General features: G+C 45.4%; 1 protein-coding gene across 1 annotated transcript; it reads right to left on the reverse strand.

The window, feature by feature from the left end:
* Window positions 1-16,647: 16,647 nt before the first annotated feature.
* LOC142791633 (putative glutamate receptor) lies at window positions 16,648-39,099 on the reverse strand. The gene is made up of 8 exons (XM_075885520.1): window positions 39,029-39,099; window positions 36,714-36,804; window positions 26,731-26,892; window positions 26,153-26,300; window positions 25,009-25,226; window positions 22,167-22,456; window positions 20,180-20,249; window positions 16,648-16,941 (listed from the first exon to the last, which is right to left on the reverse strand). Exons 1-8 carry the CDS (start codon window positions 39,097-39,099, stop codon window positions 16,648-16,650), a joined length of 1,344 nt encoding a protein of 447 aa, XP_075741635.1.
* Window positions 39,100-63,409: the final 24,310 nt, after the last annotated feature.

The following is a 63,409-nucleotide window of genomic DNA, read 5'->3' on the forward strand; positions in this document are numbered from 1 at the left end:
AATGGTTCGGGACGGCTCAACTCACAGGGAGGCCGCTGCCAAAGTACGACACCAGCGGTCTCATCGCCGGAAGCCCCTGAGGAGGCCAAGTGCCGAAGCAAGGACTGCACCCCACCAAATCATCGCCGGCATTCCACCTCAAGCGTCCAGACATGACGACGACAAATCATCCAAGCAAGACAAGAACATCACCGGCTCGCCTGAAGCATGGCCAGCGCTGCCAACGATAGACCCGCCGTCTGAGCGGCCGCATCGCTGGTATACAATCACTTCGGAACGAGAGTGTGGTGATAGTCACGATAAGGAAATCGTAACCATGGTAAAGGCCCTCATGAATACCATTCGTATGCTCCTGACTAGCATTGACAGTCCGGCTGCTAAGAAAGCACTTCAGTTAGGGGATGCGCTGAAGCTGGTGCTATCAAGTTTGGAAAGGCGCCATGGCTCCTCCTCTGCAAGCCTTTCGTAAAGTATTCAAAGGAGCTTCGATATTTCAGTGGAATGCCCGAGGCCTCAAGCTCCGTATTTCTGACATCCAACAATTTGTGTTTAAAAACCAGTTTCCAAATATTGTTATCTGTGAGCCACGACTAAACCATGCAATACGACTATCCAGATACGAAACCTTCAAGTCCGCTACCTGCAACGAACAGAGTAAAGTCAATGTATATATCAGATGCGACCTTACCCATATCGAGCACTGTGTAGTACCTCACGATGACAACCAGCATGTCTGCTTGACAGTAAAACGTAGAGACCTTAATTTCACGCTGGTAGGCGCGTATATATCACCTTTAAGCCGGTTTGAACCTGAAAGACTACGTGCACTGATAACAGCCACACCTGGACCATGGATCATCACTGGAGATTTCGAAGCTCCCCATCCACTATGGAGAAGTCAGAAGACAGACCGCCGCGGAAGGCAAGTATTCTCCTTTGCTCTGAAGCAGCAGCTGCTTTGTGTAAACAACGGAAGCCCAACGTTTCTACGGGGAACGAAATACAGCAGCTGCCTTGACTTGACATTTGTGTCACGAATCCTAAAGGGAAAGGTTAAGTGGTTCGCAGACTATGAAACTCATGGAAACGACCACATACCAACTTATTGAAAGATCAGGGGCCTGGAAAAATCGCAAAACTGCGACATTTCGACTCGCATCGACTGGAAAAATTTCAGGTCACTGACGGAAAAGAGGTGTCAAGAAAATGAAGCGCCTCCTCTTGACACCCTTGAGGATATGATTAGAGGTGCTGCTCAAGAAGCGACTTATTATATTGAACATACTTCAAAATATTGTCAACATGAAGCGGAATTGGAACGGCTTAGAGCGATCCGTCGTCGTGCAAAACGAAGATATAGGCGAAATAAGTCCATTCACACCTTAAGGGAGGCAAGGCACCTACAAAAAAAAAACTCAGCAGCGAATCAATTCACTTCAGTCCTTTCGGTGGAAATCTCTGTGCGAATCGTTGGATCCACACAAGCTTTTGACGCAGACATGGAGGCGCTAAAAACACCATCTGTGGTGATTGTTCGTGGCCTACGAACATCGCCACATCAACATCGCCCCTCCAAGTGTCGGTCTCTCCTCCAAGGCCTGGCCGAAATTGAAGTAGCAGAAGATTTCTGCATGAAAGTTGCCGGTCAGGCGTCCGCATGCACCACGCGTAACCTAGAAAACGCTCCAGTCTCCAGAGATTCAAGAATGGACACCTTTTTCTCTCTAGAGGAACTCCAGGCGGCCTTGACGGCATGCAAACGATCTTCATCGGCTGGTCCGGATGGGATCACGTACATGGCTATTTGCAACCTCGGTGAAGCAGCTCGAAGGGCCCTTCTATCCGTGTACAACGACTCGTGGAGCAGCGGGTTTGTCCCTCATTCGTGTAAATCCAGCTTCCTTGTTCCTGTGCTTAAACCAGGTAAATCTCTTCTGGACTTATCACCCCATCGCGCTTACCAGCTGTTTCGAAGAAGTGATGGAGAGGATGATTTTGGCTCGCCTATAGTGGTACCTGGAGCACCACGAGGAATACCCTGATGCTGTGGCGGGCTTTCGGCGTGGGCGGTCCACAATTTATAACGTTATTGACGTGGTCTCGTCTGCGCAGCATCAAAAAAAGACTGAAACGTTTATCTGCGGCGTTGTTCTTGAATGTGAAGGGTGCATACGACAACGTATTATATGAAGCCATTCTGGATGTCATGAAAAATGGTGGATTAGGGGGTCGGGTTTGCCAATGCATCGACAGCTATCTGAAAGGCAGAACTTTCCTTGTACAGACGGAGAATAGCACAACAATGCATCATTGCATCCGTCGTGGTGTGCCTCAAGATGGTGTTCTTAGCGCCACAGTTTTTAATATAGCGCTCCTCGGCCTGGTTGACGCACTTCCAGAATCAGCCCAGCTATCAATATATGCAGATGACATGTGCATCTGGGCGTCAGGCGTAACACGCCTTCATTTTCGTGCCCGGCTTAAGAGAGTGGCTACACGAGCGACAAAGTACCTGGAAGAACGGGGACTACAGCTGTCATCAGAGAAGTTCTCGCTTATAGCATACACGCATAAGGCGATGAGTCCATATGTTAGTAAAATCAACGGACACACAATCAACTATGTGAAGACCCACCGATTCCTTGGAGTCATAGTTGATCGCGACATCTCCTGGAGCCCTCACATCGCCCACATAAAAACTAAACTCACCTTGATCCCACACGTGCTGAGGTTTCTTGCTGGGAAAACGTGGGGTGCACCGGTACGAGCAATGCTTCAGCTCTACACTGTTCTGTTTCTCAGTTATATGCGATACAGCTTACCCGTGCTTTGCGGGATCTGAAGAACAAACTTGCGCGTCCTCAATTCGATCCAAGCCCAAGCACTACGAACATGCCTTGGTCTTCCGATATGCGTGTCTAAAGCAGCGACAGTCATTATTGCGTGTGATTATCCAGTCGACGCATACATCCACGTAGAGAATGCACCTAAGACACCTTGCTCGGCTTCCATCACATCACCTTGCCTCACTTCAAACTTTTAGGCCCCACTCAGCGTTCAGTGCAACTGTAGCTCAGCATTGCGGAGTGCTTCCATTGCACTTCATGCATGCAGCACAGCCGCAGATACCATTGTGGTGCCTACACCCTCTCAAAACCCTTCTTACAATTCCTGGCATCCAAAATAAGAAAAAGTTGTCACATCTAGCCCTGAAACAGGCCACATTACTCTTCCTGCAAGAGAAGCCCAGCGGACGCCTTTACATTTACATGGATGGCTCGGTGTCTTCAGTAACCTCAGCAGGGGCGGTGGTTATTCCGGTAAGGCACATCACAATGAAATTCATGACATCGCATTTGACGTCATCAACAGCTGCAGAATTCGCCGCCATACGTGCAGCTCTGGAGTTTGTAGTAGAAGAACCTTCGGGAACTCTGTCTATCTTCTCGGACTCGAAGGCAGCTCTTCAATGTCCTATGTCACCCTTTCGCCATAGACCTAATGAAGAGTTAGTAGCTGAAATAAGGCTTCTTCATCACCAAGCAATCGAGAAACAGCACAGCATAGTGTATCAGTGGATGCCAGGTCGTTGCGGTATACATGGGAATGACCGCGCAGATGAGACCGCTAGATCTGCACTCGACGGTACCCAATACACAGCCATCCCGTTCTCAAGAACTGACGCAGCTACAAAACTTCGTTCGCTTGCACGTGACCTCACACTGGTACAGTGGAATTCAGCTGACTTCACAAACGCGCGCCTGAATAACTTGGATCCCGATCTGCAGCTTCGTCTTCCCTCAGGAATATCTCGAGCTGAGGAGACTCTTCTATGCCGCCTGTGGCTTGGAGTGGCCTTCACGAACGCATACTCCTATCTCAATAGAATGGCCGGCTCTTCTACATGCACTTACTGCAGCTGCGAGGAAACCATCGCGTACCTTCTATGTGAGTGCACCCATTTCAACGCGCCAAGACCAGAACTGACTGAAGCTCTGGATAGACTGAATGATCGGCCTTTGTTGAACAAAGGATTCTGGGTCATTGGCCGAGCCCGTCCTCAGCCCAGAAGGCTTTGAAAGCTTTGCTACGCTTTTTGCGGACAACTGGCCTCAGAGACAGACCTTAGTGCCTTTACTCTTTCATGTTTCCTTTCCTCTGTCGCTATTTATTGTCATTTCTCTCTCTGTCTCTTCGCAACATTTCTTGTTTATCATCTTTCATTCCCCACACCCTTTTCCCCACCACAGGGTAGCCAGCCGGTCTAAGAACTGTTAACCTTCATGTCCTTCCACTTAAGCTTTCCTCCTCCTCCTCCTTCATTACAGTATTATAAAAACGTTTTATGGCCTTTGAGCGGCCTTCTCGACTGGCAACGCCCGTAGGCTCTGTATCTGGGCAGGTCTTTATTATTATTATTATTATTATTATTATTATTATTATTAATATTTCTATTATTATTATTATTATTATTATTATTATTATTGGTAAAAGTTGGGAATCCTTCACGCCACTGGCTTGGGACGGTGTCGAAGTGCATGCCATCGCTGACTGTTTTGCCACACTATTTTCATCTGTCTTTCATGAAGGTTTTCTACATAGTTGCGTATATTCTCCTTTATTTCTCACTTCTTTTTCATGACTTTCGTGTTGTCTGTGTATTATTCACATTTTGTGCTTATCTCTTTTTTTTATGTGTCGTCACCCTTTTTATTTGATTCTTATGAAGAGTCAACGCCTCCTAAAAAAGTATGCCTGGAACATCACTCTCTTTTAAATTGGAATGATTTTGCCAGCACGCAATCTCAGAGGCCATGACTCCTGACGCGTGTTGCGACCGCCCACCACGTGCGAACGCTAGCCTTTGTGCCGCTCGGTCACGTGACAATACTGTACCGCTCTATCGCGTGACATCACAGCTGCTCAGAGGCAACTGTGAGAGCAGTGCTGTGTTCGCAGGGGTCGGCCGCCAGAGGCGTTTGCCATTGTACCGGATGGGGAGGGTAAAATAAGTGGGCAGGGCAGCACGTTCGCGGCTCACGTTAGAGAAACATAGTGCTACGAGGCATTGGAAGAGTGTCTGTATTGATTTTATTGATATGTGGGGTTTATTGTCCTAAAACCACCACATGACTATGAGAGATGCCGTAGTGGAGGGCTCCTGAAATTTCGATCACCTGGGTGCTTTTAACATGCACCCAAATCTGAGCACACGGCCCTACAGAATTTTCGCCTTCATCGCAAATGCAGCTGCCGCTGCCGGGATTTGATCCCACGACCTACGAGTCTGGAGCCGAGTACCATCGCCACTAGACTGAGTGTCTGTATTTTATTGTTTATTGTATTATATTATTTCTGCGTGCCCCTGCACTATCGCGTAGATAAGTTGCAGTGATGAGCGCCTGCAAGCAGCATCGTCACCGCATGCTCACCACTTGTGTGCTATTTTTCCTACCTGGTATAAAGTGTGTGCGAATAAAGACTGGGTGCTTTTTCCCTGTCTGCTGAAAACTGGGCAGGGTTGTCACTCAGTCGGCGCAGCAACCGATAGACGCACTAAGACCTCATAGTTGTTAAAAGCATGCTGAATAAATTATTGATTATTATTATTAATCTTAATATTGTTATTATTTTCCTATATCTTTTACTACTATTGTGTCTTCATTCAACGTCCAGTTACACACGATCTTCTTTCTTTAGTAATTCATCTTTGATTAATCGTCGGTCCACGCTTTTTTAATGTCTCTGCTGCAGCGCATAGAATGAAATGCAGTGTGCGTTTCCCTCGCAACACGTTTTCTGTTTGTACCATGAATATACAAGAAATTAAGAATTTTCCTCGTTAAGGCGAGTTGTTCGACGCTGCTACGGAGCTTCATCGAGAAACTACTGCTTACTTCTCGCACTGGTGCCATTCAATTAGGACTTCACTTTTCACGAACACGGAAGTTAGCCTTCAAGAGCCTTGAAGCGATCCATCTAGCGCTTTTTCAATTTGTGTGGTGAAAGTGCTGCATTTATTCTCCTATGAGCATTGTGAACATTTCGGAATAGTTGTTGATTGTATTCATGATTCTGCTTCCACCTCCTTAACATGATGTTTCCCTCGGACATTTTGCAGGGGGCTTGCAAAAGAGTGGAGGCATAAGACACGTGCCAACTGCATTTGGCTTTGAGGGCGAGACAAGTGCAAATCCAGGTATAGTGGTCCCTTACAATGCTGAACAAGCTTTTTATATAGGTGAGAACGTGAGCTTTAGTATAGGTTTAGAGCGAAAATTGGCAGATCTCACATACCTTGGGCATCGGTGTTATGTGAAGCTTGCGGAGGGAAGGTATAATTTTTTTTCTTGGGCGAAACATTACGAAATCACGCTAAAGATTTGTACAAATGTTGTACGCGCAGACATATGTTAAACGTCGCATGTTTATTGCTGCGTAACGATGCCAGCAGCAACACGGGTATTAGCAACACCAGTAAAGGTAGGGTGATATATAATGCTTGTGCCAGCGAGGATGGCGGCCCTGGACACTGCTGGATAATTGAGCTTCAATGCATGGCGCTTACTACAATGGTCGTTAACCAACGGGACAACTTGTACTGTTCATATGATTGGATAGCCAGCATTGTTACTGCAATTGACGTTTCACGAACATTATGGTCTACTTGAAAAGCAGTTCCGAGACATAGCATGACTTTCTGGTAGAATACTTCATTGCAATGCAGAATGCTGGGGCTCGATTGCTGCTGAGACCATGATGTTAATACTATTCGTTCATTAGGTCAACACTGCCGATGCTAGTTTTAATGGCGAAGCTCCTTAGGCCGACCTTGTTGGCGTCCATCATGCCGCACTAAACCCAAACTCAAACTGAACATCTGCACAAAAAAAAATTAAAGCATGTGTGTAAATAACCACCGACTTTATGTATGCAATAATCAAATATACCACAGCAGAATACACGATCACATGCATCATCTGTCTGTCCATCCAACCACGCGCCCGTCCATCGATCTGTCCGTCTACCCATCCGTCCATCCGTGCGTGTAAACATCCACCTGACCGTTCATTCGTTCGTTCACCCTTTATACTAGTCGGCGACTTCAACGTAGACATATTGTACCTTATAGTACCTATAGCTTCACCAACTCGTTGTCATGCACTTGGTGAAGATGCACTGGTTTTTTTTAAATGCTCTCAAATTAAAATTATCAATGTCTGTTCGCACCGTTCTTTGGTTCATATAATCTGCCAATCATGGTGCGCTTAACTGCAGTTGATGTTAACCCGACGTCCCAGCTGTACTGTGCAAGTACGTATGTAATATTTATAAAATTAGATAGCCATCAATGCAATCCCAGCGGATTCTACACGAACATTACGGTCTCTTTAAAGAGAAAATTCGAGGCCTGGCATGGCTGTGTGGTAGATTACTCCGTTGCCACACAGAATACTGGGGTTCGTTTCCTGCTGGGACTCTGACATTTTAAAGGCGAAGCATTTCCTAGCAAACTTCGGTGACTTTGTATCTATCTATCTATCTATCTATCTATCTATCTATCTATCTATCTATCTATCTATCTATCTATCTATCTATCTATCTATCTGTCTATCTGTCTATCTATCTGTCTATCTATCTATCTATTTATCTAGATAATCTATCTATCTATCTATCTATCTAGATAATCTATCTATCTAGATAATCTACCTATCTATCTAGATAATCTAGCTATCTATCTAGATAATCTATCTATCTATCTATCTATCTATCAAGACGCCTACGACATTTAGCTTTCCTGGCTGTTTCGATAACGATATCGATACCAAACTTGGTATGGTATAACGTGACTGTATGAAAAACATATTTGACTAGTCATAACATGAAAATCATGACATGTATGCCACGACTGTCATGATTTACATTTTGTTTCCTGCAGCTTTTGCGGTGGTTTCCGTTCACATATAATGTTGCAAGACACGTATGTTATGACATGATTGCATGGCGAACACAAGCGACTGATTCTAACATGAAAAACATGACGTGCGTGTCATGTAACAACATGACTACATGCCAAGCTCACGATGCGCTCTCGGGCGTTTCGCTTGCGTCACATATACGAAGTCTGGCATTACGGTACGTGAATGAATGGCGAAGGTATGTGACTGGTGCAAGGATGATAATTATGAGAAGCATGTCATGTAACAACATGACTACATGCGACGCTCACGATGCGCTGGTGGCCGTTTCGCTAGATTCACGTATGCCAGCTTCGTTATTACGGGCCGTGAATGGATGACGAAGGTATGATACTGGTGCAAACATGAAAAACATGACATGTGTGTCATGTAACAACATGACTACATGCTACGCTCATGATGCGCTGGCGTGGCTGTTTCTCTAGCTTCACTTATACCAAATTTCGTATTACGGGACGTGAATGGATGACGGAGGTATGATACTGGTGCAAACATGATAATTGTGAGATGCGTGTCATGTAACAACATGACTACGTGCTACGCTCATGATGCACTCGCGGCTATATCGCTAGCTTCACTTATGCCAAATTTCGTACTGCGGGACGTGAATAGATGACGAAGGTATGTGACTGGTGCAAACATGATAAATATGAGATGTGTGTCATGTAAAACATGACTACATGCTACGCTCATGATGTGCTCGCATCCGTTTCGCTAGATTCACATATGCCAAATTTCTAATTATGGAACATCAATGGATGACGAAGGTATGTGACTGGTGCAAACATGATAATCATGAGATGCATGTCGTGTGAGAACATGACTACATGCCACAGTCAAGGTGCCAATATATTTCGACGTGACGTGGTACGCGTGCTCGACGGCGTTCATTTCGTGGCGTCACGCCGGTGTTGCGACGCCAGGCGCTGGTGCAGCCATGGATGGATGGATGGATGTGGCTGTACCCTTTAGATCGGGCGGCGGCTAACGCCACCTAGCCGTAATACTTAGTGAACTAACCATTACATTTATCTTTTTTTTTCCTTTAAATAATGAAGTTGAGGATTCGTACTTTGCAGTGAAGGGTTTAATTTTCACGCGTGCCTTGACTTTAGCCACCAATCAGATAACCTCCTTCTAGTTAAGTCTACCCGCTTAAAGTCTATTTTGCCCTCGCTGTCCCTAAATCCCAGTGCTTTGAAAAACTCTGCGCCATCATCCTGAACTATAGGGTGAAGCCCTTTACAGAACATTATCAAGTGTTCGGCAGTTTCTTCTTCCTCTCCACACGCACTGCATATTGTGTCGACCCCTTCGTATTTGGCCCGATATATCTTGGTTCGCAGTACTCCCGTCCTGGCCTCAAACAGTAGAGAACTACCCCGAGTATTATCATAGATTCTTTCCTTGGCAATTTCCTGCTTAAAAGTTCGATAGATCTCTAGTGCGGACTTCTTAATCATGCCCATTCTCCACATGTCAGTCTCCGTTTCCTTCACTTTTTTCTTAACCGATAGTTCTTTTTGGTTTGGCCACCTGCTGTTTTCTAAGTATTTACCAGTCAACTTCCTGGTTGGCTTCCTCCATTTTGTATCGACATTCTTCATGTACAAGTAGCTGAAAACCTTCCTAGCCCAACGCTCTTCCCCCATTTCTCTCAATCACTTCTCAAATTTTATCTTGCTGCTAGCTTCCCTGCCCTCAAATGATGTCCATCCCATATCACCTTGTACTCCCTGATTTGGTGTATTCCCGTGAGCTCCTAAAGCAAGCCTACCTATTCCACGTTGTTTAATTTCTAATCTTGCTTGAACTTCTGATCTCATGCACAAGACCGCATTGCTGAACGTCAGCCCAGGAACCATGACCCCTTTCCATATTCCTCTCACAACATCATACCTATTGTAATTCCACAGTGCCCTATTTTTCATGACTGCTGCATTCCTGTTACCTTTAGTCGTCACGTATATTTCGTGTTCCCTCAGATACTCGGTCCCATTGCTTATCCATACGCCCAGATATTTGTATTTATCTGTTATCTCTAGCGTGACCTCCTGTATTCTAAGCTCACTACCTTCGTTGTCATTGAAAATCATGACTGCTGATTTTTCCCTACTGAATCTAAAATCTAACCTATCTCCCTCATTACCGCAGATGTCCATCAATCTCTGCAAATCTTCCTTGTTGTTGGCCATTAGCACTATATCATCTGCGTACATTAATGCTGGTAGTGCCTGATCAATAAGTTTTCCTTGTTTGACTAAAGAGAGGTTGAAGCCCAGTCCACTTCCCTCTAATTTTGCCTCTAATCCTTGTAGGTACATCATGAATAATAAGGGTGACAGGGGGCACCCCTGCCTAAGCCCCCGTTTTACCTCTGCAGGCTTGGATACCTGTTTTTCCCACTTTATAACTACCTTGTTACCTTTATAGACACCCTTTAAAAGATTAGTGACTACATGTTCCACGCCTAGTGTGTCCAGTATTCCCCACAATTCCTCTTGAACCACGCTATCGTACGCTCCCTTGATATCCAAAAATGCTAGCCACAGGGGCCTGTGTTCTTTTTCTGCTATTTCGATGCACTGCGTCAGTGAGAACAGATTGTCTTCCAACCTCCTGTGTTTCCGAAACCCATTCTGCAGTTCCCCCAGCACCCCCTCATCCTCTATCCACGCCTGCACTCTTTCCTTTATAATCTGCATCGCCAGCCTGTAGACCACTGATGTCACTGTTATAGGACGGTAGTTGTTTATGTCAGCTTTGTCCCCCTTTCCTTTATAGATCATGCTCATCATGCTAAGTTTCCACCCATCGGGAACTTCACCATCGATTATTATTGTACTCACTGCCTCTCTCAAAGCCTCCTTAGACTTCGGACCTAATGTTTTTATCAGCCTAATTGGAATGCCATCTGGGCCTGTTGATGTACTACTAGGAACCCTTTTCTCAGCCCTTTCCCACTCTTGTTGTGAAAATGGAGCCATTGCACCACTTGATTCGTCTTTGTCTATTGTGGTGCATAAAGTACTTTTTTGTTGAAATTTTTCTGTCACCCTTGTTCTTATATATTCAATAGCTTCGTCCCCTTCTAGCCTAGCACCTTGGGCTGTAGTTATAAAGTTCTGCTCTAGGCTCGTCTCATCTCTTAGGGAGTTTAGATGGTTCCAAAATTTCGCAGCTGCCTTTCTATCTTTTTTATGTACTTCTGCCAGCCACTGAGCTCCCTTCCTTCTAATCTTTTCATTGATCAGAAGGGATGCATCCCTTCTACAGCTTAGAAAGGTTGCCGATTTTCTTTCCACATCATCTGCCATATACTCGCAGGCGCGCGCCACGCTGCGTTGCTTTGATGCATACGCGTTTCACCGCATCCGGTGTCCTTCCATCACGAAAAGAGGGAGACGCTGTGTTGTCTGGGTAACGCATTGGCACGAAATGCAGCCTGTCGCATTTCGCGCCGGTTTTCGTCGGGCCGCGCCGACGGACGGTGGTCACGCTGGTGGCGCCTGGCGTCAGACTATAGAGTGATCGCGTTTTGCTAACGTCTAGTCCCTGTTCCCAGCGTGCGCACACGTCAACGGTACTTTGGAGTGTAGTGGGCCCTTCATGATGCGCTCGCGGCCATTTTACTTGCTCCACATATGCCAAATCTGGTGTTACGTCACGTGAATGTATGACGAAATATATGACTGGTGCAAACGTGATAATCCTGACACGTTGGCCATTTAAGAACATGACTACATGCTACGCTCATAGCGTGCTCGCGGCCGTTTCGCCAGCTCCCCATACACTAAATTGGGTATCACGTGACGTGAATAGATGACGAGGATAAACGACACATCCAAACATGATAATCTTGACACAGAAGTGATGCATGACAGCATTTAGCTCCACCTTGCAACGTTGTGCAGATTTCGAAGTGACATATCTACCTTTCCCATTCGTGCTTCGCATATCATCGAGTCCCACTATACGTGGGATCTGCCATTTTTTTTATTTGAATTTGTCCGGTCAACGCCGCCGATGTCAAGTTTGTCTTGAAAGATTCGCATTGAAATTATCCACTTCTGTACTCGCCGTTCCTGGGTGGAAACTGTCAGTCACCTGTGGCACATACCCGCATCGCATACCAGTGGCACATACCCTCCCACGGGTGTGTGCCACTGTCAGGCGGAAAGTGTTTGACGATGTAGGCGACGAGATAATGACAATATTTATGCCATGAACAGCGAGTTGGTTCGTCAAATCATTTTGCCTTCTCATACTAATATGGTTTACCCCAATTGAGGGTGTCATCACGAGAGCATCCAGCCGTAAGCAGATAGATAGATAGATAGATAGATAGATAGATAGATAGATAGATAGATAGATAGATAGATAGATAGATAGATAGATAGATAGATAGATAGATAGATAGATAGATAGATAGATGCAAGCCAAAAGTGCTTGTAGCACGCAAAGAAATGCTTCGCATTTAACACACACCGTCACGGCAAGCTTAGCACACAACAAATAAGGAATAAATACACCAAACACATATATCAACGGTTTGGTAAACGTGTAAATTTGTTTTGTTTATTTTCTTTGGTAGACCACGTGCGATGCTGGTGTGCGCATGTTTAAAAATAACGAAGTCGATGCGCATGTGGTATTCACTCTGTGCAGTATAGGTAAAAGTGAAGAAGAGAACAGAGGCCTCCGGCGTGATCGGTCTTTGGTGGTTTACAATCCTTGTTGGCATGCTTTTCCTATTACTTCTCCATGGCTTTCAAGATGCCTATTCATCGACATCCCAAGTATGCTGATTGTATTACACCGGGCGTCCCCGTATCTGTGGCTCAAGCTGAATTTTATTCAACCATCTGTTGTCATTTTCTCATTAGATTGTGAAAAACACTTTCTATTGTGGACTCGTCCGCACTTACTCTATTGCTATTCTATACGCCGTATCAGCTCTAGGTGTTGATGCAGTGTCGATTAAAGTCAGGTCAGGGAAGCCTGCAAAGACGGAAATGAAATTACACAAGAGAAAAAAAACGTTCAATTGGTCGTATACACAAACCACAGCCTAGCAGCCGTTCAATTACACACTCAGATTTCTAAGAATGGCTTTGTGAGGTTACCTCCAGTCACCCCCAATCACCTTAAGTCACAAAACAATGTTTTCAGGTGAAGTGCGTCGCTGAGCGAAAATGCATTACATCACCTCGGTAGAACGAGAGGCGCTGTATACTCATAACATGGGCAGATTTATATTGCACGATGGTATGTTGGTCATCGCACAACGCCGTACAGACTATACAAAAAGCAGACAACCCACTTATGGCGCAATCGAGCTCTCTTACGTGCACTGTAAACTGCGCCGCAACTCAGATATACTTAAAGAATCAACTGAAACACGCACCGCATCATGATAGCTCTTGCGCTGATAGTTCATCCGCTGTTCGCGAAGTCGCACGAGCTGCATAGGCTCGCGACTTTGTGACCAGAGCGCTTGCAGTTTGTTGCTGGGTTCGTGATGAATGACGCGACGCGCTAGTTTCCATCCGTCTGATTCAGGTGTAACGATGATCCGTACAGTTGACCTATTTTTCAGAACTGTAAGCCCTGTGAAAGAAGAACAGTCAAGGCGGTTGAAAGTGCTTATGCATACTGAATACTTAAACGCGCGGCCTTGCATACAAGGGAACCCTTAAAGCATTGTAAAAAATTATTCGCCCCAAATCCCCGCCGCAGTGATCTAGTGGTTAAAATACTCGGCTGCTGACCCGCTGGTCGCGGGATCGAATTCCGGCTGCGGTGGCTGCATTTTCGATGAAGCCGCAAATGGAGTAGGCCCATGTGCTCAGATTTGGGTGCACGTTAAAGACCCCCAGGTAGTCAAAATTCCCGGAGCTACGGCGTCTCTCATGCTCCTATGGTGGTTTTGGGACGTCAAACCCCACAAATCAATAGAACTCACCCTTAAGTAGGAGCAAAAAATAACACGCATACATTCCTTGAAATTTGGGACAAGACTGTTTTTTTCCACAAAAAACGGGCTTCGGAAAACGCGATAACACAAAATTGGCAGATTCAACGTACAGTGGGAATCCATTATATGAGAACCACGAGTGGGGAACGTTCATATGTCTCTTAAAATCACCACAACGTGAAGAGTCCCATGGATGTGGGGCACAGTATACACAAGTATAAATGTTAAGCGCATAAGATGCAAGTACGTTGTTTATAATCGCGTAGCGATGGCACAACTTACGTTTGCAATACAAGCACCAGCAGTAGTAGGCGTGTAAATTATGCCGTACATGACTTCTATTTCATGATTATCATATTTGCACCTGGAATTTGTGTTCGCCGTCTATTCACGTCACGTAATACCCAATTTGGTATAAGAGTGTGAAGCTAGCGAAACGGCCGCGAGTGTGCTATGAGCACAGCATGTCGTCATGTTTTACATAACACGCATATCATGATTATCCCATTTGCACATGTCACTTACCTTCGTCGTCCATTAACGTCATGTAATACAAAATGTATGTGTGAAGCTGGCGAAACAACCGCGAGCGCTCCATGAGCGTATGGCGTGTAGTCAGCACTTAGATGACATGCAGTCACGATTTCCACGTCAGAGTCTGTCACTTATTTCACCGTGCAGGCATGTCATACCATACCAGTTTTGCAATATGTCCTGTGAACAAAACCACTACAACAACAGAGAGACGATTACCTGCAAATCATTGGATTCATGACATAGATGTCATAGTTTTCATGTTATGATTAGTCACTTATGCTCATCGTACTGTCATGTTATGCCATAGCGATTTTGGTAGGGATCCCGTCACCGAAACGGCCAGGAGAGCTAAATGTCTTAGATAGATAGATAGATAGATAGATAGATAGATAGATAGATAGATAGATAGATAGATAGATAGATAGATAGATAGATAGATAGATAGATAGATAGATAGATAGATAGATAGATAGATAGATAGACAGACAGACAGACAGACAGACAGACAGACAGACAGACAGACAGACAGATAGATAGATAGATAGATAGATAGATAGATAGATAGATAGATAGATAGATAGATAGATAGATAGATAGATAGATAGATAGATAGATAGATAGATAGATAGATAGATAGATAGATAGATAGATAGACAGACAGACAGACAGACAGACAGACAGACAGACAGACAGACAGATAGATAGATAGATAGATAGATAGATAGATAGATAGATAGATAGATAGATAGATAGATAGATAGATAGATAGATAGATAGATAGATAGATAGATAGACAGACAGACAGACAGACAGACAGACAGACAGACAGACAGACAGACAGACAGATAGATAGATAGATAGATAGATAGATAGATAGATAGATAGATAGATAGATAGATAGATAGATAGATAGATAGATAGATAGATAGATAGATAGATAGATAGATAGATAGATAGATAGATACGCTCAAGGTCGCCGAAGTTCCCTAAGAAATGCGCATCGCATTTAAAATGCACATGATCACAAAATGAAGTTCTATTGAAAGGAGCAGAATCCATGACTTCTCGATCCACAACAACAGATGCCGGGAATACGATCCACTGTGTGAGGGATTTTCGAATGCGCCTTTTATATCTCACTTTCCTTTCGCAGTGCTCTTGCGCGCAGTGTAGGTATATAGACTCTGGCAGTGGTAAGTGAAGGAGAGCGGACATAATGACCATGGCCGCAGCAATTAGGTAATGTAACGCGTCAATCTTATGTATCCATTCCATTTGACGTGTTTGCAATAGGATAAGTGCAGTTTTTAACACACTGTGAAGGGGCGAAGTCGGCCCAAGCATCGGCCTCAGCTTCCATCTATGCCGAAAGTAGCTCTGCGAGGCACGTCTGCCGCTCCTGGCTCTAATGCCGCGTTTCCCAGGCTCACCCCACGACAATTTGAAACGCTGTGTCAGGATAGGCATGGCATGCTTGTGTTTCCCTCTATTTTGCCATAGTTTAAGATATTTTTTTAATATACCGCTACCACGAGATTACAACCTTAGCTCAAGTTCTGCTTTCAATCAGTGACGTTCTGGGTGTCACACCTGTTGTTCTGATTACGCTCTCACCACTAAGTACCACAGATACCACAAGAATTAGTTTGATTGTTGATCGTATACATGAATCATTTGGATAAACGGGCACCACCAAGTGTCAAAGCGGTACACTCACGTCAAACAGCCAGTGCTATAGCTGCCGAACCCGAAAAGAAACTGTGCAAGCTCTCTGATGTCAATGTACAAGAGAAATTCAACTACTTCTGTGCGTGAACGATCACTTTCGAAATGTAGTACTAACTATCTCGTTTCTGCACATTTCTTCCCGCTGGTGAAGGTCATTGGTGTTACGGATAAATAAAAAGGTGAACAAATAACTAAATAAACAAAAAATAAATCCTATCTATGATTCTCACGTAATTATGGCATTAAAGTTTATCAAGCGTTAGTCCGAGGTGAGTGAGTTGGATACTAAGATGAGAGCTCTTTTTTTTTCTCTTTTCTTTTGCAGCTGTTTGTATTAGGCGCTCAAAGAACCGCGTTTTTTCTTGCGATTCAAGCCGCACGCTTTAAGGCTCACATTACAAACATGGAATCTCATTTATGCCACTTCTACACCGTGAAGGCATGTGAAATTCGTTCCTTACCGCCAACAAGCAGCTCGCCCAGGAATGCGACGGCTGCGGCGGCGCTGAACATGAGGTAGATGACGAAGATAGACTGCGCCTCGAACAGGGAAAGGTGCTGGTACACCTCCTCTGAGCCGGCGGAGCACTTGCGCCAGTCGCCATATTGCTCTTCCATCCAGCCGTCCAGCAAGCCCACTCTCCACCGTCCAGCTGATCCTGGTTTCGCAAATGACGTGGGTGTGCTCTTAACATATCGAACAATCACATCAACCCAACACTGCGAAATAGAACAAATTTCAGCTGCACTTCTATACACTAATAGCAACGCTAAAAAATGGCGTGTGGCCTTTACCAACAAACAAAAAGAAAACAGCCACGCGTTTTCTTTTTTTTTTTCTCGACAATTTTTTCGCATAAGAAGGTTTGGTTCTCCATACACTTATCTGCATGGTTTAGTTTGAGTTGTTGTTCATGACACTCTGACATCCTGCTACTGTGGCCCACCCTTGTGCCAGACAGTTTGTGAAACGGTTGAGTACGTGGCGTTACACCTCAGCTTTGCAAGCTTTCACTGGTAGAACGATTGTGGGGCTGAAAAGCAGCAAAGGATGGCACGTCCAGGACCGTTTAACAGATAAACCAACCGTATACATCGACTACGGTCACTAAGGGTGAAGTGGTATGCGCCTTGGGACAGGAGAAGAAGAAGAACGATAGCCGGGCAAGAAAGAAGAGAAGGGTAAAGTTAGGAATAAAGCAGATTAAGACGGACGCCATGCAGTTCCATACTGAGGCTATAATGCTGTTTTGTTCTTTTATGTAGGAACACTACATTATTTTGGCGCAGCCGGCCATCGAAGCCAACATGTGGGTGATTTTCTTCATGGACGAGACGTCACCGGACAAGGTCATCTTTTCGAAGTACTAAGTTCAAGATGAAGCAGCGGTGGACCTACCTCGTGAGCACTGTTCGGAATAAGTCGTGAAGCTGTTTGTGGGAAAGGCAGCCGTGGACACTACTGAACTACAATGGAAAGGTGCTGCAAAAGTGAATTTGCGTGTGGCGACCTTCTACAACCTAGTTCTTGAACCAGCGCGTTGAAGAGGCTCGTGATCGCGGTCTTCGACGGAAGAGGTGATCCTCGTTTTGAAAGCTCTTCGGCTGCAACAGGAACGGATTGTGCAACAGAACCAAGTACTGACACCCCTTATAAGCTCTCTGAATGCTGAAAAACCAATGTCTAAATTCGTAGAGCATGATGCCTTCGACGGTATGTCTTCAAGTCAAGAAGGTTGGCTTGAGTGTTACGAATATGCCGCTGAAAAAAAAAAACAGGTTGCGCTCTGATGAGGATAAAATCACTAACATACGTGTTTACTTGAGAGGTGTTGCGCTCAAGTGGTATGAAATATGCATTCAGGAAGACAGTGACGACTCTTGAAGTCAGGGGAAGAAGAAACATTTGAGTGCATTCAAAGGCAATCTAGTACATAGATGGAGAACAGCACTTAATTTAAAGTCCAAGCAAAGCTCCCTTGTCAAGTACTTCTTCGAGAAACGCCATCTTTAAAGCTATCTGAGCCGTTGCTTCCATTTACGGCCGTAGTAGCCTTAATAATGCATGGAATACACACTGAATCCTTGAAGCAGGTGCAAATACGGTCACCAAGAACTCTAAATGACCTCCTGGAGTGTCTTCAGAACATACCATCAGCTTCGGAAACAAGCATAGGTGCTAATTCAAGCAGCTCTTTCAGTCGGTGAAGAGCGGACTGGTCAAGCCGCAATCAGCGAGAACCGAACCACCACGCAAGTAGCGCGGATAACTTGACCTGTCGCGCTCCAAGAGGTCGAATGAATAATATCGACACAGAAGTTCAGGAGCATTCGACAGAAAAACAACTGATAAGTAGGGGGATCTGTCCCACTCGATGACTCCAGATGAGACCGTTTATTTAAGTTGCTCTAGCCTACTTAACATTCCCGTCAAAGTAGGAAACAAGCCGATGATGGCTCTTGTAGACAGCGGTGCATGTGTGTCTTTTATAGATGCCAAGATGGTGGATGCACGTCGCGTGCGTAGTGGAAGACCCCTACGGGTACAAGGCTATGACGGAAAAGTAACGTTGCATGATCAGTGGGCCTTTGGGAACATTGAGTTCCAGGGTGAGAAAATAGAGAGCGAAGTGTTTGTGGTAGAGGGGGTGACGTACGACATTTTGCTGTCAAGACCAGATATAAAGCAATCAAAGATCAACGTATACTGGGACGATGTGGTTCTAGTCGAGGCCATGGCAACGAACGAGACATATCACGGTAGACAAGATAACCTACGAGTTGTCAAGTGTGCGGAGGATATTTCAACGACCTACCCTGAACTTGTATGCAGAGAAAGCTATTCTCAGGAGATGAAGGCATACAAGGTTCTTTTTGAACTCACTGACAAGACCATCATCTGAAAATCATTTTACAATATCTCAAGAGAGCAAAAGATTTGGCTCAAGAAAGAGTTGCATGAGAGTCTGATATCATACGACCATCATAATCACCCTTCACCGCTCCCATAACGATCGCAATGAAAGAAGGCGGAACCTTCAGATTATGCACCAACTACAGGGTTCTCAATCGTCACACAGAACTCATATCATTTCCCATGCTGAAGATCGACACAATTAGAGATGAGACTGGTGGTTGCCGACATTTTGCCCCATCGATTATGCAAAGGCTTCTGGCAGATCCCACCAACCAAAGAAACAAAAATGTACACAGCTTTTATCACGCCATTCGGTCACTACGAGTATAACCAGCTTCCTTTCGGTTGGAAAAACTCGCCCGCGTGGTTCCAGAAGATCTTGAACGACTTGCTGAAGTCATTCCTTGGTGTTTTCTGTACTGTGTACATAAACGACATAATAGTCTTCTTCAAAACAGGAGCAGATCTGTCTCTGGTGTTAAATACCTTGAGCTTGGCACATCTCAAGGTTATTTTTAAAAAGACTGCATCCTTTCACCAAAAGGTTGTGTTTCTTGGACGAGTCTTCGATGGGAACACCAAAAGCACGAAACAAGAGTTCGTAAAGAAGATCTTCCAGTTGAAGCAACCATATGACGTCCATTTACTGCGTGTGTTTTTGGGATTGGCAGGACATTTCCGATCTCTCGTAAAGGACTTTGCTGTCAAAACTAGATGTGTCACACGTTAACACAGAAAGACGTTCCCTTTGAATGGAGTGACCAATGTGAGAGAGTCTACTATGACTTGGTGCAGAGGATTTCTTCTGACCCTGTCTTACGTCTACCAGTCTTCGCCTTACCCTTTTAATTGAACACTGACGCCTCACATTATGGGACTAGTGCAGTGTTGTATCAAAAATGTATTGAAGCATCCAGCGGAGAAAAGAGACACTTAGTAGGTTACTACAGCTACACGTTCAAGCTATCTGAAACTAACTACACTACTACGGAAAAGGAAGCTCTGGCCGTTCTGAAGGCCATTGAGTACTTCCGTACGTACCTGGAAAGTACGAAGTTCACTCTGTTCACCGATCACCAGGCCCTCACTCACCTGTTGAACATTACCCAAACTAAAGGACGCATTGCTAGATGGGTGAATTATATGCAGCAATTCAACTTTACCATCTCGCACCGACCAGGACCACTTTTGACCGATGCAGATCCTCTATCAAGGTTGATGGTACGAAGCGACACAGAAAATACAAAGAAATTAATGAAGTGAAGCTGTGGGAAGGCTCCGAATAACTGGTTTCTACTGAAGGTCAGTATCAAGTCCCACCAACACTTGTTTCCAGAGTCCTTTATTTGTACCATGATGGCCCAGAATATGGACGACACGACGAATTTTCGCGCACCTAGAACAAATTCTTCAAAATATTTACATGGCCTCACATGAAAAAAGACATCACTCAGTTCGTTCGTTCCTGCCATGCGTGTGAAGTACACAAAGTCAAGTATAAAGAGCCCATGAATGCTATGATACTACCTTGCCACTCGAACGTGCCTTTCGAAGTAGTTCACCTGGATTTCTCCAAACTAAATAAGAAACGGGAATGAGTGAAGAAAACGCATGCTTTTCTTCTGGCCATATATGAATGCACGGAAATAGTCGCGGCACGAGCAGGAAAAGAAGATGCAAATAGCGTCATAACCCTCCTCGAAAGAGACATGTTTAAGACTACGAGGCCAATCGTATGCAATGACGGCCTTGCGTTCAAGAGCGAAAAGCTTGCAAGATGGGCTCGGGATCACAATAAATCGATCACGTTCTGTGCTCCATACCATATCGCAGAGAATGGGCTGGCAGAGCATGCCATACGGGACGTAAAACCGTACATAAAGATGTACGATAGTTTCCCTGGTGGATGGAAATATTCTTTGGAATCCGCCGTGAAACATCATAATCGATACTATAAGGGTGGCTTGGGGTGCAGTCCCAAGTATGCTTCTTCAGGAGAAACCCCTATTCTGCAGGCAGACCGTGAGTTTGGACTCTTGGAAAACATCAAGATCGTCGAGGAGAGGCAAGAAAAATCACAGGAGGAAAGATACCGAAAACGCATGAAAAAGAATTTCGACAAGAGGCATCGAGCAGACATGCCTGACACTGAAGTCACCGACCTCGTGCTAGTGAGAAAAGAAATAAGAGATGACGGTGCCAAATTTTGCTCTCCTTACTCTGTGGCCAAAACAGCCACCCACAACGAAATTTTGAAGACTGTCTGGTACACTGGTGAACGTGGATCAGTTGGATGTGCTTCAATTGGAAATGTCTTCAAATATTACTCCAGGAGGGGTAAGTAAAAGAAACCGGGAAGAGGGAAGTGGTATGAGCCTTGGGACAGGAGAAGGAGGAGATCGAGAGCCGGGGCAGGAAAGAAGAGAAGGATAAAGTTAGGAATAAAGCAGATTAAGATGGATGCCAGTTTCATACCGAGTCTATAATGCTGTTCTGTTTTTTAGGTAGGAACACTACAAAGGGTTTGTGGACTGTATTTTTACGTGCATAGAAAACGGCATGACCAAGACGCAGGACCCACAGAAAGAGAACGCACACAGCGCTGTCTGCTTGTCCTTCGTGTTTTGTGCACTGCTTTCTAAGCATGTACAGTCAACATGTCCAGCTATCCGCTCTCAATTTACAGTACGCAGTGGTTGCGTATGTACCACTCACGGCGATTGAAACGCGATCCTCATGCTGGCAGTGAGAGTGACGGTAAAGCCATGAGCGTTCGTGACGCCTGGAGAGACCTCTGTGGTTCTCTGCGGCACCGGCGGAGCACAGCGACCCTTCGTAAGCGTGCGAGTCAGCTCAAGCCGCTACGCGTAGCGCAGCACGTGAGCACACTGTCAAGAAGCCCTGGAAAGCACGAACTTTCGAGGAATAAAAAAAGCCCGGTATAACGAAAACAGCGAGTGATGTCAGCTCGTTCAAGGTTTAGCAATGGACCATTACTGCGGCGGCGAGAGCCATCCGTGCGACTGACCGTTGGTTGACGGCGGCCACGAAAGCGGGGTCCTCGTAGCGGTTGAGCGCCACGGCATACTTGTGCGGGAAGAACTGCTCCTTCGAGAAGTAGAAGGTGCCGTGCCTCAACACACCACAGTTGGTGGCCACGTGGAAGCGCATCGTGGTTGCATCGCCCACGATCGCGGCCACTCCTTGCTGAACTTCGATCAGGTTGGCTTTGGAGTAGAGCGACTTGGTTTCGATGGTGCCGTTGCAGCGAACGACCATTCTCCACACCGCCTGGTACTCGGGTATATTCAGCGAATTCTGCAGCCGGAATCATTGTCTGCTTATAAGCGTGCAGACATCAACATGCGAAACACACCAGCAAAAACATTACTATTGTCTTACAGGGCTCCTAGATCACTCTGATTTTAAAGACGAGAGATTGGTTTCTTTCTCGCCTTCGTCTTCCCTTTCTACAAGAGCCGTCTTCTGCTTGCGGCTTCTTTTCAAAAAAAGACGCATAAAAATAGGCGTTAAGCGTAATAAAAATTTTCTAGGGGTGTGCGAGCATTCAAAAGTTTCGAATAAAGAGTCAGAATAGCATTTTATTCGATTCAGTACTCGCAATAAATAGTACCTATTGGAAAATATTCGAAATACCGAGGACTTCTTTGAAAAGTTTACCAGCATATAGCACCTACCGAAGAACCCCAAGGCAACGATACTTGAAAACAGCTAATGGTAATTCTTTTTGTTTCACTTCATAGCACGCAGCTTAAGCTTTTACGAGACTACTGACACTATATTGAATCTCGCATGAACACGTTTTTCTTGAAAACTTTTTACTATGGTAAAGCTGAATTGCATTAATTATCTCTTTCCGTCGTCTTGTAATAGCTGCTTGCAGCTTTATGACAAATACCGGAAGCGAGAGTCGCGCTTGAGTAAAAATAGTTCTTGCATTTGTGCCCCGCCGCGGTGGTATAGTGGTTATGGCACTCGTGCGCTTACCAGAAGGTTGCGGGATCGAACTTCCGGCTGCGGCGCCTGCAGTTTTGATGGAGGCGAGAATGATCTAGGCCGATGTACATAAATTTGGTTGCGCGTTAAACAACTCCAGGTGGCCGAGATTTGTGGAGCTCTGTATTACGGCGTCTCACAAAGTCATACGGTAATATTAGGGTGTTAAACTCAAGATGTTCATAAATATTTATAACTTTCTTAGCAGATGTAGATTTAAACACCTATTGTTACATTATTTTATTGCCTCGGTCATGTTTTGGTGACAGGTCAATTTTCCCCATTACATCTTTATCTGTATACACGCTGTTTGGTTAAAAATTGTTAAGTTTTTTGTGACAATTTTATTTTAGGAATAAGTTATGAAGAAACGCATTGACAGCGTTCATGAATACTGTATTTGAACGTACAGTTACAAAATAAAACGAATACTCTTATTCCTGCTGTATACAAGCTTACCCTAAATTTCGCGATTGTGGTATTTTGAGTCGATTAAAACTAACTTTGATTTTGATATGTGGGGTTTAACGTCCCGAAACCACCGTATAATTATGAGAGACGCCGCAGTGGAGGGCTCCGGAAATTTCGACCACCGGGGTTTTTGAGTTCTTTAACGTGCACCTAAATCTGAGCACACGGGCCTAAAACATTTCCGCCTCCATCGGAAATAAAGGCGCCGAAGCCGAGTTCAGTCCCGCGACCTGCGGGTAAGCAGCCGAACACCTTAGCCACTAGACCACCGCGGCGGAGTGATTAAAGCTAACTTTAATGGTATTTGGTGAACGATTGTGAATATTTGTTTTAAGAAAATGTTGTGGGTTTCTGAGGCTGTTTTGGAACTGGTAAAATTCCTGTTCAAAAAAATATTGGAACAGTATTATTCGCGGTCGATACAGTGCCAACACAATTCCTTTCGGTCCCTTTGGTTTTTAAATTCCCAATTAGAACACCCCTGGACTTGGCGTTTTTCAGCGACGTGTTTTTATCTCCATTTTTGCAGTGTCATACGCTCAAAAGGAAGTGAAATCAGTAGATTGCGTATACGATAGTCGTGCGAGATGAAGCAGAGTGGGCATGCGGTTGCGTTTCAGAACACGGTTGAAGACTATGTACAACATTTATCCAGAGTATACACGGACTAATCGAGAGTTTGTTTCTTATGACATCATGTGGAGAAACGGCTGGAATAAAGAACTTTGCCGAAAACACGAGAATCACCAGGAGTGAACAATGCGCTCGATCTTTATATATGCAGATATTCTTTCGTGGTCTTTTAAGCAAACAGGATCATTTGGTTTATGAGCTCTATCTAGATTGAAGCAGCAGGTGCAACCACCAAGTTCCTAAAGTGCAATGGTCGAAATGAAGAAAGGAAAGATAGGTCTATCAGCGCAGGTGAACTTAGATGTGCATTTTACGCAGACGACAAGTGCGCCAAATGTATAGCTGAAATATAAGGAAACCGTTATTTAGACCAAAAATAAATATGGTATTGAGTTATTCGTTTAACAAGTCCCCCTAATACTACGAGGTAAAATCATCAGTAATGTTTAGATTATGAATTCACGAACAGCTTAGCGGCGTCTTACGCAAAATAAGAAGATGGGGAAGGCAATTATTGAGGTGTACGGTTGGCGATTTCACCCTTACGAAATGGAAAGAGGTAAAAGTAAATAATTATTATCTGCAAAATACCAGTCAGAACCCATGTTTACGTGGTCGAAGAGAAATGAGAGCGTAATAAATGCTCGTTTTATTCTGTCCCCTCCAAGAAGAACAACGTGGCTTCGATCGCCACTTGACTGCTTTCTACATGCGTACAAAAGCGCTAGTGTATCTTTTCCCGTGCGTACCTTAAGCAGAGATTCGTAGGCGCTGCCCTTCCACACGAATGTCTTCATATGGTTATGCTTAGCGAGGTCCTTCATAGAATCGATGCGATCGGGCTCGCGTCGCACCATCATCGTAGCCTTCATGTGGCCCGTGAAAGCGTTCATAAGAACAACCACCGTCAGCCACCACATGGCGAATACGACCCTGGAAGGCGTACCACGTGGTGTTCGTGGCGCGGCTGCGAGGATACAGCAGGTTGGGGTCAGTTATGGGTTGCTGCTTTTACAAGAGTCGAATCAATGTGAAAGCATGGAAAACTAGGCGAGCCAGTAGGTTTTCGTTATTGAAAGCTTTCGGCGTGCACACAATACAAAAAACATTTTTGTCTTCTCCCTGATGTCTTAGGTTGCGGGATCAAATCGCGGCTGCGGCGGCTGCATTTTCGATTGAGGTGAAAATTATGTAGGCCCGTGTGTTCAAATGGTGGTCAAAATTTTCGGAGACCTCCACCACGGCGTCTCTAGTAATCATATGGTTTTTGGGACGTTAAACACCACATAATAATCAATCAATCCCTGAGGTCTTTGATGTGTGCGCGCTGAGAGCTTTCGATGATGAGTCGAAATAATGATCACTTGATGCTCACCTAGGCCAGACGCACTCTTGATTTCACCACGTTCTTGCAACAAAGAGCACATACGTGCCTCTAGTTGAGTTCATTCTCCTCTCGAGTGCCGAATCGAACAAAGCATTGTATGACTCAAGCACCGAACGATACCTTTTAGATCGTTTGAGATGCTTTATTCATGTAGAATACTTGCGCCACGTATAATAAATCAGAGCATGTAAACAATAAACACCTTCAATTTTTTTGTTGCTGTTGAAATTCCATACTTTGGATTAACACTGTGAGAACATACAATTTTGTTGCTGCTCGAAGAATGGTAATTACTGAGAAGCTCACCGACGCTCCACTCGGAAGCTTCGTTTGTTTCATAAATTGCTTCTAAAGGCACTGTTACTCCAATTTTCGGGAATAAGACCATTCGCATCGACGGAACTTTTGATAGTGAAGCTAGATAAACCATACTGCTTCACAGATGTCACAGAATCGGACTGTGAACACGTGTCAGATTTATGTCTGCGCTTTAGTGTTGTTCTCACCTTCGTTGAACAAGACGGAGAAATACATCCACCAGTTTGCCAGCAAAATGTCCTTGATGGGAGTGCCCATCTTCCTTTGCGAAAACAAGTCGAACATGACAGCTGCGGAGAAACAGAACAGCAGGGAAGCCAGCAGAGCCAGCCACACCTGCCAGAAATACCCTACCGTTCAAATCAAAACTTGCAAGGTTTCACTTTACCACATAAAGAGTGTAATCATGCTATCAACGGTGTCATAAAATATGATTGGCGATATCCAATGTGAACGCTTTCAATGTAAGAAGCAACGAAGGTTTTGCTTTAGCCCTTGCTATTTTTTTTACTTTCCTGTACTCTGCGAGAACCTGAAAGTGAAATCATGGGTATTAATATCTTAAATATTGTCGTGAAAAGCTTGAGATAAGGAAAATGCCTGACATTTGTTAAAGTTTATTCGATCATTCATTCTAACCTCCTGCACAGTTGCCACTTTAATACAGTAAAATGACGTGAAAAGTAGATTACAATAAACAATGCATCTGAATTGCTGAGGCAACATAACGCAAGACACGCATTTCGAAACAATCGTGTCAGTTCACCTTCAGCTCGAAGGCCATCAGTGTGCCAAAGATGCTTGCATGAATGATGTTGGGAAAGCCAGCCAAGATGGTCAAGTAGTCTGTAGTCACTTGGGAGCTGAATGTGGTCACTAGAGAACGACCGTAAGTCATGACTAAAGGACCCAGCGCCAAGTCGGAGATCTGAAACGATCGAAATTACACATGTTATGCTACAAGTCCGCTGATTATGGCAGTCTGCCTCTGGGTATACGAGTATATTTTGTAATGAGCTGAATGTGCTCATTTTAGAAGCCAAGTCAAATAAGTAAGGAGAAGAGGACCGATTGGAGACGCGGGCGTAACCATCATACCCTAACTGATCTCCTAATTCCTCTTGCGAGCTCAGCCACAAAACAGGACGACGCTCCAGCTTGACCTCCAAACATGGGCCGCGATAGCGTAATCGGGCCTGCTGCGCGATGCCTTCTGGATCTCTGGTAGAACACCTGTTTGCCAGACGGCCGTTGTTCGATCGTCCCTCAGACCCGGAAGTTTTTCATTTAGAAAAAAATTTATTTACAGCTTGTACAGAACACAAAGGCGTCATACCATTCCAGTAACAGGGCATATACACTTCGGCACATATATATTTCACGACTAACATCACTACGTTACCGTGAAGACATTTGCTCTAATATACATGACAATGTTGGCATATATGTACACAAGAACTCAATGTGATATCATGATACAATGGTATAACAATACAATAGATGCAATGAGACACCATATGTAACGAATGAAATCATACAAAACAACTCAACGGGTGCTGCTTAGCACCGAGTCGGTCGAAAAATGAGTTGCATCCTTTCGTGTTCCACCTTGACGAAAGGGCACGACCAATGACGCAGAAACTCTTGCTCCCCGAGGAAGAAAAGCTCCTCGGAGAGGAACGCGAGGATCTCTCGTCTCATTCTCCCCAGTATCGGCCACAAACCACGCCGGCGACAATTGGCAGCTACGGCTTCACATCGGTTTCTCCAAAGGCTGAACAGCCCCGCAACTATTAAGAGAGCGGAGAAGCGGCTACGCGGAAATCGGCCGTTGGACACGAAAGTTCGCACACCCTGTCCCCTAAAACCAGCATTAACCGCTCGCCAAAAAAGGCGGGAAACCACACACTCAAACGTCGCATGTCGATTGGTCTCCACCATGGCGCAGTTAGGGCAAGTGAAAGTGCGAACCACCTGCCATCGCTGCAACCGATCTCACGTGGGGAGCAAGCCCCAGCCCAACCTCCAGACAAAGTCTCTGAGATGCCCTGGCAATTTTGCGGCAGTTATTGGTTTCCAAGCGCGGTTCATTACAGATTGACAATGCTGGGGCACCAAGGGCCGTAGAAGGGGGGCCATTGTGTCCACCACTTTAGAATCGGCCACCTCTATCTCTGGGCACGTAGCTTCCAAACGTCAGTGAAATGCCAGAAGGGCTCAATACAAAGATGGTAATTCAGTTGATTGGGGACCTTGGTTTATTTGGCTATCCAGCAAGAAGATACGTAGTGATGGCCCCAGATGGTATCGAGCCAGTGTCTGAGCGGGCATGCCATCATTGCTTAGTATTCGCAATAGAGTGCGGAGGAACAATGTAGAAGCCGTGACGGAAACGTCGGGGAATGCAAACCCGCCTTGATCTCGTGGTTGAGCTAACGATGGACGCGATAACAATTCCGTGCCACCAGACCAAAAAAATGAACTGATGCAGCTTTGCACTTTTCTATAGACGTGGAGCGGTGGTTTAACAGAATGACAAAGGTACCAAAATTTTCCTAGGTACCCCGTTTGAGTTAAGTATCGGCGTTCTAAGAGGGGCAATTCGAAGTACCAGGCTGCTTTGTTATCACTTAGAATAGTTTGTACAACGGATGACCAGATGCTATCCTGTATACCAAATGCAGTGAAAGTAATTCCGTGTATTTAAACCTCAGGAGACCACTGTAAAGGCGACGTGATGTTGATACGACCGCTGGGGTTGCCAATGAAAAAATACTGGCTTTTAGAAAAGTTTAACCTTGCACCGGAGATAATACCGAAATCATGGAATGTATCAAGAGCACGCTGCAGTGACTGTTCATTATGTACATATAGAGTAATATCATCTGCATATGCAGTGACCTTTACTTGAGTGTTACCGGGTAGAGGTAAGCCACGCATCTGCGGGTGATGTTCAACGGCCCTTAAGAAGGGTGCTAATGCAAGGATAAATAACACTGGGGAGAGGGGACACCTTTGACGGACCCCACGCGTGACTCTAAATGCGTTACTCTCACGGGAATCTAAGTAAAGGGTACTTTCTGAATTCATCGCGTGGATGAGGTCAATGAACTTATCCGGGAATCCGTATGCATGTAAAACATTTAGTATGTAGCCATGTTCTATGAAATCAAAAGCTTTCTCTTGATATAATGAAACCAACAGTCCTTGCGCACATCGGCTAGTGGTGTATTGAATGATGTCACGCGTGAACCACGTATGGGTGTGTATTTCTCGGCCCTGAACAGAACAGACCTGGTGGGGAGCAATGAATGTTGGAAGAAATGGACTGATTCGGCGCACCAAAATGGTGGCCAAGAGCTTGTAATCTACATTGAGCAGGGTAATAGGGCACCAATCTTCTGGTCGCGTGGACATTGGGTCTTTCTTGGGAACTAGTGTTATACGGCCTTTGTGGAAAGAGGTTAGAAGTGTAATATCTTGGAAACACTTGCGAATGACGCGTGACATAATTGGACCAATGATAGGACAGAACTGTACATAAAACTCTGCAGGGAGTCCGTCAGGCCCTGGTGCCGATTCCTTTCTCGTTGCGTCTAATGCGCCTTTGATTTCGTCATCGGATGGCGGTGATAGCAGGACGTCATTTGACATGTTGGAATCATGAGGTAAATCTTTTAGCAGAGGATGCGAAGAAATGGATCCTAAGGTAACAGAGTTTTTCTTCTTTTTTAGGGGCGAAGCTTTTAAAAGCAGCACCCGTTTGTCCCTCGTATGCGTAACATGTCTTACGCTTTGACCTGTGAGGTGGTGCCGGTGGGAGATTTCTCCTGTGCATTGTGGAATAATAAAAAATTCGCAGCGTTCGCGTTAACTAAAAGCCGAATTCTCCTGTCTCTCATTCCCTCTTAGCAACCATTGGCATGTATACTGAGCACTATCTGGCGAGAGAGGGTTGCTAAGTTATACTTGCTGGGCATAAGCTCCTTGGTTTTAGAAAGGTTTAGCGAGCGTTGCGCCGCAGTGCCATGAATACAGTGAACTAGTATATACCATGAAATCGAGGTGGTTAAAGGTGGGAAGTAGACACGAAGCACAAGCCGCAAAAAATTGTGCGTGTGCCACCTCTTGTTTAGTCCTTGGAATGTCCGCTGGATGACGGTGCTTTGATATGCGGAATATATGATGAAAAGATACGAGATGGTGGTACTTGGAGTGTTCACTAGATGGACGAACGGACACACTGACAGATGCGTGGACGGACGCATGGATCGCTGCACGGACGGATGGACGCGTGGTCGGACGGAGGGGCGGATGCATGAACGAAAGCAGGGATAGACGCACGGATGGACGTGCGGACGCACGAACAGACGCGTGCACAGACGGGCGGATGGACGCATGGACGGTAACACAGACGGACACATGGACGGACGGAAGCAAGAACGAATGGACGGACGAATGCTTCGCCCCACTCTCCATCACTCACCCCGTGGTTTATCGCCATTTTTTCTTTTCATTGCTGACCGTTTTTCGGTCATCAACAAGATGAAGATTTTTCGCTCACAACCAATTACGCCAAGAGCGATGCCGAAATTTCTGTGAAACGAGCTGTTTAGCGTAATCACGTTAATAAAACCATTTACACATATGAGCGTTAATCAAGTTGTGTGAGCCACTACGAGGCATGGTGTTTTTTTTTCTTTACAAAGGAGTGGGGCGGCGCCAGGTGGAGGGGCAGTAGAGCAGGAGGCCCCTGCTCTTGGACGAATAATTTTTCAGTGTTGAAGTTTCAAGTACTCATTGAGTTTCTTAAACCAGTTCAATGGCGTCGTCATAAACATGATCCCCTTTGATGCCGGACTTTAGTCGCGCGTGCTAGTACGAAATTGTTTAGCCACTTTAAATGTCTGATGAGACAATTCCGAGTCCTTTCAGTAGCCAGTAGAATATCTAGCTCTGCAACTTGAGCCTCTGATTTGGATATGTAACCAGAAATCTTGTCGATGTTGCTTTGTAAATAAACAAACAAAAAAACACCAGCCCTGCGCGGAACGCGCAGCACAGTCACAGCGAAGGCTGAAAAGCAGACTTTCTAGAAACTTTTGTAAACTCTTTAGGTAACTGCTGCAAGCCCATTTGCACAGCATCCACTACGCCACAAATTATCATTTTTGTGTAGTAGGCAGGCATTGACAACGCCATCCTTCGTCATTCGTCGGATAAGCATGGTACCCACTACACGCTTGCAAGAAATGTTCTGCAATTTTTCATGCTGTGGCTTACGATGATGAAGAATTATGTCTGAAGGGTTCATTTCGATGTAAATATTAGAGTCACTAAAATTCAAGATTTGCTTTCAAACGCCGGCGTATACTTCTCCTGAATATTGATTGATAGTTGTACGGGGTATAACGTCCCAAAACCACCATAAGTTTATGAGAGACACAGTAGAGGGATCTGAAATTTTCGACCACCTGGGGTTATTTAACGTGAGCCCAAATCTGAGCACATGGGCCTACAACATTTTCGCCTCCATCAGAAATGCAGCAGCCACAGCAGGGATTTGATCCCGCGACCTGCGGGTCAGCAGCCGAGTACCTTAGCGAATAGGCTTCTCCTGACTATTCCTCGTATACCACGCTGTAGCAGCAGGAGTGGCAGTTTTATGAGACACTAGCCCAACAAAAAAAAAAGTACATGTACGCACTGTGTTCTCACAACTACGTTGCAGTTGAGGCCATATACAGATTCAGGCAGATTTCCTCTTTCTGTCCCGGCCGCGTTTCCTTACGCCATCATTTTGACGAGTTCACCTTACATTGTATATCTATCCAGTTTTGGTGCTACCACATTCAGTAGTTCGACCTTGTGCCGACACTGTGGCTATTATTGAACTGTGCTTAATTTTTCTCGCGCTATTCATCTAATGTTTCCCACTCCAGCGTTTTCAAAGGTCGACAACGGGTGAAAAAAAATATAGTAACTCATAACGGCCGAAGCCAGCACCTCCTTTACGTAAACCCCCATGAATTCGTACTCTGAAGCCAGAGAAACTATGCACATGGTCGTCCTGCTATATGCAGTCTCGCTGCAAAGGATCTACGAAACAGCAATACAGACGAATGGAGATCTGTGCGGTGGCCAGCAAGGTGTTATTGTGTGTCTCGTATGTTTGCGTTGCGGGAGCAACAAATTTTTAAGTTTCAATGCGGGCACAGTCAGCACTACTTTAGAAGAAACGTGACCTCTTTCCATCCCTACCAGAGGTTCGAATAACGTTAAAATGCTCTTTTTGACAGATTTGCATCAAATGATAGGGTTGGCCTCGTGAAGGTTTCATGTCATGCTTTGTCAACAAAGTACAACATCGCAATGTGTTGATATCGCAATCATTGTTTAGCCCTAGAGACTGAACAGTAAGTGCAGCATAACAGGAGCAATACTTCGGCAAAAAAAAGGCTAGGGCCCAAGAAAAAAGCCCCCACACTAAGTCGGTGTCTCCACCCACGTAGAAGAACCTGCAATATTACGATGAGCCAAGCAACCGAACAGCTCATTATTGCAACACTGTCGTATACTTCTAAATGAGTCCTATTTCCGTTCGCCCTTAATAAAAAGAAGCAGGTAATATGTGGCCACACAAGAGAAGAGCTTTAGAGGCCCCTAACACTGGATCTTCAGTAGGAAGCCTACACATCTTGCGACCTAAGTGCGTTTCTTATTATTTTTGTCCAGTTGAGATTTTATGCACTGCAGCGCCCAGAAATTATTGGCTAAAATGGTCAAGATTTTTTTCATAGAAATGAATGGTTTCTTATTTTGAAAATAAAATATCGTAAACATTGTTTTTTAGAAGCGACGCTCCTTGCACCCCACGATGTCTATGTTGTCGTCGAGGCTCGCCAACATTCTTAGTCGAAGCGTAGGTGTGAAACATCTGTGTGCGATACCGTCTAAAGTGCTTATATAGCGCTCGTATGGTTTAAATAAAACTAAACATTCTCTACATTGTTTATCATTATATGTGGGAAATACTATTTACAGAGCGCATGTAGAGCGCATGTGGTTGAATAATAAACATTCTTCATATCATTTATCATTATCTTCGCACAATGCCTTCTACCGAGCGTGCTTAGCGCACATATTATTGGAAAGTAAACATTGTTTATATTGTTAATTATTATCAGTGTGCAATACCATATACAAATCGTAGATACAGCGCATATCTTTTAAAAATGAACCGTTCATGGGCGCAGCACTGCTCGAAAACTGATCCAAGAACAAGTGCATCGTTCAGCGTCCTGACGTATCGTGTAAGCAGAATCGTACATAGACCACGCCACTAGGAGTCGCTGATAACGACGCGCGTTCCCCGCTGTCATAACACCTCCATGGGCGAGAGCGCATGCGAGGTACTGCTCTTAGCAGCAAAGTGGAACCATCACAACTCTGACCCCAACTTATGAGCTCCAGATGCTATAGCACTATCGCCGCGAAGCCAACCAACGTAGCCGAGATTGCTGGAAGCCGCGCCTGGACAGCAACGCTGACAAGAAACGAAAGCAATGGCTGAAGCAGTCGCCGCTCGACGGCAACGTCAATGGAGCACTTTTTGAGCACTCACTTCGTGGATGTGCAGCTATTTTTGATAATATGTCTTGTAAATCCAGGCGTCTTTAGATATGACCACTCTATAAGCTCTCGTAAGCATTTATTTCTGGTAACTTGCTGTCCTTGAGTATTACGGAGTGTGCAGTGCAAGTTGGAGGTACGGTACTTAGACAGGACACTGGCAAGCTGTCCCAGGAAATGAAGAATCTCATTAAGAAGCGTCAAAGCGTGAAAGCCTTAAGAAGGACGGGCAAAATAGAGTTAGTAGAGCTTTCCAAGTCGATTAATAAGCGTAAGGTATTCATTGCAAAAAGGTATAACATGGAGAGAATTGAACACGCTCTGAAGAACGGAGGAAGCATCAAAGCAGTGAAGAGGAAACTTGAGACAGCAAAAAATCGGATGTATGCACTAAAAGACAAGAAAGGCAAGATAACAACCAATATAGATAGAATAGGTAAAGTATCGGAGGATTTTCACAGAGATCTGTACAGTAGCCAAGGACAACCACGACCTTATTGTAAGAACTAGCAGTAACCCAGATGACACCCCGCCAGCAATGATAGAAGAAGTCAGAAAAGCTTTGGAAAGCATACAAAGAGGCAAAGCTGCTGGTGAGGACCAAGTAACATCAAATCTACTGAAAGATGGGGCACAGATTGTGTTAGAAAAACTAGCCACACTGTTTATGAGGTGTCTCCTGACGGGAAGCGTACCAGAATCTTAGAAGAATGCTAACATCACCTTAATACAAAAAAAAGATATGACAAGGACTTGAAGAATACAGGCCGATCAGCTTGCTCTCCGTAGTATACAAGCTATTTACAAAGGTAATTGCTAACAGAATTAAGACCACATTAAAATTCAATCAACCAAAAGAGCAAGGAGGATTTCGAACAGGCTACTCAATAATCGACCACATTGATACTATCGATCAGGCAATATAAAAATGCTCAAATAGCCAACCACTATACATAGCCTTCATATGTTACGAGAAGGCGTTTGATTCAGTAGAAATATCGGCAGTCATGCCGACACTACGGAATCAGGCCGTCGACGAAGCATATAAACATCCTGGAAGAAATCTACGGGGGATAAACTGCTACTATCGTGCTTCATAAAAAAAGCAACAGAATACCAATCAAGAAGGGTGTAAGGCACGGGGATACAATCTCCCCAATGCTATTTACCATGTGCTTACAGGAGGTTCTCAGAGGCCTAGAATGGGGATGGTTAATGAAGAGTTAATGAAGAGTACCTTAGTAACCAGCGCTTCGCCGATGACATTGCATTGCTGAGTAACGCAGAAGATGAATCGCGAGTCATGATTACGGAGTTAGACAAGGAGAGCAGAAAGGTAGGTCTTAAAATTAATCTGCAGGAAACGAAAGTAATGTACAACAACCTCGGAAGTGAGCAGCGCTTTGAGATAGGTAATAGTCCACTTCAAGTTGTAAAAGACTATGTCTACTGAGGGCAGGTAATAACCGCGGAGCCGAAGCACGAGATTGAAGTAACTAGAAAAATGAGAATGGGGTGAAGCCCATTTAGCAAGCAATCTCAAATTATGACAGTTAGATGGCCACTATCCCTCTAAAGGAAGATATATAACAGCTGCATCTTGCCGGCACTTAGCTACGGAGCAGAAACCTGCAGACTTATAAAGAGGGTTTAGCTTAAATTGAGGACGACGCAGCGAGCAATGGAAAGAAAAATGGTAGGTGTAATTTTAAGAGACAAGAAGTGGGCCAAGTGGATTGGGGAACAAACGGGTGTTGAAGATGTCATAGTTGACATCAAGAATAGGAAATGGACATGGGCTGGGCATGTAGCGCGTAGACAGGATAACCACTGGTCTATAAGGGTAACTGACTGAACTTCCAGAGATGGCAAGTGGGTTAGGGGGAGACAGGAGGTTAGGTGGGCAGATGAGGCTAAGAAGTTTGCGGGTATAAATTGGCAGCAGCAAGCACAGGACCGAGTTGACTGGCGGAACATGGGAGAGGCCTTTGTTCTGCAGTGGACGTAGTCAGGCTGCTGCTGCTGCTGCTGCTGCTGCTGCTGCTGCTGCTGATGATGATGATGATGGTGACCATGCTGATGAAATACAGCAAAAAGAAAGAAAATACGCCTTAGATGTCTCATCAAACGCAAAACTTGACCATAGGCGTCAGCGTCTCGCTTCGGCAGCGTCAACCCGACTGATACCAAAAACCATCTCTTGATTACTGTTACCCTGACGTCATCGCACTCAGGTTTGGACAGATTGTCAAATTCTTGGACATCATTACAGCATCACTAAAACGTTTTGATGATGTCACAAAAGGTGACATCCCACGATTTCGTCGTCACATCAAGTCGTCACTTGGCCTAACTGAGGTCGATCAGAGAGGCAGTGCAAAACGATGTCATGTGCGGAAAGCTTCTTATGTGGAGCGGGCGCCAGTCAACGCATCACCTGCGACCAAAAAGAATAAGCGGATGGCTTTGGCCTTTGAATCATCTTAGGCGAATGCATAACGGATAACATTTCTTCTGGCAATTACAGGTATAACAATGTGTATTGACCTCAAAACGAAATGTTCTGGAACCTTTCATTTAGAAAAAAAATGTTCAAATATATTGAAGTTGAAAACAGAAGGTAAATCTGACAGTTAAACTGCCCTCTACACAGTAAATATGTTATGGCTATTCAGAAAAATTAACGATTCACGAGGATCTGCCGCTGATGTCTCATATTGTTAGGCTCAAGGAAATTTCGAAGATCCCAACCGCCGTTCATGCGAAATAACGTGTGAGCGAGCACGTCACAGGAATTTCTTTGTCGTCCACTCACAGTCAACATGAGCTGTTCAATAAGTTGCTGCCTCATGAGGTCACAGGTGTAGCAGAAATACCGCCTCTTCAACCTTCTTACGTGCCAACTATTATTATGTAAACTGAACATATCAAATGAGGTGCACAGGGCTCACGAATACACAATTACGCTAATAATCGAAGAAAACAGGTGTCTGAAGATACAAAATAAGAAAGCTCAAAAGTGTTGATCGTAACGTTAACAGAAACAGCGCCATCCGAAACAATTCGAGCACTGCTTCAAGATGCGAGAGTCAAGTCAGCATTCGCTGTTTAACTCACGTTGTTATGCATCATGCCGACCAGGCCTGTCCAATTTCCGTTCGGCAAAGGCACTCCCCAATGGCCGTCCTCGGGTGAATGCAAAGTGTAACTGCGAGTGTAAGAAACTTGGTGAATTAGCAATTTTTGCTAATGCCCGGATGCAAGTGCGCTATTGTCGTACCACCGATGAACAGACTTACAGACTTACATAAATGATGACAATGAATTGCCCTCTGCGCTACTTATCAAAAGACCCGGATGATTTTAAATGAGAAGCAGCTGATTGGCGAGTGCAATGCGGTGTCCGTCACCACCCTTACTGCGCATGCGCAACAGCTGGTCCAATCGCTGCCATAACGCGCTTACCCGCTAACGCGTTCGGATCTGTAGTAGGGGGCTGGGCATACAATTTCATGCAAGTACACTAGAGGGAACTCTGGCGCGAGTGTCTATGGGAGCTGCAGTGCACGGCATTTCAGCGAGCATAGAAAGGACGGGTAGCACACGCATTTGTCTAACTTTCGTACTTTCGGCTCCGGTTGGCTTCGCGTGGCTTGAAGTTGCTTTGTAACGTTGTACTTCACCACTCTAACCTTTTAGGCTCGTGAATTCAAATCGGCTCACGAAGTTTATAACCGTCTGTTTTTTTTTTTCATTCGAAACAAAAGCAAAACATCGCAATAAAGGAAGACACAAGTGCGTTGAAAGCCCTCAAGCTCGAAGAAGCAAATCCATGCACTACCCATCATTCCCATGGTCGCTGAAATATATCAGTGCCAGAGACCCCTATAGTTCAATTTAGGAAAAGCTTTGGGGCTGGGTACCTCCACCTTATATTATCACAGCAATCACGTGATGGCGTCGGGAAACGAGATTATGCAGACGCGCGATGAACCGACGCGTTGTATCCTATAGTAAGAATGCGCTGGTACGCGCTAGCCCGCTCGAGCCTCTGAAACTGGCTCTGCACGATGCGGTGGCCTCTCCCCGTTACACTCTCTCAGCAATCACGTGATGGGATCGGGGAGCGAGATTCTGCAGACGCGCGATGAACCCACGTGCTCCCGCGTAGCGAAGCGATGAACCCGTGTGGCGTGCTCCCACAAGAGTTCGCGACGAGTAATAGAAACTACAGTGGTGTGCTTCATTTGAATTCATTTGAGTTCATGGTGTGCTTTATTTGAAAGCACGCGTTCACATCGGGCAAAGGGCCCGTGATGAGCGAGACTTTAGGTCTACTCATGCGCTTCTTCGCATACTACTCAAGATTCCCTTTAGTGGGGGATGGCGTGATTTTTCTCAGTGTGTGGCCAGAGCCTACTGAAGGTCAATTTATTGAATTCACATGTTTTGACCTAGTGTGCGCTTTCTTCAACACAACTGCAATATTCGGATATGCCTCTACAAGGGAGCGCAATTTACTCCTAGACGCTAGATGAATATGAGCCTACGCCATTGCAATTGGTGCGCAGTCTATTGACTGTCATCATGAGTCACACGGCCGGTGATATCGCCACCTGGTGCCTGATCGGGAATGTCCTTTGTCGTGCAGGAAATCGCTAATTGCGCTTCGCTTATCTCATAAAGTTGTATTTGAGTAGAAGTCCTTACATCTCCTCAAATAGCGTGCATGGTGCCCGTTAGCGATCAAAACACGTGCAGAAATATGATGAGTTGTTTAGTTCTAAAGAAGCGACGCCTGTTGTGTGTTAGCAACCCCGTAAAGCACACAGTTTTTTTTAATATAAGTTGTTTTAGCGCAAAGGGCAGACGACGTTTGTGGACTTACTTTCCATCGAGAAGCCTCACAGAACAATTTCAAGGGTCTGAACATTCCATACGCACACTACATCCTGCTGATAATAAATATGTTTTCACATACGTGTACATTACAGAGTCATTGGCGTGAAGGGCAAATTTGCAGTGCCTCTATGGGCTTTCGTAGCTCTCACGTAAGAAAGATTTCACATCCCGCCGTTGTTTACCACATGTTCTAAATGAACATAAAAAGCAGACCGCTGTCTAGCAATCTCGAAATAGGCCAGGGCTCATTACAATTCCACGTAATTCTAACTGTACTAAGGTAAGAACAAGTCATTATCGACATTTACACGTCAGTGCTAACTCCTTAATTTTGTGAATTATCTCACTATTGTCACTTTTCGTAAGGGGCATTGCTTCTGTGTCTGTTCACAAGGCTCTGCACGGCTGTCCTTTAGGGCGATATTTTACATATAATCCGCAGCTCCGACTTTTCGGGCCTATGACAACGCGGTAATTCTTGATTATCGCTGATGCAGGAAAGAAGTAACAAATAAGTGTGTGAGCCTCACGTGAACCCCAGATTTTCAGTAAGCAGATCCAAGAGGTTGGCCATAGGTCCAGCCATTTGCGCCTCGTCCATATTAAAGGTGTCACCGCTGAAGTTCAAACGGAGCCAAGGCAGCCGCTGCGAATGGGGTTTCTGGGGTTGACTGCATGTTTCATGCAGGAAACTTCACTAGCTCGCGGGACCATGTCGTGGGAAGCGGTTAAGAAAGCATAAAATGTTCATAATTTAAAACACCCTTATGTAGGTATGTCTGACTGTACCTCTGCGAGAATTTTTTTCAAGATGCAGTAATTACAGCGTGCGTATTTCCAATCTTCAATGCCGCTCAGATAACCCTTGGCGATGACATTGCGACTGCCAGGGTTTCCCACTGTTTTGCAAGCCTCTACATATAACATTCGTTGTGGCTTTTGCGCTTTATATATTTGGGCTATTTACTGATTCAACGTTCGATTTGAATCCTTCATCAATGTACATATTGGACCAAAGTACTCCGGGCATACATTTTTTTTTCAATAGTGGTTTTGTTCATTTGTTCAATCATGTGAGCATGCGATTACACAAACCACGGCCACGTTAATTATATCTGTGAACTTTCTTATGGATCGTCCTCTCTATGTATTGAATATTTAGAGTCAGTGTTCCTACAAAAAAAATCTATTACTATTGTGGTGTTTTCAGAAAAGCCATGTAGGTTAAAGAACCTGCTTTTATTAATCAACAACTTTTCGCCCGTCCTTAACAGACGACAGCTTCATTAGGAACGCTTATAAGCACGCATGAAAATGATTAGTACATTTTACAAAATAGATAAATCATGCCCAATGTTCTATTGCTGTATTTAAGATTTTCTCCCTGCTTTTCAGATCGTAACATTTCAACTCACTTGCAACACCGCAACTCTAACCTTCTTTCCGAAGAATGGTTTCACTGAAATATAAATCAAGATATTTTGATTAATTAACCAACAGAGATAAGTACCGGCAAAATAAGTGTCACAGCTATTTTTCCAGAAACCTGTTTATAGTATTTGGAGGCATGGTTTATTGTTAAATGAAGTATTATTTACGGTTTATTATTTATATAGGTTAAAAATACAAGCGATTCATGCTGCAAACTGATACCCGTGTGGATAGTTATCGGTCGTCCGGTAATTTCGTCTATGGTGAGGTGAGTGGGCATCTATAGATGCAGCATGCAACATTCATGCCTTATGGCAAGTGCTCGCGTGATTTATCCAATAGACTTGACCATTCGCGTCCTGCGCGTAAACTGAACAGAATCATCCCAAACAGTCGCGAATTTTGCCAAACATTAAAGCGTGTTCTGCGCGGAGAATTAATAGCCGTTTTCGCGGAGAAAGCTCGACTACATCGAAATTCGGAAACAAGGGCGCGTGCCAGTATGTTACGAACTTCAGGTGCACACAATAACGCCATCTTGCTTATACAGCAGAGTTATTGCAATATCGCACTCCAATTTATACTGCGAAATACAATGAGCCATTTTTTTTTCAAAGCAACAAGCCCAGCCAATTAGCTGCAAATTCTTCGCCAACGGTGGCAGTGACGGCCTCATGCAATGTTTTAAGCCGTTCGAAACTCACCACTTTCGTTCATTTCCTTCAGTGGCTTCTTGCGCCGTCGCAAGGAGAAGAATGACCAGGCTTCATAGAGGCTACCTTCTAAAACGCAGCGAAGGTAATTTCTTAGGTATCTTTCTTTTTCAATTGTCTTACCATGCGCCACTTGTTATTGAGTATTCGCGTGACATGCGTGCATATGCGAGAGCTAATTGAGCGATAAGGCTCTTGGTTATTGAAAATGACGATTCGTCGGCCAATTAGATTCTTCATAACATATGCATAATCCCCAGATCGCGCTACCCTTCGGATAAATCTGTCGGCGACTAAGCGTTTCCTTGATGGCAAAAGTTCTGCCTTTGCTATACACATAAATGGGTTCTTTTGGAGAGCACGTGGTGTTTACGGCTATTCGCGGTCACTTTAGTCTCGGCACCAGTCTTGAATCGATGAACCTATGGCATATTCAAGCTAGTTTAGACAGGTCACTTGCACAAGCTAAAGAAACAGAAGAACGAGCGTATATTTATGGGGATGAGCCTTAAGGTAAATTGTTACTAAGTTTACTTTATGAACCCGAATACTTGAGTGCAAAATAAAAACCATGACCGCTTTTTCTAAGTGTTGCAGCCCAGGAAAAACTATGAAAGAAAAATCAATGTACAAAATACAGCCGCGGTGGTCTAGTGGCTAAGGTACTCGGCTGCGAACCCGCAGGTCACGGGTTCAAATCCCGGCTGCGGCGGCTGCATTTCCAATGGAGATGGAAATGGGTTAGGGCCGTGTACTCAGATTTGGGTGCAGGTTAAAGAACCCAAGGTGGTCACAATTTCCGGAGCCCTTTGCTACGGCGTCTCTCATTATCATGTGGTGGTTTTGGGACGCTAAACCCCACATATGAAGCAAATGTACAAAATACAAATAAAACATATTGTCCGTAAACCTGGTTACGATATTTTCACGCTATTATATATGTTTATTCAAACTTTCTTGGCGGATGAAGGCCTGCATCTGGTATCGCGTATGTCACCACCCTTACAAAAATAAACTTTGAATGTCAATTGACCACTTACCGGATTTTTTTTTACTCAAAAGACGATCAAATAAACGGCATCTTATGATGAATGCACTGATTGAAAATTTGACTGACATCAGGTTGGAAAAAGTCAATTCACTCCAACTCTACATTTTTATTTGACATGCGTTAAAATGTTCAACTGAACCGCAGTCACTACATGTTTATTTGACCTAGTATTTATCACTCTCAATGAGGTATAGCTGATGGTTTATGTTCACACCTACATCAACAGCAGAGGCCGAGCGCACAAAACGTGTGCGTGTGTGTGTGTTTGTGTGCGTGTTCTGCGGTTTTTATTGCGGGTATATTTCTGCAAGATGCATTTGTCAGTATGGACAGTATGTCATGCATACAGTTACAGCACTCCGGAGAGCAGCAATGTATTACATAAAACTATATGCAAGAAACTGTTTTCAGATACTAACTGAGCGGTGCGCGTGCTTCTGAACAGCGTATACGGGAATATTTATCTGGTACACACTAGCGTGTAGCAGTCAAGTGTGGAATGTGTATTTTCTTCGTTGATGCGAAAACATTTTGCCAACTGATATTAGCAAATTTATCGTTCATTTGTTGTTTATACCAGTGAAAATTCTGTGCATTGAGAGGAAGTGTCTGTATATTATTATTGTTATTTTGTTTAGCGAACTTCGGTGACTGTGAGCGTATTTACCTATCTCTATCTGTCTGTCTAGGTACTTACGTTTGGGTGTTCTCGTGGTCACCCCCTTAACTTGGCGTGAACTAAAATTAGCACAGGAGGTTAAAAAGGTTTAACGAATATGGCGCGCTAGTCAAATCATGAATAATGTCGCTATCCCGTCGCATACGTCATCAAACACTTCCCGCAAGACAGTGGCACATACCCACGGGCCGGTATGTGCCGCTGGTATGTGGGTATATACCACAGGTGAATGACACTTACCCCCGTATTCACAAACGCTACTTCACTCAAGGGCTCTCCTCGACTTGAAAAAGTCGATGGGAGCGCCGTCTCTTGGCAGACCAAGCAACTGCATATCGACAATATTCTGCAGCGATTCTTGGGAATCGCAGCGTCAATTTCAGTCGAGCAGCGGCGCAGTGCTCAACTCAGTCAAGTAAAGGATGGAATTCGAGTTGAGGAGCGTTTCTGAATACGGGGGTTAATATCAACCCAGGAACGATGAGAACACACAATGGGCAATTTTAACGTGTGAGCGTTAAGAAATTCTTGACATCAGTAGCGTCGACCCGACGAATGCAAAGAAAAAATGTCAGAGTCCCAGCTGGAATCCAACCCAAGCATTCTGCGTGGCAATGACGCATTTTACCACAGAGCTACGCAGGTTCTCGGAACTACTTTTCAAATAGACGTTAATGTTCGGGAAACTTCAACAGTGGTTGCAATGCTGCCTACCCAATTTTGTAATCATTACACATGGGCTCCTTTCGTATATCCGTCACGTCGGGTTAACGTCAATTGTGGTTACTTGCCATGCGCTGAAGTTCATTCATGTGGCAGTGTTCAGGATCCCCGCGAGCATCAGCGCTTCACATCAGCTTCTGGTGTTGCTAATACGTATTTTTCAGTTGGCATCGTTGCGCAAGTGCAAACAACTGGTTATATAAACATCTGCAACTCTTCAACGTATGTCTGTGCGAGCAACGTTTGCACATATGTTTAACGTCATTTTATGACGTGTCACACAATAAAATAGCAACACGGTCACCTTACCTCCGACTGCTTCGTATAACGTGAGATTCCCAGGTGCGTGGGGTCTGCAGAATGTTTTATTATTTTTTATTGAAAGTGTAGTAAACATGCGGATTGGACGCATCGTGGTAGCAGTTATACACGAAGACATTGCAGAATAGCCACGTCTTTCAAAGATTGGGCCCTTTTTCGCCTCAGGCTGTTGACCGTGGTGCGGTCGACCCACGTGTGGGGAGGAGTGCGGGTGTGGAATGATCAAAATCTCACTTGTCTGGTCGGTCTTTTTTTTTTTCTATTTTTTAGCAAGCCGACAGTTGCACGTGCAGGAGGTAACGTGGAGGAACCATGACGAGTTGACGACCACCGAACGGGTGAAAAGGCGCCTGCACCCTTAGAAAAATGGTGGTAGTACTTGCTAACTTTGGGGTAGTGACGCTTTGTCACATATATTACAACCCTGGTAGTAAGCGCAGTTAGTAACGGCGAGGGAGGTAACAGTTACTACCTTTGCTGTTACTACCAGCATTTAGTAACTGTTACTACCGTAGCCATTATCACCCATGGGTAGTAGGAAGTTTTAAAGGTAACAAGAAAACAAGTAGTAACCGATACTACCTTCCTTGTTTATTCATTTTGACATATTATTTCTCCACTGCTCATGTTAATGAATGTCTCAATACTAGACAACTTCGGGTAATGAAGCGTGGTGTGCCATGACCGCGAATAAAAGGTACCCCTAACATGCTTACTGTTTTTTACGCATACCTGTAGTATGCAGTAATCGTGAAGTATATGTAGCCCCTACTTTGTAGGGGCATGTTTGGCACAGGGGATCATTTGTCTTTCAGGACGAATTACAACAAATTTTAATCTGTAGCACTATAGTACACGACCTGGTTACGTGTGTTTGGTGACGGGGCGCAAGACGTTTATTCAGGCTTACTTATAAAATAATAAGTCATATTTATTTATTATAATATGGCCGCAAAAACATTATGTACAGTAGCCGAAACAATGTACCGAACTTTTTCTCAGTGCATTTGAATGCTTGACACGGCTAATATATCAGTGTTTAAAAGGTAATAATCGTTTTTGGTGTTTGACGCACCAAAACAATGATAATATTTGAAGACGCTGCAGTGAATTATTCGTGACCGTCTGGGTATTTTAATTCACCGATCTTGTTAATATTTCCTGCAATTTACTAAGTTTTTCTAATTGTTTATTACAACACGTGTAGCGCTTGCTTGTGGTTCGTTAACTTGTACTTCATTTCGACAATATCAGAATGACCTTTATATATCTCGGTTGCGTAATTTAAAACAAAATATATTCTCTCGATCTATAAATATCTTCTGCGTCATTTTTTGTTTAATGATATACGTCGGGACGATTCTTCTCATAAATTATCAGAATAGGAATCACACACTATTTTGGATTAGATAGTCCACAGCCGGGTAGCAAAATGGTATTAATAGGGCAAGAAAGGTAGTCACGGCTGCAGTTACTACCTCTTTCATTCCTGTTACTAAACGTTTGCTAATGTAGGTAGTAAACAGGTCGCAAAAAGTTAGTAACGGTTGCAGCTAGTAACTGTTTACTAACATAGCTAGTAAACAGGTAGCAGAAGGGTAGCAACGGTCCAAGAAAGGTGGTAACTGCGGCAGTTACTACCTATTTGCTTGCAGTTGCTACATTTTTACTAACTTTTTTAAGAGTGTGGGCCCGTTTACTGTAGCAATCAAGAAAATAGAACGAGAGAATAATAATTTGTAGAGTGTTTAACATTGCGTTTTGAAAATTTGAAACTTAGTTCTCTCAAACAAGCTTCACAGTATTAGCTGCCAGTTACACCCGTGTGAAGTGTAAACTTGAGATGGCCGGTTTGCGCTTGTTGTGCATCCCTCCACACCGCACTTCTTTCTTCTCAAACGCTCACCGGAGTCACACGTGCGGCTCGTGTTCGTCCCTCTTGATTTTTTTTGCTCTGATTTCGGGGAGAGTGAGTGCCGCGATTTACGCAGACCATCTGCTCAAAGGTGAAAAAGCTACTCATGTGATACAATTGTTACGGTACCTCAACATTTGTGTTGGCAGCACGTACGGCTGTTCATCTTCCACCAGAAAAATGGACACCTCGCTTACATGCAAAACTCCAGTGCAGCTTCCTTTCTGCGAACTGCAAAAATAGACGCCATCTATACATTCTGCCAACTGCAGAATAGACGCGAAAAGTTGAAGTACAAAAGGAAGACAACCTGGACACAGCGGACACTAACAACTGGGACTTTATTGGAAAAAACAGATCTATATATAAACGGTGACGAGAACACGTACAGTGATAGAATTGATTAGTACAGTGATATAATTGATATTGTATTTTAATAATGGGCTTCTGCTTTTCTAGAAGCGCACTCTACACTTTGTTTAGAAGGCACTCAACGGCTTTCTAGTACGATACTGAACCAATGATATCTTCCTGTGGTATCTCTGAGGTGATGCCATCATTTAAATACCACAACTTCTTACACGGATCACGTCGTGCAGTGCCTTCAGCAGGTACATCGACTTCGTTTTTCTTTCTTTCTCGCATTTCTCTTTACACCTCACAGTTGTTATCTGGATACTTACTACTTTTTACTCGTATGCCGCTATAACACGTATTGCACCGCACAGAACCACGAGCATGATGTTGTTCCTCCTTTGCACTGGTTGCTTTGCGAGACAGCCTGGATAAATTTCAAAGATATTTAGAGCGTGGAACGACACCACAGACAAAAAAGCCCAAAAGATACACAGCACTTCGTGTGTCTCATGTTCCATAATTCACTGTGGTGTCATTCTGCGCTGTATAGAAACAAACCACCAAATATATTGCTTTGTGAAACTTGGCTGCAGCCAGTGCGGACACAGCCGACCTTTTTTATCTATAGAACACTAGTATTCTGAGTGGAAATCGAGCTTGAGATACCGTTTATTCAGAATGAACAACATAGTTACGTTTCAAAGTCGATGGCCTTTTTGGGGATAGTTGAACACAGAAATCTTGGTCTGTCTGCCTGTCTGTCTCTCTGTCAGACAATTCAGCCAGTCTGCCGAAGTTTAAGACTTGCTGAACGCCCAATCACCCTTCGCTGGTGGCGGCCTTCATACACGTGAACATTTTTGATCAAAAAGCAAATATTACGCATATCTGAGGCGCCGCGTGAATGCGCAAGTATTAGGCGGCGTGATCGTTTACCATAAAGTCTATTGATACATAATTAGGACAGTAGTGTTCCTTACACTGCGCTGAAAATGCGACGCTTTGCACAAAAAAGCCCCCTGCCGGCGATATGTGATGCCACCTGGAAGTACGGAAATGGTACGACAACAGCATCTCGGGTGGCTGCGTATGCGACCAGGACTCATGTAGTACGGCCAGCAAAATACAATTGACATTCGATGATATCTGCAGCAAAGCACGTAGATTAGTGGGCAATTTTTTTTTTCATTTAAAAACACGTAAATAACACACTAGGACATATAGCTTTGTGTAGCGGTAAAGCTTTATTGTTGATGCAACATTCTCAGACATTTCAAGAAATAAATCTTTGGCAGTTGTGCGAAAGGTGCACGTTCTCTACCATTAACGCTGTTCTTCATGGTTAGCTCGGTGCCGGATGTGAAGGAGGAAGAAAACATACGCTCGAGATTCCTCGATCATTATCAGCCTATCTGGCAGGTTCCTGATCGGCCAGCTGCTGCCAATATCTCATCTGCGCCTTGATGGCTTCCCATTCGGCGTCACTTGGCGTATGCTCGAATTCTATCTCAGCAGATTCCGTAGCGTCAGCGTCTCGGGCTGCTGTACGGTTGACCAGCGTCAAGGCAACAAGGGCTGCAATGTCGAAGATCAAGCTCAGTTAAAGAACGATGTCTTTGGTACTTGAATGCAGAAATTCAGGTCTGTCCGTCTGTGGACGAAAAGATATATTGTCGTTTGCAGAGACCATAGCTGCGACCGTAGAAAAACGTTTCCAATGTTTGAGCAACTAAGCCATGGCGGCCTGGTCATCTTTTCATCTGTTTTATGGGTATATGAGCATTTGAACTTGCGAGTATTAGCGCCTCCAAAAACATGAAGGTTACTGTGGAAGGCTACCTTTCTTCCTCGTGAAGTGTGTCGTGAAGTGTGTGATCTTCTCATGAGTTGGCAGTTGACCAATAATCACTCACGTACTGCCGAGAGGCCTCCAGTCTGCCTGAACGAGACCCCCCTCTATGAATGTAGTGTCTGCTGTGCATGCCCGTTAGAGCGAACAAGGAAATAATATGCGTGAAGTAGCACTCACAAAGCGCAGCAAACAATCGAATGAGTAAGTACTTTTAAGTAGAATTTTTGCACTCTGTTTAATTGATTGATTGATATGTGGGGTTTAACGTCCCAAAACCACCATAAGATTATGAGACACGCCGTAGTGGAGGGCTCCGGAAATTTCGACCACCTGAGGTTCTTTACCGTGCACCCATCTCTGAGCACACGGGCCTACAACATTTCCGCCTCCATCGGAAATGCAGCCGCCGCAGCCGGGGTTCGATCCCGCGACCTGCGGGTCAGCAGCCGAGTACCTTAGCCACTAGACCACCGCGGCGGGGCCACTCTGTTTAATTAAAAAGTTACAGAAATAACCTAAAAAGAACATCAGCTTACCGCAGCAAATAAGAAACAAAGCTACCGGTCCTCGGCCCATGTCTTTTATAAACCTGCATGAAAAAAAATAGGAAAAATTTCGTGAGGCTATGTGATGAAACCTCAGATTCAAGCTGCGTTGTTTTATTGAATAGAGCAATGAAAATGGTCACCACATCAATCCGGTGATGAAGGCAATGACCCGCCATCATGCGTTCGTATGTCATTTTCAGCGAGTTGTAATGACAGTGCTTTGTTTTGCAGTGCAGCTATAAAGCCCCCTTTTTAGAAATATTTCCGTGAGTGTTCTGCTGATAATATTTATATTTAGATATTTCTGGTCAACTTGCAATTTTGCACCAGTTTATTTTATTTGCACCTGTACGCCAATTTATTTTAGGATTTCTGGACGATCAGATATTTCGCCTCTGTGGGTCTTAAATGAAGCTTTCACAAAAGTGGGCCTTGTTGAGTAGTATAACTATAAATTAATAGTCGAATGTTACGTGGGAACAGTAGTACGTGATAAGTTGTCTTTGCATTTATTATTCATACCAGTTCATCTCCGTATGAATGTGTGACGTGGCTTAATTGTGACCTAGCTGTTATATCTGCACATCACTAAGCCGTGGTTTTTTTTTATCATGGTGTTTTAGGCCACCATCAGTCATCCATGACGTCCAATGCATTGAGTTCGATCGATTTATGTTCGACCACTACTGATGTTTATGTCTAAGAATGAAACATGAGAATCACCATCACTCGTTGCTTGAGTGTAGCATGCAAACATCTAATTAGGTAAATTAAACTATAAATGCGTGCTACTCATCTATCTGAGGTTAGAAATGTAAGAAGAGCAGAATACAGAAGCTAGCAGAGATGATTGATTGATGGATATGTGGGGTTTATCGTCCCAAAACCGCCATATAAATGAGGCACGTCGTAGTGGAGGGCTCCGGAAATTTCGGCCACATGGGGTTCTTTAACGTGCCCCCAAATCTGAGCACACGGGCCTGCAACATTTCCATCTCCATCGGAAATGCAGCCGCCACAGCCTGGATTCGATCCCGCGGCTTGCGAGTCAGCCGCCGAGTAGCTTAGCCACAAGACCGCCACAGCGGGGCCTAGCAGAGATGAGAAACATACTGTATCGCCAAGCGAACGTTTCGACAAGCACTTTAGACATTCGTTGCTGCCTGAGGGCTGTGCCTTCATTGTGAAATCCGGCCAGCTCAGTGCAGAGCCAGCTCCTGTCAAAAGTTATATGCGAGATGACCCGAAAAACTATGTAGTACAATGTACAAGTCGAGAAATCCACAAGTACTTGTTAAAGAAACAGTGGTCATACCAACAAGACAAGAAGATCGTGAGACGGTTTACGCGAAACTAGGCTCAATAAACTTCACTGTCATATGCATGACAACTTCTGTGTTATATTTACGGTGGCGTTTTAAAGTGTGACACTCACTGCCGCGACTCGCGTTCATCACAGTGAGAGAGATGGTGATTATTGATAGGAAGAGAAAACGGGGAAGCTGTTGATGGTGACTGTCGCTAAGGTGAGGACACCTCGACCATAACACACAGAATAATGGAATGGCACAAGAAGGGAATAGAAAGAGAGAGTTATTGGCGAAGGGAGGGGCAGAGACATCGTGTCGAGTTGCGCGTGTAAAGGGAGACAAACGGCCGGGCATACGCGGCTCTATGCCATCCCCTAATGGCTGACACTTTGGGACCACATCATTTTAGCATTATGCACCTAGCACACAGAGGCAAACCTATTTTGCAACCATGTCAGTTTTTACGTTACAACGGCTTAGGACAAGCCCTTGCAGGCAGGTTTGAGCACGCTAAGACAAACAAGACAAATTTATGCATTTCTGGCTAGCCATGACGTACAAGTTTTTTTACCAGTCCTTCAGGGAAGCCGACCCGCATGTCAGTGCGAGGAGGTTGTGAAAGTTTTCTTTCTATTCCTTTAGGTCTGTACGTCATAATATATTATTATACTATCTAGGGTTTATCCCTCCAAAAACCACGATAGGATCACGAGGGATAGTGGAAGGCTTCAGAAATTTAGTCCGTCTGGTGTTGTTTAATGTGCACTGACATTGCACAGTACACAAGCCTCTATTATATCGCCGCTATTTAAATGAAACTTCCGCGGCTGGAATCGAACCCGCGACCAGCAGACGTTCACCGTAACAGCTCCACCACTGCGGATGACCCCGGCCGGCCTGCACTTTGAATTACGATGCAGTACTTCTTCCAGGAATGGGTCTCCATTCCTAAAATACTCCTACAGGCACCATTGCTGATAACTTCATCACGGAAAGACATGTAACCATACTTCCAGAATAGACTTAGTTTTGCAGCAAACTGCCAGGAGAACAAAAGTCAACATTTATTTTTCTAGGCCATATAGCCCCCAAGTGCCATGCACTTTTAACTTACCAATCGGCTTCTCGAATATCAGTGGGATGTCTATTAAGACGCTCCTATTTAGTGAGACTATAGAAGTGCGCATACCTCCTTTTTTACTGCTTTCAAGGCATTGCAAAACAGGGTTACATGTATGCATAATTATCCAAGTATTTCAGAAGCACGTGGTGAACCAAGCGATCACCGAAAAACAGGAGACGTGGGGCTTAAATTGCCTCCAACGCTATTCATGATTGAGGTATAAAGCCTCAAGTGGTCGAATAAAAGAGAATGAGAGAGGATATTTCAAGGAGCAATTAAGTGAGGCACGTGCTTCGATTTATTTTTAACTTCCCATGATGTACCTTTTTCTGTCAAATGCAAAGCACGTATTCATTCTCTAGCCACATAGCTAAGGGTGCTCAGCCCTCTGATATACCTCTTTATTGAGCACAATATATTACTCTAAAATAGAGATCTTTTGCTCCATTTAGCCGTTGGCTGTCTATGCTTTGTAACTGTTTGCCGCCTGTCTTATTTGTGCTTGCGGGGTTGCATTTTTTTATTTTGTCGAATACCTTCTGACCTCGTCCGATGTTTTCATTCAGTTGGCGAGTATATGAGTGCTGCGGGGTGTTCACTGTGGTTCTCAACCCGTTCGTCACGTCCGCTCCCAAACTTGACAAAATGCTGGCAGTTGGGCGTGGCCCTGCTCTTGTATCCGCCAGTTCCGTAAAATGGCTTCCAAATTACACGACACATCACGCTCCAGCTGAACCTCCCTCGCTTTCGACGGCGCCTTTCTTGTATTGTCGAGCAAGTATTGTTGTATATTATTGTTCTATCACTTTAAAATAACTACTGGTTGATAGCATTGCAAACCACGAGTTATATCACCGAGTTAGTTTCAATGACCAATATCTCGTCAAAGGTAGAGAAGAAGAGTGCTGTCTCCGATTACTGCAGTAGTACCCATGGTGCGGGCAAATATGTGGTTACGAACCTCTAGAAAATTCAAGAAAGAACCTTTATTTCGCTTAGTCTGTTTGTATGAAATCCCACACCGGTTCTTGCGAGTAAGAATACATTTAGTTCCTCACCATCAGTCACGGAAAGTGACAACAGGGCACACGGGGCAGTGAGCTTGATGAACGGGTTAAAGTGCCATAAAAGCGACAGGACGCTTTCAAAAGCAAGGTACACTGCGTAATATTACCTGGTGTTCCTATGCTATAAAATGAATACTTGTAAATCAGGCTTACACACGGAAGAAAAAATGGGAGGAGGAGAATACGCCATGGTACTGCGAAGACTGAAAACAGTGAACCTAGTGGCCACCTTCTGCTTTCATCCACACCCTCAATTCGCTCACTTTTTCACCTTATTGTCATGGAAGGAAGGAAGAACAACAACAAACAAGGCAGGTATGTTAACCAGTCACATGGCCGGATGGGTACCCTACGTTGAAGAAATAATAAAGGGGGTTGTAAAGATGAGAGAGAGAGAGAGAGGGCGAGAAGAAAACGGCAAAGACACGATAAAATTGTCACTATAGGGGCTGACGCGTACGCCACGGTGGTACAAAAATTGAAGGCGTTCACATGGGCCCGTGGTTCTCAGAAAGCGCAAAAAACGGCAAAATACGTGTATGCTAGGCTAAACCCGTCTTCCCTGGCTCTTTTCTCCCTCCTCACCCTCACTTCCTCATCTCCCTTGTCGTAAGTCTGCTTGGATGGATGGATGGATGTATGGATGGATGGATGGATGGATGGATGGATGGATGGATGGATGGATGGATGGATGGATGGATATCGCTGTACCGTTTAGATCGGGCGGTGGCTAGCGCCACCGAGCCGTAATACTTAATGAACCAAAACGTAAACATTTTGACAGCAATCTGTCTGGCTGGGTAGAAAAGTTTAGAAAATTGAAATTGCTCCAGCCACAGTTCAAATAGAGTCCGACGTTTCGAGACCGAGTCGGTCCCTTCCTCAGGTGGTGACTGTCTTAGTCATGGAAGTGTCGTCGCGTCGTGTTCTCTCACCACGGCTCCGGCTTTCCCTTTCCACCACGTTTCGGAGACCGTGAACGTACACCGAAGGCATTGTTCCCAGCGAGCGGTTCACGTTGGCAGGCGTATGCTGAATGTGCCAAGACTCGAGCAAGAGCCTCTTTCCCAAATTCCGTTCTGTTTCAATAACAGAAGCGCCGTCTAAGTCAATTTTATGGTCGTGCTTCTCGCAGTGCTCCGCCAGAGCGCTACGTTGCACTTCCATCTTCCTGACGTCGTTCTTGTGTTGGCGCATTCTTTCCGGGAAACACTTGCTCTCGCCTATGTAGCAGGCTGGACACCCAGAACACGACACTTTGTAGACAACGCCCGGGTGTAGCTCCCTCGGAGGTCGGTCTTTCGGCCGCGGTAGCAAGCGAGCGAGCGTCGAAACAGGTTTATGGATTACCGTGACCGCGGCTTTTCCTAGGACTCTCGAGAGCTGTTCACTTATGCCCGGCACATATGGAATGGCGACGCGGTTGTTTGGCGCCTTCGTTTTTCTCGTGTGCGGTGGTGTGGCCAGGGCGGAAAGGGGGTCGGGCGGTGTGTCGTTTGCAGGTGTCTTTCCGCGGTGCGGTGGTTGTCGTCTCGACAAACGGCGTGACGCCCGGCGGATGAACGCTTCTGTGTAGCCATTCCTTCGTAGCTCGGCGACAATCCTCTTTTTTCTTCTTTCTTCCTCTCACCCTCCGACGTGCAGATTACTCGTGCGCGTGAAAGGAGTGCCGAAACCACTGAAGCTTTGTGGGCAGTTGGATGACAGGACGCAAAATGCAAATACCTGCCGGTGTGAGTTGGCTTTCTATACACCGAAAAAGTCATGCGCTCGCCCTGCCGTCTGACTAAAACATCGAGAAACGGAAGCGCCCCGTCTCGCTCTCGTTCCACCGTGAACTGTATTGCTTGGTCGATGGAGTTTAGATGTTCGAGGAAGCTGTCTACTGCTGCCTTCTTTATTATGCAAAAACAGTCATCCACGTACCTCACAAATACTTTCGGCCTGTCAATAAAGGAGCCCAGTGCCGTCTCTTCTATGTGTTCCATTGTGAGGTTCGCAGCCGTAACGGAGATCGCCGCTCCCATCGCGGTCCCGCTGGCTTGTCTGTAGAAGCTCCCGTTGACGCTGAAATACGTCCCCTTGAGGCAGTATTCCAGTAGGCGACACAGTTCGTCGACGCCCAGGCAGGTTCTTTCATCCAAGAGCTCGTCTTGGTTCAACGCTGCTCGTGCGCTAGATACCCCTAGTGCTACGGGCACACTGGTGAACAGGGACACGACGTCGAACGAGACGAGGCACTCATCGCTGCTCACGGTCACATCTCTCATGCGCTCCAAGAAGTGGCTGGCGTCGCGTATGTGGGTCGGTGTTTGCCCCACGAGCGGCGCGAGAGTCCGGTGGAGATACTTGGACAGCGCCCGGAGTGGAGATGTTGTAAAATCCACGATAGGACGGAGCGGAACTGTGGGCTTGTGGGTCTTGGGAAGCCCGTAAAATCCTGGTGCAGAGCCGTTCCGGCAGATGAGCTGGAGGTATGTGTTTCTCGCCTTCGGGTGCGCTTTAAAGATATCCGCCAGGAGCTTGTTCATTTCCCTTTGGACACTTGGTGTGGGGTCCTTCGTCAGCTTTTCGTAGGCCGGACTGTCCAGCAGGTCTCGCACCTTGTCGTTGTATGCCTCCCTGTCGAGCAGGACCATTGCGTTCCCTTTGTCGTCCGGGAGGATGACCACCTTATCATCATTTCGGAGCGCATGGATCGCCTTACACTCCTCTCTCGACAGGTTGTGCTCACGGCGCTTTCCTATTTTTGAAAGTACGCCGATAGCCTTGAGGCGCACGTTCTCCCGAATGCTGCTGTCGAGTCGCCTTATGCCTTCCTCCGTAGCCGCGATGATCTTCGGCAGTGACGGACGTGTCGTGGTCGTGTTGAAGTTGTGTCCCTTTGCCAGCACGCTGTGCTCAGTCGGGGAGAGTTGTTTGGAGGACAGATTGACGACGAAATTCTCGTTGTCAGGACTGTAGTGGTGTTTTCTCCTTGAAGCGTCGCAAGCTTACTATTGTGGGTCGCTTGTTGTTTCTGCGCAGTTGTTGCAGCCACATTTCGTGCGAACTCCTCCAGTGACGGAAAGATGTCGGGCAGTCGATGTTGGAATGTTGCGCATTAGTAGACAATTCTGTGAATTTACGCAAATGTATTCTGATGGCAAGGTAACCAGAAACTTTATTAAAGCGTTCATGTGCACGTATTTGAGATTTCTGGCGCACAAGCCGATTTCCTGCTACGGGCAGAGCAAAATAGCCGGCCGTGAGAACGATAACCAACAAGCTCTTGTAGGACGTGCCAAGCAATATTTAAACGTAAAAGCGATCTGCATTTACTGCACAACAGAACGATGTCCTCGTTCTTTTATGCTTGCTATCGAGCAAATCACTCATTTTTTTCTCCTTGACTAAAGCTAGCAACGTCGTTATTTCATCATCTGTCCACATGGTGCGTGAAGCCCGCGTGGATGTCATCGTGCCTAGCGCGCGCGTACCGGCCGACAGAGAAAGAGCAACATCGGAGTGATGGGGACAGGGGAAGCGGAGACCGCGACGGGCGGGAGAGGTCACGAGCCGTCAACTCAGCGCGACCGGTTATACATGCCCTTTCTGAGCGTGGCGAGTTCGGTGAACCTACCCCCTGTCTCCGGGTCGACGGGACTCGCCGCGACGACTCTCCGCCCCGACGCGTCCGCTTATACATGGGGAGGGCGAGTCCGGAAAACCTGTTTATTTCGACTCAACGCACCCTCGTCGGGTCAATGTAAACGGGCCTATTGTGTCGTGTTCTGGGTGTCCAGCCTGCTACATAGGCGAGAGCAAGTGTTTCCCGGAAAGAATGCGCCAACCCAAGAACGACGTCAGGAAGATGGAAGTGCGACGTAGCGCTCTGGCGGAGCACTGCGAGAAGCACGACCATAAAATTGACTTAGACGGCGCTTCTGTTATTGAAACAGAACGGAATTTGGGAAAGAGGCTCTTGCTCGAGTCTTGGCACATTCAGCATACGCCTGCCAACGTGAACCGCTCGCTGGGAACAATGCCTTCGGTGTATGTTCACGGTCTCCGAAACGTGGTAGAAAGGGAAAGCCGGAGCCGTGGTGAGAGAACACGACGCGACGACACTTCCATGACCAAGACAGTCACCCCCTGAGGAAGGGACCGAGTCGGTCTCGAAACGTCGGACTCTATTTGAACTGTGGCTGGAGCAATTTCAATTTTCTAAACTTTTCTACCCAGCCAGACAGATTGCTGTCAAAATGTTTACGTTTAAGTCATTACGCAGTGACTTCGGTCAGGAAGCAGCGCTCCTCGCAAAGCGGTACGTGGACGTAGCACGCGGCGTCACGACCTACCGCAACCATCTCGACTTCACGAGGACCTGTCGGGAGAGGAACGTGATACCACGAAGCCTTCAGCTCAAGCGCCTGGTGCACACGGCGGAGGGCAACAAGATCATCGCATAAGCCGAACGGCGGCTACTAAACGCCCGAATCCATGAGTGCGACAGCGTCATCAAGAAGAAGGAATTAGACCTGTTCTTTCTACGACGGCAACTTCAACATCGACTGCCCGACATCTTTCCGTCACTGGAGGAGTTCGCACGAAATGTGGCTGCAACAACTGCGCAGAAACAACAAGCGACCCACAATAGTAAGCTTGCGACGCTTCAAGGAGAAAAACACCACTACAGTCCTGACAACGAGAATTTCGTCGTCAATCTGTACTCCAAACAACTCTCCCCGACTGAGCACAGCGTGCTGGCAAAGGGACACTACTTCAACACGACCACGACACGTCCGTCACTGCCGAAGATCATCGCGGCTACGGAGGAAGGCATAAGGCGACTCGACAGCGGCATTCGGGAGAACGTGCGCCTCAAGGCTATCGGCGTACTTTCAAAAATAGGAAAGCGCCGTGAGCACAACCTGTCGAGAGAGGAGTGTAAGGCGATCCATGCGCTCCGAAATGATGATAAAGTGGTCATCCTCCCGGCCGACAAAGGGAACGCAATGGTCCTGCTCGACAGGGAGGCATACAACGACAAGGTGCGAGACCTGCTGGACAGTCCGGCCTACGAAAAGCTGACGAAGGACCCCACACCAAGTGTCCAAAGGGAAATGAACAAGCTCCTGGCGGATATCTTTAAAGCGCACCCGAAGGCGAGAAACACATACCTCCAGCTCATCTGCCGGAACGGCTCTGCACCAGGATTTTACGGGCTTCCCAAGACCCACAAGCCCACAGTTCCGCTCCGTCCTATCGTGGATTTTACAACATCTCCACTCCGGGCGCTGTCCAAGTATCTCCACCGGACTCTCGCGCCGCTCGTGGGGCAAACACCGACCCACATACGCGACGCCAGCCACTTCTTGGAGCGCATGAGAGATGTGACCGTGAGCAGCGATGAGTGCCTCGTCTCGTTCGACGTCGTGTCCCTGTTCACCAGTGTGCCCGTAGCACTAGCGGTATCTAGCGCACGAGCAGCGTTGAACCAAGACGAGCTCTTGGATGAAAGAACCTGCCTGGGCGTCGACGAACTGTGTCGCCTACTGGAATACTGCCTCAAGGGGACGTATTTCAGCGTCAACGGGAGCTTCTACAGACAAGCCAGCGGGACCGCGATGGGAGCGGCGATCTCCGTTACGGCTGCGAACCTCACAATGGAACACATAGAAGAGACGGCACTGGGCTCCTTTATTGACAGGCCGAAAGTATTTGTGAGGTACGTGGATGACTGTTTTTGCATAATAAAGAAGGCAGCAGTAGACAGCTTCCTCGAACATCTAAACTCCATCGACCAAGCGATACAGTTCACGGTGGAACGAGAGCGAGACGGGGCGCTTCCGTTTCTCGATGTTTTAGTCAGACGGCAAGGCGAGCGCATGACTTTTTCGGTGTATAGAAAGCCAACTCACACCGGCAGGTATTTGCATTTTGCGTCCTGTCATCCAACTGCCCACAAAGCTTCAGTGGTTTCGGCACTCCTTTCACGCGCACGAGTAATCTGCACGTCGGAGGGTGAGAGGAAGAAAGAAGAAAAAAGAGGATTGTCGCCGAGCTACGAAGGAATGGCTACACAGAAGCGTTCATCCGCCGGGCGTCACGCCGTTTGTCGAGACGTCAACCACCGCACCGCGGAAAGACACCTGGAAGCGACACACCGCCCGACCCCCTTTCCGCCCTGGCCACACCACCGCACACGAGAAAAACGAAGGCGCCAAACAACCGCGTCGCCATTCCATATTTGCCGGGCATAAGTGAACAGCTCTCGAGAGTCCTAGGAAAAGCCGCGGTCACGGTAATCCATAAACCTGTTTCGACGCTCGCTCGCTTGCTACCGCGGCCGAAAGACCGACCTCCGAGGGAGCTACACCCGGGCGTTGTCTACAAAGTGTCGTGTTCTGGGTGTCCAGCCTGCTACATAGGCGAGAGCAAGTGTTTCCCGGAAAGAATGCGCCAACACAAGAACGACGTCAGGAAGATGGAAGTGCAACGTAGCGCTCTGGCGGAGCACTGCGAGAAGCACGACCATAAAATTGACTTAGACGGCGCTTCTGTTATTGAAACAGAACGGAATTTGGGAAAGAGGCTCTTGCTCGAGTCTTGGCACATTCAGCATACGCCTGCCAACGTGAACCGCTCGCTGGGAACAATGCCTTCGGTGTACGTTCACGGTCTCCGAAACGTGGTGGAAAGGGAAAGCGGGAGCCGTGGTGAGAGAACACGACGCGACGACACTTCCATGACCAAGACAGTCACCCCCTGAGGAAGGGACCGAGTCGGTCTCGAAACGTCGGACTCTATTTGAACTGTGGCTGGAGCAATTTCAATTTTCTAAACTTAATGAACCAAAAACTAGATTTTTTTTTCCTTTAAATAGTGAGGTTGAGGATTCGTGCTTTGCAGTGAAAAGTTTAAATTTCACTCGTGCTTTCACTTTTGCCACAAATCAGATAACCTCCTTCTAGTTAATTCTACCCGCTTAAAGTCTATTTTTTTTATTTATTTTTTATTTAGAACGTACTGCAGACCACGACGTGGTCCTTGCAGGACGGGCATACGTAATTGTACACAAAACTAAAGCATACATAAGTATATACTTACACAAATAAACATACAAATCTATATTCATATACATACACATATCCCATATATACACATATATATATACACAATATTCACACGTATACATACATACATACATACATACATACATACATACATACACATATATACATATACACACACACACACACACACACATATATATATATATATATATATATATATACACTAATATTTAATTGCCCATACAAATATATTCGAAAGAACTTAACAAAATTGTGATAGTATGCACATAAAAAAGGTACAGAAAAGTACATGTCACCCATCGTCACAAGTTGTATGGTGCGGGCAGAGAATTCCATTCTGAAATAGTCCGTGGAAAAAAGGAAAACTTATATGTGTCTGTCCTAGCATAGATAGGTGTTAATGCATCAGAGTGATGGTGCCGTGTTCGTCTGGTGGAAAGAGGGCTTACATAAAGCGAAGAGTTGAGGGTGAACTTGTGGTCAATTAAATTATGTAAAAAATCAAAGCGGTACTTCTATCTTCTTGATTCAAGAGAAGGAATCTCATTAGCCAACATTAGCTGTGACGGGGAGTCCGAACGTTTCTTTTTAGAATAAATAAAACGAACCGACTTTCTTTGTATTCTCTCAAGTTTGTTGATATTGAGCTTAGTATACGGGTCCCATGCTACGCAGGCATATTCTAGTTTTGGGCGGATGTATGCTAGGTAGGCGAGTAACTTAACGTTTGAAGGAGAATTTCTAAGTTTGTGTCGCAGGTAAGCTAGTTTGCGGAATGCAGCAGAGCATGTGTTCTCTACATGAAGGTTCCAAGATAAATTGGCAGTGAAGGTTACGCCAAGGTATTTGTAGCTATCAACTTGTTTTAATGGGACAGACCCCATTTTGTACACCTGATCGAGGGGATTCCTTTTATGCGTTATGCGAAGAGAGGCTGTTTTGTCAGTATTTGCAGCCATACCTCATTTTTCGCACCACAAGGATATGTTATTCAAGCTGAAATCTAGTTCCTTCTGTTCATCCACAGATTTAATTGTACGAAACACAACGCAGTCGTCTGCAAACAGTCTTATTTGTGTTCCAGGTGTGACGACGGTGACAATGTCATTAATATATAAAAGAAAGAGTAATGGACCCAAGACACTGCCCTGGGGCACACCTGAAGTAACTGGTAGACAGCCCGAGTTGTGTCCATCAACTGAAACATACTGTTTACGGTTATTCAGATAGTCTGCGATCCAGGAAATCAAGATATCAGGAAGCTTAATGTTTCTTAGCTTTAGAATTGATTTTTCGTGAATGACCCTATCGAAAGCTTTACTAAAATCCAAAAATACAGCATCAATTTGACCGTTAGCATCCAAAGCTTTAGCAAATGAATCGATTACTATAACTAATTGTGTGATAGTCGAGCAGCCTTTTCTGAAGCCATGTTGACAAGTGGTTAGTATCGACTTTTCTTCTAAGAATTCATTAATGCGACTTGCGATTATGTGCTCGAAAATTTTGCAGCATCATGACGTCAGTGATATGGGGCGGTAATTCTGTATTAACGATCGATCGCCTTTCTTAAAGACTGGGAACCTCGAGCCATCCTCCAATCACTAGGTACTTTTGCACATAGCAAAGATTCAGTGAATAACACAACCAGGAATTTAGCAATTTCGCCCTCTCTGTCCCTAAGCCCCAGTGCTTTGAAAAGCTCTGCGCCATCATCCTGAACTATAGGGTGAAGCCCTTTACAGAACATTATCAAGTGTTCGGCAGTTTCTTCTTCATCTTCACACGTACTGCGTACCACGTCTATCCCTTCCTATTTGACCCGATATGTCTTGGTTCGCAATGCTTTCATCCTGGCCTCAAACAGTAGATAACTACCCCGAGTATTATCATAGATCCTTTCATTGGCAATTTCCTGCTTAAAAAGTTCGATAGACTTCTTAGTCATGCCAATTCTCCTTATGTCGGTCTCAGCTTCCTTCACCTTCTCCTTAACCGATATTTCTTTTTGGTTTAGTCCCCCTCCTATTTTTCAAATATTTACCAGTCGATTTTCTGGTTCGCTTCCTCCATTTTGTATCGACATATTTCATGTACAAGTAGCTGAATACCTTCCTAGCCCAACGTTCCTCCCCCATTTCTCTCAATGGCTTCTCAAATTTTATCTTGCTGCTAGCTTCCCTGCCCTCAAATGATGTCCATCCCATATCTCCTTGTACTGACTGATTTGGTGTATTCCCTTGAGCTCCTAAGGCAAGCCTACCTCTTCCAAGTTGCCTAATTTTTAATCTTGCTTGAACTTCTGATCTCATGCGCAACACCGCATCGCCGAACGTCACTCCAAGAACCATGACCCCTTTCCATATTCCTCTCACAACATCATTCCTATTGTAATTTCACAGTGCCCTGTTTTTCATTACCGCTGCATTCCTGTTACATTTAGTCGTCACGTATTTTTCGTGTTCCTTTAGGTACTCGGCCACATTGCTTATCCATGCACCCAGATATTTGTCTTTATCTGTTATCTCTAGCGTGACCTCCTGTATTGTAAGCTCACTACTTTAATTGTCATTAAAAGTCAAGACTGCTGATTTTCATTACTGAATCTGAAATCTAACCTATCTCCCTCATTTCCGCAGATGTCCACCAATCTCTGCAAATCTTCTTTGTTGTCAGCCATTAGCACTATATAATCTGCATACATCAATGCTGGTAGTGCCTGTTCAATGAGTTTTCCTTGTCTTATGAAAGAAAGGTTGAAGACCAGTCCCTCCATTTCCCTCTAATTTGGCCTCTATTCCTTGTAGGTACATTATGAATAATAAGGGTGACAGGGGACACCCCTGCCACAGCCCCCATTTCACCTCTGCAGGCTTGGATACCTGTTTTTCCCACTTTATAACTACCTTGTTACTTTTGTAGATATCCTTTAAAAGATTAGTGACTACATCTTCCACGTCTAGTGTGTCCAGTATTCCCCACAATTCCTCTTGAACCATGCTATCGTACGCTCCCTTGATATCCAAAAATGCTAGCCACAGGGGCCTGTGTTCCTTTTCAGCTATTTCGATGCACTGCGTCAGTGAGAACAGATTGTCTTCCAACTTCCTGTGTTTCCGAAACCCAATCTACAGTTCCCCCAGCACCCCCTCATCCTCTATCCACGCCTGCAGTCTTTCTTTTATAATCTGCATCGCCAGCCTGTATACCTGTGATGTGTGGTGCGCGTTCAAAGTGCGCGCCTTCGAAAAGTGCGCGTCACGGAAAAAAAAAACAAAAGGAGAAATACCAGAGTGCACGTGCGGGGCTGCTTAAACAAGAATGACGACGTTAAAGAGCGTCGAGCACGAGGATGCGTGGCAGGACGTGAAGTAAACAAAAGGTAAAACATCCAATGGGCAGCGAACACGGAGATTTCAAGGCCCAATGGCTTGACACCACGAGACAGCAGTATCTCCAATGAGAACGAGACAAGTGGGCCAGAGCTGAAGCAGGAGCCTGAGCAGACCAGAGCAAGGGGAGTTCGAAGAAGACGGGGAAGCGGAAGGTCGTCACCGGACTGGGCGCTGAAGATGGGCCGTCGGGCGTAGGACCCGAGCCTGCAGGTCTTCAACCGGCCGGGGCCTCCTGCCGTCGTGTTCCCGCTCCAAAGGACCGTGGCCATCCGGTCCTGAATTCCTTTCCAGGGCCTGCGGACTTTGGTTTCGGCAGGCGAGCTACAGCCGTCGGGCTCCGGGCCCGAGCTGTGCGCCCAGCTGCTTGACTAGGTCGACCCTGGTTCTCTGACGCGTCACCACCAGCCTGCGTTCTCTCGTCACAGACGGGTCCACACTCCTAAAGCCAGAGCCACCACGTTCCGGCCTGGTTTCTCGACGTGTCATCAGCAGCCAGCGTTCCTTCATCCCCGTCCTGCCCGCGTCCTGAAGCCGGAATCGCCGCGTTCCGGTTTGCTCATCGTCGGCGGAATTCAGCGTGTGGGTGAGACCGAACAGATATCTTGCGCTACTCCCATCACTCAGCCCCTTTCGAACGTTAGGTTTGGTTACTGACTTTGAACGTTTTTGTTGGGTGTTTACAGATGTGTTTCGTCATGTCCAGTCAACTGTTTATTAAGTGTTTTGTTTTGTGAGGAATCTTTGCCTTTTTTTCTTTTCAATTAAACTTTTTGTGTGTTTCTTGGAAACCGAACGGCTTTGTCCTTATTAGAAAAACTCTCTGAGGCTCAGCCCGGGAGAAAAACAAATCAGCAACAAGAACCCGCATCACAAATTGGCGTCCGCGACAGGACAAAGTCGTTTGTTTTTCCAGTAGATTTTTTGACGCGGTTAACACGATGACGAACACGTGGGAGTTAATTGAGTTGGCGGATAAAATGGGACTGACGGGAGCGGAGTTTAGAGTATGGTACGAGGAGCGGATGGAGAGGGAGCGTGAGCAACGGGCTGCGATATGTGACGCTAAAAAGCAGCAGATTGCATTGCAAACACACGCTAAGAGAGAGGAGTTCGAGCGAGAAACACGGGCTAGGAGAGAGAAGCTCGAGCGAGAGACACGCGCTAAGAAGGAGCAGCTTGAGCTAGAAATGCGTGAAAAGAAAAGGCTGCTCGAGATAGAGATGCGCGAAAAGAAGAGACTGTTGGAACTAGAATATGAGGATTTGCAGCAGTGGCTTGAGAGGGAGAACGCTGAATATACGTGGTCTGAGAGCCAGAGTAGTCAACCAGTGGATGAGGTGTGCTCTG

The sequence above is a fragment of the Rhipicephalus microplus genome, chromosome 2, assembly GCF_043290135.1.
Source record: "Rhipicephalus microplus isolate Deutch F79 chromosome 2, USDA_Rmic, whole genome shotgun sequence".
In the NCBI taxonomy this organism is placed as follows: Eukaryota; Metazoa; Arthropoda; class Arachnida; order Ixodida; family Ixodidae; genus Rhipicephalus; species Rhipicephalus microplus.

Coding starts and splice junctions, on each gene's coding strand:
- LOC142791633 (XM_075885520.1), bottom strand. CDS start 39,099: ATGGACGAGGCGCAAATGGCTGGACCTATGGCCAACCTCTTGGATCTG. Junction 26,893..36,713: donor TCGGCATGATGCATAACAAC/GTGAGTTAAACA, acceptor CGATCGTTTCAG/ATCTCCGACTTGGCGCTGGG. Junction 25,227..26,152: donor CTCCGTCTTGTTCAACGAAG/GTGAGAACAACA, acceptor GTATCCTCGCAG/CCGCGCCACGAACACCACGT.